The sequence below is a fragment of the Melanerpes formicivorus genome, unplaced genomic scaffold (assembly GCF_026170545.1).
Source record: "Melanerpes formicivorus ecotype bairdi unplaced genomic scaffold, bMelFor1.0.p_v2 SCAF_25, whole genome shotgun sequence".
Lineage (NCBI taxonomy): Eukaryota > Metazoa > Chordata > Aves > Piciformes > Picidae > Melanerpes > Melanerpes formicivorus.
Genome location: NW_027142377.1, coordinates 3679356 through 3748917, shown reverse-complemented (window position 1 = coordinate 3748917; position 69562 = coordinate 3679356). Strand labels below are relative to the sequence as shown.

The following is a 69562-nucleotide window of genomic DNA, read 5'->3' as shown; positions in this document are numbered from 1 at the left end:
ATCTCCTTTCGTGTTCCACTGGCAGCTGTGGCCCCAGCACAGGAAAGTCAGTGTTCAGGACAGATGCAGGGAAGGGCAAACTCCGAACACTGGTATTTTTCTGTGCCTCAAGGGTCTAGGTGAGACAGTACATCTGCTGGCTTGAGGTGGATATTGTTAGTGGGATTTGGGATGCCTTTCAGATTAAGCATCAGGCAGCTCTCACAAGGCTCCATGTAGCCAACATGTCTGAGCTCTGCTTGAAAATCTGATTTCCCTGTCATTACTTCTTAAGCTGCCTTTGCCTCCCTTTCTTTCTTTTTTGATTCTTTTTATCCTGACTGGTTGCAACACGCACCTCCCTGTTATGTGCTTCAGACGTACTGCTCTGTTCTCACTTGAACTGAATAATTCTCTGTGCTCTTTTCTCCCCCTCTTTCCCAGGATTGGCCCTTTCCCCAAATTCCTGGTGCAGGCAGTTTGTTTTCTATGGTTTTGCTTCAGCTGAGCTTGGTGATTGAATGTGCTTTCTTCTTACCAGAGAGACTCTTGGTCCAGTCCCTGCACAGTTGGGGCATTAAGTGTTTCTGTGTCTTTCCTCTAATCCACTCCAAAAAGATGTGGTTTAAACCTTTAAAAGAATAGCAGTAATCTTTTGAATCTCTACTTCTGGCTTATTTTCTAAGGAGACAAGGTGTGTTTCGTGGTGCTGTGTGTGGGTATGTGCATGTCTGTCTGCTGATTCCCTCACAACTTGAACCCACTGGCCAAATTTAATGCAGGTGGACAGAGTAACTCTCTGTCAGTTAGGGGGCTCAAAGACTTCCATGAGTATGTGTGAATGAGTAGACAAGGAAGATACTCTGTGTTTCCTAACCAAAGGACAGGATGGATACTGTGGGCTTTGGGGAAAAAGCTCAAAAATCTGACCCAAGGGCTCCATATCCAAAGGCAAATGAAGAACCATAAAGCCACATGATTTTGGAGAGACCAGACTCATGACTTTTAAACCCTTGGGTATGAAAGCAGGAATGTTTGGGTCTCCTTGCAGCCAAGAGTAGCCTATAGCCCATCACAACCCCCTGAGGGTACTGCCTCCTTTGTGTTGGGTTCCTGCCAGGGAGGGAACAGCATGGGGAAAGGCAGATTAAAGAGCTGGACATACTGGGTAACTGCGGGCAAGTAGCTTCTCTTGTCATTTTGTAGAACCCCTTGATGGCAGGGCTCTTCCCTGCCATGTCTTTACAGCATCTGCCAATACTGGGTTGTGCCCTGTGGGTAGGGAATGCATTGAATCCTAGTAAGTCATAGTTATGGACACAGCAATCTCAGTCCAAAGCCACAGGATGAGCATCACTCTAGAGAGCAAAGGGGATTGTCTGGCTTGTAGGAAGCATTTCTTGGGGGCTTTGTTCCTTGGAAGGATATCCTTTGGCTAGGGTCTGTCTCACAGGCAATCCTCACAAACAGCTCCGAGGAGATAAAAAGCTGAGGTGGGAAAAAGGAAAGAAATGGAAAAGCAGGTGGGAAGATGGAAGCTGGGAGACAGAAAGCGGGAGACATCTCTCTTGTCTGTCAAAACATGAAGCTTCTGACTCAGGACAAAATATTTCCATATGAATATGAAATAGATTCCCTAGCCACAGCCTCCTGTGAGCACAGACATGGCCGGCATGGAGAAGGTCAACACAGCTCCTTGCTGAGGAGCACAACTTAAACCAGCCACATTTGCTTCCTTTAGGAGTTCAAATCCAATAATTCAGGGGTAGCTTCTCCAGGATGTGCATTTGCCTCCCTTCCTAACTGCATTTGGCTGTCTTTATGGGTGTTTTACCTACAGTTCCCACACGAAGAAACCCCCTTAGCTGGCACCCAGCTTCTCCCTCCCTGCAGACAGCTATTTACAGGATTTCAATGGGTAGGTCTGAAATGGCTCCATGTCCAGAATGGCCACTGCCAAAAGAAGGGGATGGAGGTCTTTGCAAAGGGCTTTAATAATCTTCCTGTTGCTCTGGCTGGTGGTTTTCGGCATGCATCCCACATTCTTCAGTAGCCCTTTCCTTAGCAATGAATGGGCTTTCAGCTCGGTCTCATAATGATTTCTTTTCCTGTGGCACTCAGAAAAAGCTTTCAGCCTGCTCCAGCTGTCTACTCTGCTGCCTCTCCTTATCCACCAGAAAGATGCAGTGGCTCTGCTCAGTGTATCCTCTGCCTCTAACAGAGCCACTACTGCCCCTCTGAGAAGGGCAACAAAGCTAGGGAAGGGGCCAGAGAACAGGGCTTATGAGGAGCAGCTGAGGGAACTGGGCTTGTTCAGTGTGGAGAAGAGACCTTGTTGCTCTCTACAACTCCCTGAAAGGAGTTTGGAATAAAGTAGAGATGAGTCTTATCTCCCTAGTATCAGGTGATAGAACAAGAGGAAATGGCCTGAAATTGTGCCAGGGGAGCTTTAGGTTGGATATTAGGAAAACTTTTGGTGGTCAGGCATTGAAACAGGCTGCTCAGAGAGGTAGTGGAGTCGCCATCCCTGGAGGTATTTAAAAGACAGACAAATGTGGTGCTTTGGGACATGGTTTAATGGCCATGGTAGTATTAAGTTGATAGTTGGACTTGATCTTAGAGGTATTTTCCAGCTGAAACAATTCTGTGATACGAAGTGGCCTGTGAGAAAGAAGTGGAGGATGTTTTTGCCTGTTTATTTTTCCTAAAGCTCCTTTGCAAGCCTGGGTTTACACATCTGAGGAAGTTCTTTACAATGAGAGTGGTGAGATATAGGAACAGGTTGCCCAGAGGGGTGGTAGAGGCCCCATTCCTGGAGACATTCGAGGTCAAGCTTGGCGGGGGGGCTCAGAGCAACCTGCTCTAATTGGAGATGCCCCTGCTTGCTGCAGCAGGGCTGAACAAGATGACCTTTGAAAGTCCCTTCCAACCTGAAGTATTCTGTGATTCTCAAAGGCTTTGAGATCAATGAGAAGCATAACTCCCATAAAAAACATTACTTACCTATGTACCTTACCAAGTCTGGCTAAGAAGTGCATCTGAAACTGTGAGGAGAGGGAGAGAGTGGCAATGCAACACAGTGCTGTGACTTCCCAAGGATTTAAGGTTCTTTTTGTACTAGCCTGCAGTCTCATTACTGAGTTTCTGTGTTTCCCTTCCTCTTATTTAGTTAGTTAGTTAGTTAGGTAATTTATTTTGTGGCTCAGGAAAGCACTGAGTACATGTTTACCATTTTCTTTATGTCTAAGTGACTTGCCCACATTTTCACATACTTACATGTATCTTTGCAGAATTAAAGACAAAATCTACACACCTTGCTCCAATCTTAGGACAACTACTTCACACAAAGAGTTGGGACAACAGTACACACAAGGTAAGTTTTAGCCTGCCTTCTGAAACATTGCACATTGGAATGTGTACTGGGAGATGTGTCTCAGTGTTGGTTAAGGACCAAGATTCCCCTTGCAGCTTCCAGCCACAGAATCACAACCGATTCAGCTCAGGCATTTTTATCTCCCTAATGTAGCTTTTGAGATCATATTCCATACAGCTGATGTAAACCAAGGCATGCTCTGCTTGTGTAGTAATCCTTTAATGCCAGGCAGATCCTTCTGCACCACCGAGGCACTTTATCAACCCACAGCCATTGGAAGAAATCAGTAGACATTTATGCTTGGAATATTTGCAAGGTCTTCAGTCATGTTTCCCATCAATGAAATCCTCTGATCATTTCCCTTGCTTCCTAGGTAGCAAAGCTTCACCATGGGAGGAGATCACACAGCTTGTTTTCAGATCAGCCTAGCTTGTTTTGAAAAGCCTGACCCTGCATGTTTCCCACCAGCTAGAGGCAATGTCCCCTGCTAGGACAGAATGTCACACGTCCAAGATCTTGAATATCTAGACTCTTCCCTCCCCCTCCCACCCCCTTTTTTTTTCCCTCCCTGCTTTACCTTCAAAGGAAAAAAAAATCTCAGGAAGACTCTACAAAGAAGAAAAAGGCATTATTCCTGGGAAGAGAGGCAGGGCCCTTCTTTTCCAGCATGTACCAATTTGTTTTTCTTCATACTCACATATTACTATAGCTATGGAAAAGGAGGTAACACACCCAGTTTTAAATTGAATCCTCTCTCAGTTCAGCTTTGCTTCCAGCACCACTCAAAGGAGCTTTAGCATAAACAAGGTGTTTGGAGGGGTATTATTCTATATTTTTAATCTTCTTTCTGGTAAAACTGCATGTGCCTTTGGAGGAGAAAGTTAAACATTTACCCTGGGTCAACCATCCCTGTCTGCACAGTTTATATTTTGTCAGAATTTGGGCAAACGAGAGGTATTTGCAAAATTCCTTGCCTGCCTGTGCTCTTAGAAAATGCACTCAAAAGACCTTTTTTCCTCATCCTCAGAAATTTTTTGATCGGGTGTGAGAATTCACCTAGCCTGGAGACATGATGAGGCTGTGTGTGACACTGTGGCAGGATTATGTTTGGAACTGGATTATCTTGGTTGATAGCCAGGAACCTCCATGCAGCAGGACCTGAGCAATATTCTTGGGATCTGGCATCACTGAAGGCCAAGGGGTTTTGTTTCTATGGTTTCAGATGTCATGAAACCAAGCTCATTCCAATAAGTCCAAGTGGTTGCATGTGAGTGGCTGGTCCTGCATCCATCTTGCAATGGGCTGAGCAGGTCAGTGGCACCCGGAAGAGCTGAGGAGCACACTGTGAAGTTTATCCTAGATGCAGGCAGGGACCATTTCTGCAATGCGGCTGGAGTCTGTCCAAATTGCTTGGCATCCCAGGCCCAACAAAGTCTTGCCAAGCTAAAGTCTGCATACCAAGAAAGTGCTCTAGGCCTTCCTGCCTCAGCCAGCATGCTGTGGCTCTTCTGAATACTTCATTTTCCTTGGTGGAAAACAAGTTCTCTCCCGCATGCTTTTCATGTATTCCCCTCAATTGAAGGCCACTCTGTCACACGGCCCCTTGGGACACTTCAGGCTGCTGGGAACATGGAGATTGAGATGTTTGGGAGCACCTTCATTGAAGCTTCTCTTGAGAAACACATAGCTAAACCCCAATCCCTTCCTGCCTTCTTCCCTTTCATCTTGCTCCTCCTTCTCCCACCATGGCTTTTAGGTGCCAGTCTTTACTTAAAATCAAAGCAGTCATGGCAGATGGGCTGAGGGGTGATATCTTTCTAAGCCTGCAGAGGTTTGTGTTAGGTCTCTCAAGAGCAGAGGGTAAACAGCAGCCTGTACCAAGGAAGCTCCTGAAAGCTGCAGATAACCTTGCCAGTCTTACAAATAGGGAGATAGCAGCAGGAAGACAGAAGATAGTGGAGATGAGAGCTCCCTGTAGTCCTGCTTCCCACAGCTGTGGTTTTGTAGGAAACGTGGTGGCCTGAGGGCTAATGTCACCTGTGCTAAGGGGGCATGTATCCCCTGTGAGCCTGAATGAGCTGCAAACAGCTCTTTGGAAGCCTTCCTCTCCTGCTTTAGCAAAGAAACTCATTGTGATTGATTTCAGACATTTTGTTGGCCTTCCTGAGGTATGGACAGCCTTCTCTGCTGTTCCTTCTGGCCTTTCCCATCCCCTGAAACCAACATCATTGGAGCACTCGTGTGGCAGCAACATAATAGGCATTGATGTGACTCTAAGAGCAATGCAATAAACACCTGACAGATGGATGCATTGCCCTTACAAGATGATCAAAAGCTAAGGGTGTAGCAATTACTACTTTATTTCATGGGCTTTGCTCTTTCAGAGGTATTTGTTATGTATGATCTGTTATGCTTGTGCTCTGTACCTACTAACACCTCCATCTCCTCTGAGGAACCTGGGTTTGTAACTGTTTTGATTCAGATTAAATCAGCCAGGTGGGAATGATAAAAATACAGTTATCTTTATTTTTCCCAGAAAACCCCACCCCAAAGCTATGTTCAAAACTGATTAAATTATTTACAGGTTCTATTCAGTTGCGAATTCTACCATGGGGTAACTTTAGTACAATTCAGAGAATGGAAAAGTCTAAGCCACACAACAGCTTCACCCCAGTTATAAAATCAGAGGCAAAGCCAGGACCTGAGGGAAAGCCAATGAGAACGCCAGGCTGTACTCACTGGGACGGAGCAGGGACTCCCTAAGTCCTCCTTCGGTGGCAGGCTCCAGAACTACAGCTTTTATAGTCCGATCCGTGGGTAACGCGGCACAAGTCAAAAGGAAAAGGGACCCGCCAGAATCAGAGTGTCCGCAGACAGGGCTGCCATGAGGGAAGACTCCAGCAGCCGCACTGTCTGAGCAGAGCAAGGGAAGCCGCAGGTTTATGACAGGCGGCATCACACCAGCGGCAGGCAGGGAGCAGGACCCCAGGGTAGGCAGCTCCGGGAAGAAGACAGGTCCGAGCGCTGGTTTCTCCAATTTCGCCACAAATCCAGAGCGAGCCCAAAATGAGAGCGCCAAAAATGAGCAAGCCCCGACCGCTTCCTGGTCACTTTGTTTAAGACCTTCCTAGACAATGTGTCCAGTGCGGAGGTATGGAGGGCGCGAAGAGCCCAGCCAATCACAGCTCCGCATCCCAGCGCGGGCTTCCCCCACGGGTAAACACCTGTGAGGGACCTGCGCGCTGGCGGGAAGAATGGCTGCCTGTTACCTGTCCCCAGGGGGACCTCCGCACTGGCAGGAAGAATGGCTGCCTGTTACCTGTCCCCAGGGGGAGGGCAAGGCAATTTCACGCTTTGGAAGGCAATTTTGCGCCTTTGTCTTCCCCCGGTCAAACCTTCGCTGTTGGAGGTGGGGGAAGAAGGGTTTGGAGCACCCTGTAACAGTAACGTTGTGGGAGTGTACTATGCACAGGATTCACAGAGGGAGAGAACTAATGACCTCCTGTGATCATCTTGTACAGCTGGATTCGGTGAGACCTGCGTTGTAAGTCAGGGATGGGAATGAGGATAGGGATGGGGACGGGTTGTAGTCCCACAATAGAAATTACCTGAAACCTCAGGATCCTGGACCACTGGTCTAGGTCTTCTCTGTACTGGGAGGAGTACTGTAGATACTTTCATGTGGCTATCATCTTACCTGCTTTAGACACGTTGTTTAAAAGGAGATGACCTTTCCCATGTCTCCATTGACTATGGAAAAAACAAGAATTAGACATTACAGCTTGGAGAAGAGGTGACTTTGTTAGTGTTTATAAATATGTGAAGGACAGTGTCAGAGCCAGGCTCTGCTCAGTGATGTCCAGTGACAGGACAAGGGGCAAAGGGTGCAAGCTGGAGCATAGAAGGTTCCATGTGAACATATGGAAAAACTTTTTTACTGTGAGGGTGACAACACGCTCGAACAGGCTGCACAGAGAGGTTGGGGAGTCTCCTTTGAGACATTCAAAACCCACCTGGACATCTTCCTGTGTGACCTACTCTAGATGATCCTGCTCTAGCAGGGGGCTTGGACTGGATGATCTTTCGAGATCCCTTTCATTCTGTGATTCTGTGATTTCTAGGAGGTGACAGCCAGATTACATAGCTTTCATCCTATGTGTCCACCTCACAAGGCTGTGGTAAAGGTTAACAATTGGAGTGGATGAGCAGTAGGTAAAAATATTTGTAAGCCTTTCTTTTCTCAGAGAGGTTTCAATATTAACTTCCCTCAACAACACAGCACATTTTCTGAGGGAAACGCTTCAAAACAAGTCCTGTACGCTGCGTGCTTGGTGCTGAAGCACAGAGGAGAAGAACCTGAGTCTCTTACAGCTGTTGAGATGTTTTAATTCCCTTCACTGAGGCTGGAATTTCAAACACCCACCACAAGAAAGTTTTATCAGTCAGAATTTGACTGGAAATCAGCAGAACCTCTTCCTTCCTGGGCCAGTGGTGAAAACTATGTTGGCTGTCTCCTCATTGAAAATAAAAGGAACTGAAAAAAAAAGAATTAAAAGGAACTGGATGGTTTTGGATTTTGGTTTGGGGTTTTTGTATGGGATGGGGGAGAGAGGATGGCTTTTTTAATTTATTTTTTTTATAGTAGTTGTTGCCTGTTTCTGATCCCTCTGCTGATTTTTGGAGGAAGCACTCTAGCCCTGTGCACCTGAAAGCCATGAAAGACAAAAACACTTCTTTAAGTCACTATAGGGAAATTCAACTCCCCTAATCTAGCAGCACCAGCAAGGCTGGACATTGGAAACATACAGGCTCACTCACTGGAAAGCTCCCAAGATCTACAAGTGCTGAAATGAAAACATGACAAAATGGATCAGTCAACAATTACCATTGAGTAAGTCATTGGGCTTTAATCGTTGCAGCCATCCATGAACTCTCTCAGGGTATAGAGAAACAGTTAGCTTTGCCTAGGATGTCTTTGGGACAATGCCCATTGGTATAGTGAGAGGCTTCCATGCTTTGCAAAAGCCTTGTCATCTGAAGATACATTAGGAGATGAAGGGCATGTTAGGAAGAAGGATATGTTAGGAGAAGAAGGGTCAGTGTTTAAAGTGGGAAATCAAGATGGAGGGAAAAAAAAAGGGGTGGGGGGGGAAGGGGAAATTGAGAATCTGAATTCTCATGGTGTCATTGACCAGGAAGTTTGACAGAAGCACCATTACATCAAGGGTTGGCTACCACCATCTAGTCTTAGGTGAAAAAACACACAGTGGGATCTATAATTTGGAGGTGTGTTCCTGCAGGTCACCTGGCTGATTCCATGGCACTGCTCTGAGCAAAGTAAACCCTGCAAGGATATGGGGAGATCCTCCAGGGAAGAAGCATTCTACTATTGGTTCATCTGGTGGAAAACTCTTAACTCTTTCATGTTGCTATGGGTGAGTTTTCCAATTTAGTAAGTTCTTTTTAACACTGCTCTGAATTTCTCCCCTTGCTTTTCAGTTTGCATATGGAAACAGCCTTTCTGCTCATGGTTTGGGTTTTTGAATCTCTTCTCAACTGAAACAGAGAACAAAGTCATCTTGGTTTCTGCATCTATTTTACAATTTGAAGCTGTTATTAATTTTCCTCTTTTCTTTTTGCCTTTTCATGGCTAAATGGAAAGAGAAAAAGGCAAACCAGGGAAAAATGTAAGGGAAAAAAATGAAGCATAACATTTTCACAACGAATATGAATTAAAAATCCATGTTAGAAATGCTTCTGATGTGGAGAGAAACAATTATTTTGGAGGGTTAATTGTTCACTATTCACAGACCTGTTTGTGAAACATATTCAGAATCAATTTAAAAGCCCCATGTAGGGTGTTGGTGTTTGGTGGGGTTTTTTTTCTTCCTTTTTTCTTTTGGTTTTTTTTTTCCCTTTTGAGGATGGTGGAATTGAACATCTTGGAAAGTGTTTGCAGATACTTGCTTTCTTTATTAATTTATTCTCTGTTTCCTTTCTCTGCTTACCCTAATGTGACAGAACACTCATTCCCCCAGACTTTCACAAACCAAGTGTTCCTCAACAGGAAAGTTATCAAGACAAAAAAATTATAAAACCAGTATAAATATGCCTGGTATCTTGAGTCAAATTTTGGTGTAAGAGCAAGCTGCAACTCACTGAGCTTGGAGGTGGGGGTAGATGTGGTTGGTCATTCACGGGTAGTGTAATTACCTGTTTAGGAGACAATTCCCTAGGAGCTCCATCCATGGTGTAGGGAAGCTTGGGTCTATTCATGAAGCTGGAAAACAGAAAAGATTCTTATTAAACAGGGATTATTGCCTTATCATGCCCTGTCAGTCTCTTCAAAACCTGCATGTGCAGCTGGTTGTTTTCACAGCACATTTTCTGCTAGGCTGTGCTTTGCTGATGGCAAGGCAGCAAACTGAAATTAAGCCCCTCCTAAAATCCCAACATCAGCTGAAGCTCTTGCAGCTGGCTCTGGGAGCAAACATGACATACTTTTAAGGCCCTTGCCGATCTGAAAGCCTCAGGTGGCCTTTATTTGTCCCTAGAGAAGCTGTTTGTGTGATCAGATATGAGTTCAGCCAGGTTGTTCAGGGAAGGATGCTCCAGAGACTGTAGGTACCCTGCCCCTGACTAGCCCGCAGGTCTGCTGGACAGCTTTCACGGTGGGAACAAGGATGATAGGTTTGACACAATGATCTTGAAGGTCTCTTCCAACCTGGTTTCTTCTATTCAGCCAGAACCTGTCCTGGTGCAGAGAATGGCTCCTGCCTCTCTAAGGGAGAGGAGAGGAGCACTGAGGAGGTGTGTGTGAACTACAGGGACACTGAGGACGCAAGGAGGGTGTCTGTGAGCCACAGGGACGACTGATGACACTGAGAATACCGTGGACATCACTGAGAGAACGTGTGTCACCTCGGCGACATGGTGGGAGGGGTGTGTGAGCCATGGGGACACTGGGAGGGAGTGAGCGGGACAGTGAGGAGACCACGGGGGGGACATGTGTCAGCTCTGCGACACATCAGGGGATGCTGCGGGGACACGCATTCACCACGAGGGCACGGCGGGGCCGTGCGCGGCCCGTGGATACGGGAAGGGCCTGTGCGCAGGGCGCGGGCGGCCCGGCAGGGGCGCGAACGGGACGTGCGACCCCCGACGGCGGGCATGGAGCCCAGCCTACAGCAGCACTCAGGGCGCCCGGCGGCGGAGCCGGGGTGGAGCCGGGGCAGGGCTGGGGCAGGGCTGGCCGGGCCGGGCCCTTCCCCCGGGGCGGGGCGGGGGCGGCGGGCAGGGCTCGTCAGTCGTGCGGCGGGCGCTAGCGGCACGCAGGCGGCTTAGTAGCGGGAAGCGTGCGGCCGCTAGTCGCGGCGGGCAGCATGGAGGCGGCGGATGGGGAGAAGGCGGGCGGCGGCCGCAACGGCCACGCCGAGGGCCCGGCGGCGGAGCGGGGCGGCGGCGGGCGGCTGCGGGGCTGCCGGGGCTTCCTGCGGCGCAACGCGCTGGTGCTGCTGACGGTTTCGGGGGTGGTGGCCGGCGTGGCGCTGGGGGCCGCCGTGCGCGGCGCGGCTCTGGGCCCGGCGCAGGTGACCTATCTGGCCTTTCCCGGGGAGCTGCTGCTGCGGATGCTGCGGATGGTGATCCTGCCGCTGGTGGTGTGCAGCCTGGTGTCGGGAGCCGCCAGCCTGGACACCCGCTCGCTCGGCCGTCTCGGCGGCATCGCCATCGCTTATTTCCTTGGCACCACGTTGCTGGCCTCCGGCCTCGCCGTCGCCCTCGGCTTCATCGTTCGGCCCGGCGCCGGAGCTTCTGCTCTCAACGCCCCTGGCTTGGGGCTTCCGGGCGCCGTGCCCACCAGCAAGGAGACCGTGGACTCCTTCCTCGACCTCGTCAGGTGAGGCCACTCCGCTCCCCCACCCCGTTCGCCTCCTCCTTCGTCCCGCCCTCCTTGCCGCCGCCTAAGGATGATGACAGACCCGGCGATGTTGCATGCTGCAGCTGGCGCGCGGGGGCCATCCCCCTTCCAACTTCCCCCCCTTCTCTTACACCTTCTTCATCTTCTCCTCGCCCTCCTCCATCTTCTCCTCATCTTCCTCCTCCTTCTTCGGTCTCTTCTCCCAAGGAACAAGCCATGGGGCAAGAGGAAGCGGCCTTAAGTTGCCCCAGGGGAGGTTTAGGTTGAACACGAGGAAATTTCCGCTTGAGTGTTGTCAAGCCTTGGAACAGACTGCCCAGGGCAGTGGTGGGGCCTTCATTCCTGAAGGGGTTTAGAAGTCGTGTACGTGTGGTGTTCAGGAACATGGTTTAGTAGTGACCTGGCAGTGCTGCGTGAAATGGTTGGACTCGATTTTAAATCTCTCTTCCAACCAAAATCATTTTGTGGTGGTTCTCCTCCTCCTCCTCCTTTTTCTCTTCCTGGCTGCTCCTGAGGCACTGCTTTCTGTCTTGGAACCTGCAGCTGAGTCAGGTGTAGGGCTGCTAGTGCTCTACCTCTCCTCCCTTTATTTGAAATGTTGGCTGGGTGGCTGTGAGGGTGAGTCGAGGCTTGCTGGGAGCTCTGGGTGCCTGGGCCCGTTTTCGGTCCTGCCTGGAGGCAGAGCTGTTCCTGGGTGCTCCACGTGGCCTTGCCTGGCTCTATCCTCTGAACTGCTGCCTGTCTTTACCTGTCTCCTGCAGGCAGGGCAGGGCAGCTCTCCCCATCCCTCACGCACCTTTTGCTTTTATTCCCCCCCACTTCACTCAGTCTCTTCACATGAACACCAGTCTGCCCCTTACAGGGCCAGTCTATAGGTGCAGGCATGGAAATGCAACCCTGTATTTCCATGGAGGATATACCCTAAACACAGTCTGGCATGAGGACACCCTGTGTGTTCACGAACTTCCCATGCCACACCTGCATCTTGCAAAGAGAAGACTTGCATTCTGCAAAACTAACTGGAAGCAAACTTTCCACTTCTAACCAGATCTTAGGCTTTTTGGTTTATTCTTCTTTCTCCTTGTAAGCTTGCAGGCTTCACCTTTTCTTTTTTTGTCTCTCAGCCCATAACTTGTTGAGATCTCTCCAGGCCTAAACAGAAGGGGAGCACATCCACAGGCCTAGCAAAAAACCAGCCAGCTTTTTGAGTATCAGACTTCCAACTGCAGTTGATGAATCTGGGTGCATAACCCCAGATGTGAACATCTGGTATGCTTTGTTATCATGGGTCTGGCCCTGTCATGCTTCCACACCTGAGTTATTTTGGGCAGTCACAGGGAAGTGCATCACAGGTGCCTGGGAAGAGTGGTGGAATAAAGGAAAATGGCAGCTGGGTCTCTCCCACTGACCGTAGTGGAGGGAGTGATAGGAATATCACATTGGGAGTTGAACAGTTTGGGAGATAGTGGAGGTTGTTACCAAGATGAAACTGAGGAGGTAACCTAGGTACCAGCAAAGTGTATGGAAAGTTGTGTTTGCCACTTGTCTTGGTAATTAAAAACCTGGGTGAGGGGGGCAGGGTGGGACACATGACATGTTTGTGCAGTTGTGAGTTCGGTTTTGCACCTGAGAAGCATTTTCACTGTGTCTCAGTAAATGAAGGTGGCAACAAAGATAAGAATAGTTTCTAGGAGGAAAAAAAAATAGCACCAAAACTGCTTTTACAAGTCCACATTAATGTCCTTTTCATTCCCAGGGAGAAATATGTTCCCCTTGAACATAAAAGTAATTGTTCTGTTGACAACCACATACTTTGTATCCTCAGCCCACCTCTTTTGAGGACCAACAATTAAGGACCTCTCTCAAGGAGCAGCAGTTCCTCACAGGACATGTTAAGTTATAACACAGCAGTGGGAGTAGGTGGGCTGTCTGAAGGTGACTGGAGGACCTATCTACAAGGAGAGGCTGAGAGATGTGGAGCTCTTTAGCCTGCAGAAGAGCAGACTGAGTGGGGATCTTCTCAATGCTTGTCAGTATCTGCAGGGTTGAGGTCAAGATGGTGGGGCTGGGCTTTTTTCAGTGGTGCCCAGTGAGTGATAGGACAAGAAGCAGTGGGCACAAACTAGAGTACAGGTTTCACTTAAACGTAAGGAAAAACTTCTTTACTCTGAGGGTTGCAGAACACTGAACCAGGCTGCCCAGAGAGGTTGTGGAGTCTCCTTCTCTTGAGACTTTCAGAACCCATCTGGACACGTTCCTGTCCAACCTGATCTAAGCAAACCCAGTTTAACAGGAGGGTTAGACTAGGTGATCTCCAGAGGTCTCTTCCAGGCTCTACCATGCTGTAATTCTGTGACATGTCCTGTATCAATGAAGAAAGACAGGCTTCTCCAGAGCACCCAGTTCAGGCTCTTCAGCACTCTCTTCACATGGTCTTAGCTGAAGCTGGACCTTGTGAATACCTCCCTCTCTCTTATATCAAGTTGGTGACCACTGAGTGCCACCAGAAGATGTGAGAGAGTGAAGAAAACTGCAGAATTTGGGGGTTTGTTCCTTTCATGTTTGTTTGGAGGAGAAGGCCAAGCAACAGAGGATGAAGAGCTCTTGCCATCTTGGCTGTGAAGTGGTAGTGAGTGGAGGAAGAGGCTAGCTGTGATATATGGTGGGCTTCAGGGCTCAGTGCCCACCTGGGTTGGTGACATTGTGGAGAGCCAGCTTGGCTCTCACTGTAAGGGGGATCTAAGAAGGGAGAAACACATGAGGAGAGTGGTGGTGACAAGGAGTTTCCAGCCAGCAGCTAACACAGCCCACCTGTGGGAAAGCAGCTGAAACATCAGGATCAGGAGTTTTGCAAGAATCTATTGATTTGTTAACACTTTTGATGGACAATTGTCAAGAGAGTGTGTGTTTTGATAAGGTCAGAGTTTTGGTTTAGCTCTGATTTATATTTGCTGATTCAACCAAAATTAAACAGTTCCACAGAAACCTATTGATCCTGTCAGAATTTCCAGCAGTGGGTGATCCTGGCATTTCATTTCAGTGAGGTCAGTGTTTTGCTGTGATTTTTATACAGAAGACTTCAACAAAGTACTTTACAATGTTTTTTGTGGGGTTTTGTTTTTAGTTTGGGGTTGGTTTTTTTTTTTTTTTAGTCTGGAACAGGTTTTCTTTGCCCAGTTTTGGGATGAAAACATGTTTTGAAACTGCAGAATTGGCTTTGGGAAGGGAATTCTGTTCTCAATCCAGCTCTAGCTGTAACAGTCTGGGAAGGGAAGAAGGTAGTAGCATCATCTGTTTTTTATAGGAAGAGTCTGCAGAAGTCTGGGTGTTCACCCTGAGCAGTAAGGTCAGGGTTTCTCAAGCTGCAAAAGCAGTTTAAATTGTATTGTTCCACGTTGCTCCTGTCTGTGCCAGAGGTTACCAAATGCGTGGCCAAAGGGAGTATCCATAGTGCCATTGGCAAGCCTGCACATTGGCTCTGAGCACCTTTGGAGCCAGAGGGCAGGCAGGCATGAGCTTCGGTGTCAGTCCTGGTTTTCTGACTAGGCTGCAGAGCAGATAACCAAGGTGGACCATGGAGTTGGGAGCACTCGTGCAGTGATCCTCACTTGGGCACCATTAGTTTTGGTTGCACTTGTTTCTTAAAGCCATGGTCTTCCCAGTGAGTCACCTAAAAGCAGTGGCCATGAAGGCTTGTCTCTGAAATCCCAAAGTGAAAAGAGAGCAAAACTCAAGTTAGGAGAGGAGGGGGAGGTGCCATCTTTGTGATGATATAAATAGAGTAAGAATTGACTGTGGGAACAGCTGCAGTCACACCAACAGCACGTCCTCAGGCTAGCCAGTGGGTGCCATAGCTGCATGGCTAGCTCTTAAGTCTAGGATAGCCTCAGAAAAGGGAAGTAGTGAATCTCAGAATGGTAGGGGTTGGAAGGGACCTCTGGAGATCATTGAGTCCAAACCCCCATGCCAAGATGGGTTCACCTAAAGAAGGCTACACAGGAACACATCCAGGCAGGTTTTGGATGTCTCCAGAGATGGAGACTCCACCACTGGGCAGCTTGTTCCAGTGCTCTGTCAGCCTTAAATTGAAGATGTTCCTTCTCATGTGAGATGGAACTGCTTATTTTCAGGTTTGTGCTCATTACTCCTTGTCCTGTCACTGGGCACCACTGAAAAAAGCCTGGCCCCATCCTCCTGACACCCACCCAGTATTTATAAGCATTGATGAGATTCCCACTCAGTCTTCTCTTTTCCAGATGGGAAAGACCCAATCCTGGCATTGTTTTTTGAACCTAGATCCTCTTTTGGTGTATAGGGTCTGCTAACTGGTTTTTGTAGGAGGAATTTAACATCTTGTGAACTCTGGGGTGCGTCTCATTGACTCCCACAGATTTATGTATATTGAGGTTCCTCAACAGAAGACAGCTGTATCAGAAGGCAGATGACAAAAATTGATATTGGGTGCAAATTGGGTGTAAATCTTGGGACAAAAGGAAAATTGGAGGTACTGGGGCAATCCAAACTGGACTTTGGCAGCTTGGCACAGATGGCAGTGAAGCTGCTGCTAGTGGACTCCTGCCACTGAAAATGCTTCATTGAAAAAAAGCAGGAGATAACACAGAATGCTTCCTCACAAGAGTATGTTTTCCAGCAGCAAGTTTTTTGGCCTCAGAAGTGGAACTTTTTGTAAGAAGAAATGCGAGAAGAATGTGTAGTATTTTAGGGCTTTGTTCTACTTGCCTGAATTCCTTTTCATGGTTTTGCTGCCAGAGCAAAGTTGTTTGCAGAGCTCTGGCCGAATCGCAGAATATATTCGGTTGGAAGAGACCTTTGAGATCATCCAGCCCAAATAGTGTATTAATAACAATCCCTTACATGTGCAGTGAAGGAGTTCCTGTGCCATTCTTACCCTGCTGGTGGAAGGATATGGGGTGGGGAAGAGATGAATTTGCCTGTAATATCAAAACTAAGAAACATGGGAACTGCAGCCTCTTTTTGCTACAGGTTCCTTTAGTCATCTAGGATTCCCAGCAGTGGATGCTGCTGCTAAACTAAGGTTTCTATCACAGCAAAAATAGTAGTGAGGCCTTCCTGCAAAATTCAGTTAGATAATAGCATCTCTTTGCTTGGTGTGAGCAGCTTTTCACTGGAGGAATGGGAAAAAGCTGCATACATGGGGCTGTGCCTGGGGGGGACAGTATTCAAACAGAAAATACTCAGACACAGAAACTCCTGCCCCTGGTTCTGCTGCTTTCAGGTTCCTATTTTAAGAGGATCTGATGGGGTGCTTTCCTCACACTCAGTGTGGTGTAGATACGTGGAGGTTTCCTGCCTTGGCCCACCTGCTGCTCCAGACTCAGGATCTTTAACAGCTTGTCAGATGGATTTCTCTTGTTTTTTGGAGGAGGCTTGTCTGTGTGACTTGCAGCAGAGAGACACTTTCCTGCCTGATGCTTGGCAAAGTGAGTAAAAATCTTTGTACCACCTACTGGTGAGGCCACAGCTTGAATACTGGATTCAGTTCTGGCTGCCAGAGTATAGGAAAGACATTGAGGTCCTGGAGGATATCCAGAGAAGAGCAATGAGATTGGTGAGGGGTTTGAAGGACATATTGTACAAGAGTGGCTGAGGGAGCTGGGGTTATTTAGCTGGGAGAAGGCTTAGGGGAGATCTTACTGCTCTCTATAGCTCCCTGAAAGGAGGTTGTAGTGAGGCTGGTGTTGGTTTCTTCTCCCAAGTAATCAGTGATAGGATGAGAGGATATGGGCTTAAGTTGTGTCAGGGGAGGTTTACATTGGATATTAGGAAAAAATTTCTTTACTGAGTGGTCAGACATTGGAACAGGCTGCCCAGGGAGGTGCTGGAGTCACCATCCCTGGAGGTGTTGAAGCAGCTAGATGTGGTACTCCAGGATATAATTTAGTGGCCATGGTAGTTGGCTTATGGTTTGACTGTGTGATCTTAAAGGTCTTTTCCAACCTTAATGATTCTGTGATTCTGCTTTGATTTGACACCACAAAGATGGTTGGGTCCATGCATGGGTAATCCATCCCTTTCCAGGGAGCGAGGTCTTAGCAGCAGTGGGACACTTGAGGGTGCATTCAGCACCTGCCAGTGCCGTGGCTGGCTCAGCTTGTTCTTGCCATGTACAGCAAGTTCCATCTCTGTGTTACCTAGGCTGCCTGGTCCCACACCCTTGTGTTGGGCTCCTTATCACCCAGACTCAGGGTTTTCCCAGTGGTGTGCTTTTGAGATAGCCCTCATCTGCTTGAGAGAGGCGACCATGTTCTCTGGCACAGGGCTTGGCAGAGGCAGGGATGCAGCCATAAGAACCAGCAGCAACAGTCATGATATAACTATGGTGGTTTGGAACAGGCTGCCCAGAGAGGTGGTAGAGTCTCCCCTGGAGGCATTCAAAACCATAGTATATCACCATGGTGGTTTAAAACAGGCTGCCCAGAGAGGCTGTGGAGCCTCCATCTCTGGAGGCATTCAAAACCTGCCTGGACGTGTTCCTGCGTGATCTGCTCTATGAGAGCTTACTCTAACAGGGGATTGGACTGGATGGTCTTCAGAGGTCCCTTTCAACCCTTACCATTCTGTCACTCTGTGATTATTTGTTCTTCAAACTCTATGTTCACATCTGGTAAAGGCTTTGCAAAGCAGGAAGACATTTGGTCCCTACAGCAAAACCAGCAGGCAGGCACCCACATTCAATTTGCATACCCAGCTCTTCAGGGTTCCTGTTTGTTGGCTTACCCAAAGAGGAGAGATGTTCATACTTCCTTGTGCAAATCCTCAGCTTGGGCTTGGGGACATGCAGCAGGGACAGAGCTGGGTCTGGATTTCTCTGGTGGGTGAACTTTGCCTCACCATGCATGATGTGCCAAACCTGCAGGCTCATGCACATCAATCCAAGCAGGTCACCAAACAGCTTTTGGCTCTCCTGGAGCATGTAGCATCCTGACTTGTATTTTTTAGGCACCGTTGTGGTGTTCTTGCACAAATCCCTCTTCAGGTAAAAACCTGTGGCCAGACCCACCTGTAATTAAAGCTTAATTTAATTCACATGCTGACTGATGTTGGGTGAGCAGTGAGGGTATTCTGTGCAGAGCTGGTGCCTCTGAGGTGAGCCATTTATTTTCTGGTTGCTTTTTATGACCTGACACTTTTTGTTCTGAAATGTCAGGATTTGAAACAGAGGAACAAAAATAGGATTTTACACATTGTTGTACTTAGATGTACGTAGAAGTTGGATGGAACAAAACAAAACAGCTCCTTCTGAGCTGAGAGCCAAGTTTTTTACTTGGTGGATTGTCTTTGCTGTCTTGAGAGCTGAGTCCTCTAACCAGTGCTCCAGTGATAAAAAGGAGTGACTGCTATATTCCCCCTGTATGCAGCACTGGTGAGGCCACACCTTGAACACAGGGTCCAGCTTTGGGGCTCTTGCTACAAGAAAGCTATTGAGATGCTGTAGTGTGTCCAGAGAAGGGCAATGAAACTGGTGAGGAGCAGCTGAGGGACCTGGGGGCTGTTTAGTCTGGAGAATAGGAGGCTGAGAGGAGGCTTTCCCATTCTCTACAACTTCCTGAAAGGAGGTTGGATCCAGATGGATGTTGGTCTCTTCTCCCTTATAACAAGTGATAGGAGGAGAGGAAACAACCTCAAGTTGCCCCAGGGGAGGTTTAGGTTGAGTATTAGGAAAAAAACCTTCTTGACTGAAGGGGTTCTCCAAGACTGGAACAGGCTCCCCAGGGAGGTGGTTGAATCTCCATCCCTGGAGGCGTTTCAAAGAGGCAGAGATGTGGTGCTGAGGAGCTTGGTTTGGATGGCTGGACTCCATGATCTTGAAGGTCTCTTCCAACTGAAAAGATTCCATGAGTCTGTGCTCCTATTTGAATAACTTTAGTGCACTCAAAGCAAGAACCTGCCCCTTGCCTTGCTGTCCTAGGGCTGCTGGCATCGCCCAACTACATGCTTGGAGTTAAGTTAGTGTTTAATTACCGAGGCCCATGCCTGACATACTGTGTAAATTATGGAGGGCTTGGTTTCTTGGCTGCATTTAAACATTGGAGAACCTTATTATTTAGGCTTTAAGATTGCTTCTTTTGGCTTTACTTCATCAAGATGGTTGATTTTCAGTCTTTATTCATCTCTTCTTCTTCAAAATCCAGTCTTTCAAAAATCATCCTGCTATTACAACTTGAAAAGAAATATCCTTATTTTCCCACCAGCATGTTTTCTCTTTTTTTATTGAAACTCTACTGATCTGGCCCCTTTGTATATGGGATGTTTTACTCCTGATAAAGTAGGTTTGCTTTTTTTCTTTACATGAGGGTTTTTATCCACCAGAGATTTCCAGCTGTGCAGGAACTGGAGAACAGTAGCTGTTCCATTGATCTTATTTGCCCAGTTCTTAAGCATCTTTGCAGAGTTAGAGCTTACTGTTCCCCTTTCAGACAGCTCTTTTGTTGGATTTTGAGGAGGAAAAAGTTGTGGCTTGGAAGAGTAAGGTAATGGTTAGACTTGATGATCTTAAAGGTCTTTTGCAACTGAAACAATTCTATGGTTCTGTGACTAAAAATCAGTGGAACATAGGCTCCAGAAGCCAAATTAGTCTTACAGTGACTTGGCTTTTGCAACAGACAAAGAGGCTGAGGTAGTTCACACAGCACCACTTGTTTGATAAGGTCCATGAACTTTATTTACACTGCTGTCAAGGCTGTGGGAAAACTCTCACTGTGCGGCAGGATAACGGAGCTGTGCTCTGCAAAAGACCAAAGTCCTTTACTGTGCTACATTGTAATCTCCCTCTTGCTTTCAAAGGTTTGACTTTGCTGCTCTGTGTTCTGCTTTCTATGCCATTCATGGAATGATCCCAGCTGAAAAAGCCTGGTTTAAAGTCGTGCTGGCCAGGGTAACTATGGCAAAGACTGGGGGGTGGGGGGGGTGTTGCAGGGCAGTGTGGAGTTGGCTGCAGCTTCCTGGGAGTGGTGCAAGGAGCAAACGGTGGGGAGCAGCTACCCACATGGTTTTTGTCACAGCTGACTGTCTCTGAGTAGGGTATTTTCTTTCTTTACCATAGGAGCTGCCATGCCTCCTTGATGCATTTGGCTGGCAGTGCGTTCAGTTTGTACCCCTAGCCTTCCTGCCTTCACCAGCTAGGGCCCTGTCATGACCCCAGAGATTGCCTTGTATTCCTGTTTTGCTTTCTGACAGTGCAAAAAATAAGCTGCCAATTGGTATGGGAAGCACATTGCTGCTTGCCTGTCATAAGGGGAGAAAGGAAGTGTAGCATTACAAATAGCTATAAAATACATCTCTTTCCTTAATGCTCCAGTTCACCCTCACTTTTCCTATCCTTCTTGTTCCATAGATTCACATATATGCTTTGCATGCTGTCCTGTCTGCACAAACTTGATGCTGGATTTACATCTCTATGTGAAGACACTACCAAAGTCAGATGCTGCAGCTTTCCCCATGGGATGCCCCTACTTCCATCTGTGCTGTTTAACCACTTGTGGACAGCTCTGGCCCTTGACATTGTTCTGCTTTGCCTTGGTATTGAGGGAAGCTGGCCTTGTTGTGTTGAAGGGTTAAGCTCTTCTCTTAAGTGGATTTGCTGATGGGATTGCCCTTCATGTTGATGCTGTGAGCAAAGCATAGACACATGAGTAATGTAAAAATTCTGCCTGACCCTGAAGGCCAAAATCTGTTGCTGCAGCTGGTGTGGCTAAACCAGCTTCTGTAGCCACTGGCTGATGGGTGTGGATAACTGGCATCGTGTCTGATTGCCTCTGGTGTCCCAAATGGTTAGATGTGGTAGACAAGCAGGGACAAGTGAGCATTCAGCCTTCTGCAGACATAACAAGATGTCTGTTGTGTGGTGCCAGGCTGTCTTCTGTAGCATGTACCTCACAGGTGGCTACATGCATGCCTTTGCAAAAGCAATTCCAGTGCTGAGAGTCACAGAATTATTGAGGCTGGAAAAGACCTCTGGGGTCATCAAGTCCAGCCTATGACCTAAGACCATGCCATCAAATAAACCATGCCACCAAGTGCCACATCCAATGTTTTCTTAAAGACTTCCAGTGATGGTGACTCCACCACCTCCCTGGGCAGTCCATCCCAGTGCCCAATCAGCCTTTCTGTGAGGAAGTGCTTCCTAATATCCAAGCTAAACCTCCCATGGCACAGCTTCATACCATGCCCTTGTGACCTGTCACTAGTTGCCTGGGAGAAGAGCTCAACCTCCACCTGACTACAACTTGCTTTTAGGTAGTTGTAGAGAGTGATAAGGTCCCCTCTAAGTCTTCTCCAGGCTGAACACCCCCAGCTGCCTCAGCCTTTCCTCATACAACTTTCCCTCTGACCTCCTCACCAGTCCCATTGCTCTCCTCTGGCCCCTCTCCAGCACCTCTATCCTTCCTGAATTGAGGGCCCCAGAACTGCACACAGTGCTCAAGGTGAGGCCTCACCAGTGCTGAGTACAGGGGCAGAATTCCATCCCTAGTCCTGCTGGCCATGCTGTTCCTGATACAGGCCAAGATGTCATTGGCATCTTGCTGCAGTCCTTGTAGAAGCTGTGTAGTAAATCTTTCACTTTCTTGTCTGTATTTTACAGGAACCTGTTTCCTTCAAACCTTGTGGCTGCAGCTTTCCGAACGGTAAGATATGTGTGAGCTCTTCTCTGTGCTAGTCTGCTTGTCCCTATCAGGAGCTAGCTGGGAGACCCTGGGGTACATAGCTTGAAGCTGGCATAAGAACAGGTGAGGCTAAAGACTTTTACAATAGACTGTTTTGGTTGGACCTCACCTTTAAGATACCAAGTCCAACCTTGAACCTAAAAACCCCGTGGTCATTAGCCTGTGTCCCCCAGTGTCATGTCCACATGTTTCTTGAACACTTTCAGGAATGGTGACTTCACCCTTCCATGTTGTAAGCACTGCTTGATGGTTTTATTCAGTGTTTCCCATTGTGTTCCTTGCTGGATTAATTGCTCAGCCTGGCTTCTGTTGCAACAGAGGACTCAAAGTGTGGTAGGGTAACTGGTACCAGAATATACTGTGGTTTCAACTGATGGAAAGGAGCTGTGGGGCTCCAAGAAGATTTAGATTTAGTGATTATTGCTAATTTTAGATACTGTTAAGACAGTGATAAACCCCTCTCTATGGCTCCCTGAAAGGAGGTTGGAGTGAGGTGGGTGTTGGTCTCTTCTCCTTAGTAACAACTGATAGGAGGAGAGGTAATGGCATCAGGATGCACCAGTGGAGGTTTAGGTTGGGAGATTAAAAGAACCTTCTTGACTGAGAGAGTTCTCAACCACTGGAATAGTCTCCAACCAAAATGATTCTGAGACTATTGCCACGGGGCATAGTGATTCTTTATGTCACAGGAGCAGGATAATCGTTTTTGCCTTCACGGTCTTCTGTGGGTTTGCTTTTGTATCAAAACCAAGGTCAAACTCTTCCAATCAAAAGCCATTTTCAGTGTGTATATAATATAGTACAAGTCAATATGCCATTAACAAAAATAGAGACAGTCCAAATATACTATAAATTGTCAGGGTTCTGTATGTTCAGATGAGATGGAGAAGTTCTCCTTTTCCTCCGCACCGCTGTTGTCAAAGGTAATTGGCACATACACAAACTTCCCTTTTGTCTATTTTTGTATCTATAAAAACCAAGCCCAGAGAAGTGCCCTGCTTTTGTGAGGTGTCTAGCTTGTTTATCCAAGCAAGCTGTTGCCCTAGATTTTAGATATTTCCCTGGCAATTTTAATGCCAGCCTCAACTTGTGTTGATGATTTGATCAGCAAACATTGTGACTTTGTCTCTTCTGTTTGTTTTCCCACCTGCAGTACGCAACAGAATATAAGATACTGCTCAGAAACACTACCTCTGGAAATGTCACATTGGAAAAGGTAAGGCCACTTCTTCAGTTTTTACACAGACCTTTGTCAACTGTCATATTTGACTACTTGGTATCTTTAATCCTTTCCAGAAGTAAGTGGAAAGAAGCAAGTCATTTTCTTTGCCTGCAGCTGAGGCACGTGCTAGCCATGTGAGTTACCTACAGCCACACAAGAAAGCTATGATGGACAGGAGACCTTTGAGACCTTTTTTTTAAGGCCACACTTCCTTAGACTTGATCTCACTTGATACTAATTTTGATTAATCACTCTGATTAATGTTTCCAAATAACTTTCTGTAGACATGGGATTAAATAGCAATCAGGTTGGCTGAGTATTTCCCTGAAACCTTACTCTTCATTAGCAGTTTGGAGAGAAGGAGCTTTTCTCCACTGCTTTTCTCCACTGCTTTTCTCCACTGCTTTTCTCCACTGCTTTTCTCCACTGCTTTTCTCCACTGCTTTTCTCCACTGCTTTTCTCCACTGCTTTTCTCCACTGCTTTTCTCCACTGCTTTTCTCCACTGCTTTTCTCCACTGCTTTTCTCCACTGCTTTTCTCCACTGCTTTTCTCCACTGCTTTTCTCCACTGCTTTTCTCCACTGCTTTTCTCCACTGCTTTTCTCCACTGCTTTTCTCCACTGCTTTTCTCCACTGCTTTTCTCCACTGCTTTTCTCCACTGCTTTTCTCCACTGCTTTTCTCCACTGCTTTTCTCCACTGCTTTTCTCCACTGCTTTTCTCCACTGCTTTTCTCCACTGCTTTTCTCCACTGCTTTTCTCCACTGCTTTTCTCCACTGCTTTTCTCCACTGCTTTTCTCCACTGCTTTTCTCCACTGCTTTTCTCCACTGCTTTTCTCCACTGCTTTTCTCCACTGCTTTTCTCCACTGCTTTTCTCCACTGCTTTTCTCCACTGCTTTTCTCCACTGCTTTTCTCCACTGCTTTTCTCCACTGCTTTTCTCCACTGCTTTTCTCCACTGCTTTTCTCCACTGCTTTTCTTTCTTTCTTTAAAAAGCAAAGAGGTTATTTGGGATTCTTTTTTTGCCTTCTTGCCATCTTGCAAGCAGTAAGAAGTGATCTGAAGGAGTGAAAATTAGAGACAGAACATTACAAATAAGCTTCTATTGCAATGATGTCGGAAAGAAAATTAGTTTGGAATTGTAGCTAAGGTTCTGTTTGTAGTTTGGAGGACTTCTACAAGTGCTCTGTGTATCCTGTTGAGTGGCATTTCTGCAGAGGCTGTCAAACATTTGTGTAATTGGACAGAACCAGCAGGCTGCAGGTCCAGCAATAAATACAAGTGTCTTACAGGCAGTGCACTATGTAACAGAGCCAGCATGTGATGTGTCTCCTCACTCCAGGTGAAGCCCCTTGTGCTTTTGTGGGGTTATGAAGGGACAGGTCTGAGATTGGAAATTAATACTTAGAAGTATCTAAACGACAAGTGCCCAGAGGGGTTGTGTAGCATGCTTCTCTAGAGACTTTAAGACCCATCTGGATGTGTTCCTGTGTGACCTGCCCTGTACGATGCTGCTTTGGCAGGGATGTTGGTCCTTTCCAACCCCTACTGTTCTACGAGTCTGTGATGGAGCTAGTCTCTTCTTGGTGTCCAGTGGCAGGACAAGGGGCAATGGACCCAAATTGGAACACAGGAGGTTCCATGGAAACATAAGGAAAACATTCTTGCCTTTAAGGGTGGCAGAGCACTGGGACAGGCTGCCCAGAGAGGTTGTGGGGTCCCTATCTCTGGTGGCATTCCAAAGCCGCCTGGGTGTGTTCCTGTATGATTTACTCTGGGTGATCCTGTTCTAGGAGGATGGTTGGACTAGGTGGTCTTCACAGGTCCCTTCCAGCCCTACCATGCTGTCAGTCTGTGAAATGACTTTTCTGTTTCTCAAACTTGTTCTGACTATCTGAGATCAGTATTGGATGTTGGGTTTTTAATGATTTAAATGCCTGCAGGGCAAGAGACTTTTAATGTTTGTTTGTTGTGGAAGGGCTCAGGTGGGGCTTGCTCACCAGTTTGCAAAACTATTGAGGAAAAAGCAGTTTGTGCTCACCCAGAGGGACTCTGAAGCATGTCCCTGAGCACAGGAAGTGCTGGCCTCATTGCTTTCTCCTCGCCACACATGATGCATGAGCAGATGATGCAGAACAGTGTTTCTGAACTCTGCTTTGGGCTGAACTTTCACTAGCCCTGCAGGCAGGGTGACAGGTGACTTTGGCACAAGAACTAAGCAGGGGAGAAGTCAGCCCTTGCCTTAGAAGCCTGCTGCCGCAGGGTGAGTGGTTTCACTGGGGAAGAGGGCAGCCCCATCTGCCTGGGCTCTGCCTGTGCCTGAAAAATTGCATTAGCGCACCTCTGCAATCACCCCACCTGCCGTGGCTGCATGGTGATGGCTGCATCCCAACAAAGCACTTTGTCTCCTCACACCAGTGTGTCCTCAGGCAGTACATGCCCATGCAGCCTCATGCTGGGAAAAGCCAGCTTCAGTCTGAAAGGCTGTAGCAATGTGCACTGGACACGTGTGTTTGCTTGCAGATTACAGTTACTCTTCATTTAACCAAGGGTAAATGAAAAGTGAATGAGACTCTTGTTGATCTTCAATGTCAAGTTTGATCAGGGCTTCTTGGTAACCATCAGGGCCAACCCTATCCCCTAGACATAGGCCTGGCTGTAAAGCACTTTTCTAATGTTTGTCCAAAGCCATCCCTCTTTCTGGAGAGAGAAGAATGCATCTTTTGGCTATTTCAAGTTCTATTTTCACTTTTTTCTTTTCTTTTCCCATTTATCAGGCTCCTGTTTGGTGCAATATCAGGAAAAAAAAATACTCTGGATTTGTCACTGGTGCCTGTTTTTGCCAGTGGTGATGATGTAAAGGTTATTTCTGCTATTGCTTTTCCAAGGCTTTCAGTTGTTGGAGCAAAATCGAAGCTGAAGATCTTTAATTCCAGAAGACGCCCTGCAGTCTCTAGGGTGAGAGTGGGCCAAATGAAAGAGAACATCATCTCAGCTTTGTGAGCTCAGTTTCAGTACTGGTCTGTCCATATTATTTATGGGTAGATAAGGATTAAGTCTGGAAAGCAAAGCTATGATTTTTGGATACTACTTAGTATAAATATCGTAGTGACAGAAGCTGGGTTCCCTGGAAACAAGATGTTGTTCCTCTCATGTTTTCTGTCGTCAGCAGAATATTTGATTCCACTTCCCAAACCAGTGGTGTAGAGCAGAGTTTTCCATTGATTATATTTGTTTTCCTCACCACTGGGTAGTTTGTGCTTGGTCTGAATAATGGGGCACGTAGATGTCCGCTCAGCGCTGTCCTCTGTGTTGTTTCACACGCTTCCCTCATGTTTACCTAGCTTTTATGGCTACATCCTCTCTGTTTGTTTGGCAAGGGCACAGGCTATCTTAGTTCCCCATCTGCAGCATGGGGAGCCTGGTGGGGGGACACTGAGTTCCTATTGTGGCAACAGTAAAAGGACACAACCCGGGGATTGCTCTTCTTCCTCACGCCACATGACTACCTTTTCTTTTCAGCCACCTACTACTGGGGGACAGCTCAATGTCAGCAGTTGTTTCCTTGATAAGCATTCTGTTTCAAGGGCTAAAACACAATGGCATCTTCAGAGAGATTCAAGCACCAGCAGAACTCCATGAATCTTCCTACCAGAACACACAATTTCAAGCAAACAATAACGTGTCCCGTCGTTCATCCAGGAACAGAGCTCTCATTAAAGCTGGTTTTGTTTTGTGTCCACAATGCTGCTTGGTTTGGCAGCTCATTTGGGGTGATGCACTCTTCTGTTAGAGTACAAAAAGGCTGTTCAGCATCTGCCAGTTTTAGAGGCTGGGATTGAGAGGATCTTCCGCTGAGAATTTACTGCTGGACCCGTTCTTTGTTGTGCTGCAAGGAGGTGAAATTCTCTGAATGCCACAGATCGTGCCTTCAATTTTCAGGGAGTAATTTCTTGTAGTTAGTTACTACTCTGTGCAAATGATGCACTTTCTGGTACGTCTGCCCTGATGTGAGATGATGGTAAATGTCGTGTTGAATGAAAAAATTGGTTCAAGAGGGAGGAAGGGAGAGCAAGACCTGAAAGGGTTGGCAGGGTGACAGTGAATAGAGGGAAACAGCTGAAAGGTTTTGGTGGCTGCACAGAGCTCTTCCTCTGGTCGCCAAAAATTTGGGTGTCCCCAGATCACAAGAGCTAGGCTTGAAGGACTAGTAAGTGTGAGTACTTGAAAAATAGCAGCAGCAGTGATTGTAGTGCCAGGAGCAAGGTGGAAAGAGACATCTCCAAGGGTGAAAGAAGACTTAAGTTCCATGTATTATCATTCTGGAGACATATAGGAGAGTTCAAGGAGAATGAGCCAATTCATACACAGTAAGGGAGTGTGAAGGTTAAGACAAAAGGCCACCTGTGTCCTGACTGTAGCTAACTGGAGACACCTGTTTCTTGCCCTCTTATACCTTCCTAAGAACAAAATCTGGCAAGCCTTTGGTACCCATGGTTCTGAGAAGGTGGAGTGGCTGATGCTGGAGGGGATTCAGTCATCTAGAGGAGCCCTGGACTTCACTAACCAGGGAAGTGACCTTGCTAGTTAAACACAAGGAGCTGTGGTTCTTGCTCTCCTGTGTGCTCCCAAACTCTGTCCTGCTCTGTGACTGTGTACTCTACACAGCTGGTGGGAAGCTGGGCAATCCTCTTGCAGATTCAGTACGCCTCTGCCTCCTTCCTGAGACTTGATCCCTGAGAAGCCCAGACGGTAGCAAGTTTCTGGGCTTCAGGCTCACACCTCTGTGTTTAATGACTTAAGAAGCAAATATCTAGCAGGAGATAAGAGGAGAGGAAATGGCCTGAAATTGTACCATGGAGGTTTAGATTGGATATTAGGAACAATTTCCTTACTGAGAGAGTGGTTAGGCATTGGAACAGGCTCCCCAGGGAGGTGGTGTAGGCACTGTCCCTGCAGGTGCTGAAAAAATGTGTAGACTTTGGGACATAGTGTAGTGGGTGTGGTGGTGTTGGGTTGGTGGTTGGACTTGATAATCTTGTAGGCCTTTTCCAACCTTAAGAATTCTGTAATTCTTAAATGAAGCTGCTGCAGTCACACCCTGTGAATGGAACAGATCTTTCTTTTCTGCTGTTTTCCCATGCACTGCCTTCCTGCAAATGAAATTGGTCATAAAATCTGAGCCTCATGCACTGAATTGTGTGTTGGTACTAATAAATAGTCACTAACAGGTTGCTGAATTCTCTTCAGCCTCATGGTCAACCTTTATTTCCTACCCTGGAGTTATGTTTTACCAGCAGAAGTGAAAACTGGATGATGTGTGTGTGCCATGTGCACAGACAGTTTAGTCAATCAGTAGGAGGGCTTTTGGGGTCTGATTTTTCTGACCCCAAAAGAGATTTGTTGGTTAGTTGTTTGGGGGGGGGGGTGGGGGGTGTTGGGAGGTTATTTTGTTTGTTTGTGTTTGGGGGGGTTTGTCCCAATTTTTCTAAGCCCAGAAGAGTGCAGAGCTTTCTTCAGGCACACAAACCAGAATACAGACAAGACTCTCCAGGCAGAAAAGTGTTACTGTGTGTGGATAAACCAGCACATTACTTTGGCCATCTCTGGAGACTCAGTGTGCCCCACTCATGCTTTCAGTTCTTTCAGTTGGAAATCAAATAAACCCTGACAAAATTTAGCCTTGAACAATCCAAAAATTGCAGCTCTTAGATCTAATTATTTTGTAGCTAGCAAATTAAAAGAGCCAGAAGCTTCATTGCTTGTAAACACTCTTGTTAGCAGCACTTTCATCTTCACGCTGTTGTGTATAATTTGTGCTTCATCCCTGTCCCTGCAGTTTCCTCCTGCCACTGAGAGACAGTCCAGTTCAGCTTCCAGCAAAAATCCCATCCCCAGCTTGCTGGTTTGGTCAGGTTTAGCAGATCAGCATCCCAAGTTCTTCAGTCAGTATTCATTCCAAGCTTTTAGCTCAGAGTATATTTTTATTTCCTAGTGTTGAGCTACTATCTACTCAAACTAGCCAGGAGGCCAAAACTTGTACACAAACCTAAGCTCTTTTAGAAGCCCTTCCAATTAAAACAACAATTTAACATGTTAGGCTTGTACTGCCAAGCCTGGAGGGCTTAAAAAAAACCCCAGGTTATCAAAACAATTATATTTCTATGTAGCCACAAGAGCACTCATTGAGATTGTTTGATATTACATTGCCAAACAAGCTCCATCTCTCTCTGAGAAATAAATGGTGGAGCACCAGCAGAGCAGACTTGTGAGTAGACTGGCTTCTGTCAATGGCTGGGTCCTGGTTCTAGCCTCTTACTTTTACCATGCAGCCACCTGATTTCTAAGAAGGGAAATGTGTCTTTCTTCTGTTCTTGTTGTATCTCCTGTGGCTGACATGAACAGGTAAATGGGCAGGTTTCCACAGTTTGCCTCCTTTGTATGTCCCTTTCCTCACTTTCTGCTTCATAACCTTGGTCGTTCTCTGATTTTTCACCTTGGTAAATATTGCACTAAAACAACAGAGCTGGCAGCTTGAGAGCAGATTCCCATTGGAAGTGTCAGTGTTTGGAAGAGGCAAAGATGTAGTGCTGGGGGCCATGGTTTAGCACAACTTGGTAGAGTTGGATTGTAGTTGGATTCAATCTTTTAAAGATCTTTTCCAACCCAAATGCTCAATGGTTCTATGAATTAAGAGCATGTTTGGGGCCATAATGCTGCAAGACTCACTCCTGCAGGTATGATTTATTTAGGTGGTAGAATTATCATAGTGTCAACAGTGAATGATGCTTGCTGGAATAAGCAGAGCTAGGTAGTTGGTGCCAGTAATATCCATCATTTGCACCTGTGCTTTCTACCACATCCATCTTTCCCCACAGGGGAACAGGGAGGAATATTTCAGTCTTTTAACCACACGTGATTGGTGCTTGTGCTGTTTGTGTCTGCAGTGACGCCTGTTCTGAGTAAACTGGGGAGGCTTCCTGTGCAGGTCACAGGTATGGTACTGGAAGGCAAGAGGGGAGGTAGTGTCAGGCCCCTCCCTTCTCCAGTGAATTCACACCAACTCATAACTAGGGAAGCTTCTGTCTGGACTCTGAGATCTGTTTGATCCCCTTCCACAAAATCGATTCTGCTCTTTGGTTTCAGATTGATTGGGCAGCAGCAAAAGGAGGTGACCCTTTTGTTGGGATTGATGCCACTCTTGTGTCTAACAAGCCTTTTTTTTTTGCCTCTACAGGTCCCTGTGGGTACTGAGATTGAAGGGATGAATATCCTGGGACTGGTGCTGTTCGCTCTGGTTTTAGGAGTGGCTCTGAAAAAGCTTGGCCAGGAAGGGGAAGATCTGATCCGCTTCTTTAACTCATTCAATGAGGCAACTATGGTCCTGGTTTCCTGGATTATGTGGTAAGTGTGTGACTGCAGATACATCTGCAGCACAGTATTGGTGCTTAGTTCATGAATCTCACCATTTAGCCATCTTTCCATCTTTTTCCTGCCAGATCACTCATCAGAGGAAAAGTGGATGTCCTAGTGTCACGTGGTGGGGTCTTTTCTTCTTGTTCCTGCCCTGTAATTAGGCAGTCATGCATAGCTTAAGATAGGAGCCTGGAGCACTTCAGAGGGTCACTTCAAAATCCTCTCCAGGGCTTGTTTTTTGATTAATTAGTGGAAAGGCTTTCTATGTCAAAGCATCATAAGCCCATGGCTAGCTGCCATCGTGTGACCAAGTGAGGAGTAGGGTCATGTGAAGGTCAGGGATGCTTGTGCTTGGACTGCACTTGAATGTCTTGTGTAACTAAAATTATGCTTGTAGATGAATGCCTTGATGTAGTAACCACTTGGCCAAAGGGTTACTTAGAATCACATCAGTTGGAAAAGACCTTTAAGATTTTCAAGTTCAACCATTATCTAACTCTAGCAAGTCTGGTGCTGTGCCCCTCAGCACCACATCTCTACCTCTTTGAAACATCTCCAGAGATGAGGATTCCATCACCTCTTTGGGGAGCCCATTGCAGTCTTTGAGAACCCTTTCAGTCAAGAAGCTGCTTCTAATATTCAACCTCAACCTCTCCTGGCACAACTTGAAGCCACTTTCTGTCACTGGTTACTAGGGAGAAGAGACCAACCCCTTCCTGGCTCCAGCCTCCTTTCAGAGAATTGTAGAGAGTGAGAAGTTTGAGAGAGAGCCTGTTGAGTGCATGCATGCAGTGCCCCATCTGTCCACTTGCACCACTGATAGAGAACCCTTTGTGCAGGAGGGAGGAACTGTGCCCAGGGCTCTGCTGTCTGTCCTACTGAAACAGTATTGCTGACTGTTGAATGTTTTGTCATTGTTATCAGCAGAGCCTGAATTATGCAGTGGGGTTTTAAATCTCTGTTCCTTTAAGGTGTCTGTTTCTTAGGTGAAGCAGGAACTAAGGAGCAGGGCCATCAGCTCTTTGGGCTTGCTGCTTCAGAGATGCTGCTTTCTTCCATTTCACATCTCTCTCAGTATTTTCTAAGGCTGATTGTCTTCTGCCTATTAATGAGCAAATGCATTTTTTCACTTCCTTCCTTGGAGTCCAGACATGTTTAGGGACAAATGTTGCTCTGGTTGATCTCATAAAGCTGTTGGCACCCAAGCAAATTTGTATGCTAGGAACTGGAGCCCATTGAACTTTCTCACTAGGTGGGAAGTGAGTGTTGGCACCTCTAGAGAGCTGTTCAGCACCTGAATTGGGGCATGACCAGCCTTCTGACTGGGTTTTCTGTCAGGTAGGATTAACCTGGACCTCAGAGCAGTGTTGTGGTGGCTGTTCTTGTGCAGCTGGATGGGTCTAGGCTGCTCCTGCAAAACCGATGGTGCTAATAGCTTTCATGTGGAAAAAATATTCCTAAGGGCAGCCAGCCAACAAATTGACAGTGGGACAGTGCTCACTCCCTTCTCAAAGCTGTTGGAAAAGCTGTCAGCTCACCTTAGCAGAGGTCATTTTTCTCCATTCTGCATTTTTCTTTCCCTCTTTCTAAGAAGTAGAAAGGTTTTAGCCAAACACCTGGTTTTACACAGGCAACAGTTGCTGTTGTCAAGGAGTGAACATTCAAAGCCAGAAAGCAGCTTAAGTCTTTTGCTCCTGAGTGTAATTCCTTGCATGCTGAACCTTGGTGAGAGGCAGCTCTTGTGCTTAGCTGGTTGCAGTGCTAACAGGCTGGTAATATAATCCTTTGCTTTGTGGATTATTGGGGCCGCAGCTGACTCTTAACACTGCAGCCATAGCCTGTATTTGTTCTCTTGCCTTCCTTGAGGTTTTTTTGCCTTGTCATGGTAGTTATTCAAAGTCTCTCAAGCTGCACGTCCTTCCCAAAGGTAAAATACTACCAAGAGAAAAGGCAGCTTGAGCTCGTGGCCTCTCTCATGTTGAGTAGCACTTTGGTCTTGGCTTTCAGTTCCCTCCTCTCCAGTTTCCCTTTTCAAGGGAAGGAGTCCAGCCTCAGCTCTGAATTGGGTGTTCATGTTTGCAGAGCTCAGTCAGGAGTGGGTCTCAGCTAGATCTGGCTGACTGGGATGCTCAGAAAGATAGTTGAAAGGCAGCATGTTGCAGAATTGCCAGTGACTAAGTGGGGAAGGTTCAACAGGCCTGTGGTGGTGTAAGCCTTAACTGGAGTTTACCAAAAAATAATCTGGAGTTGGTTTGGAAGTAGAAGTACATTTTTTAACAAAAGATATATATATATATATATATATCTATCTCAGTACCAGGGGGGATTTACAGGGGTAGGGGATATAAGGCTGAATAGGAAAACAGACAAAACCAAATGTGGATGGCCTTGTATCTGCCTCGATGTATGTGGATTTCAGGCCTTTAGAGAAGCGTGGATGTGGCAGGGAGAAGATCAGACCCAATCACATGGCAGAACCATGAGGCCAGCAGCAGCTGTGAGTCCTTTTGAACAGGCAAGGCAGGAGCACAGGAAAAGATGGCAACCAACACTGCCCCCCCCCTTATAGTCTTGCTGGACAGGAAGGGGGAGAGGAGCAGACTAACTGAGACCCCAGGGACCCCTCCTCCCAGGAGGGAGAAACCACATCCACCTGGATCAGGTTATTTTTGTCCCCTAGGGGGAAGCAGGGCTCTCAAAACCTAACCCCACCCTGGATGGGTGTAACCCAGTGCAAGGCCCCTATAGAGATTTGGCCAAGGGAGAAGAGAAGGAGAATGCTCACATTGATAAGGGGCATGAAGAGCTGCCCTCTGCAGAAAAACAGAATCACAGAACCATTGAGGTTGGAAAAGACCTCCGAGATCACCAAAGGTCAGCTCAACACCACCATGCCCTGAAGTGCCGTATCTACACAACAGAGGAGCTGCAGAGCCCCTGAGGGAAAGGCAGGCTAGGAAGGAGTGAGTGATCTGGGCAGCCTTAAGGCTTTTCCACCTCTCTCAACCTTTGCATGCTTAACCAAGCCTTCTGAAGTTTGTCCTGACTCTACAAATCAGCTTCTCTGGAAATGGGCATTGGATTGGAGGGGAGGGTGGGAGGAAAAACCATTCTTCCTTTCTGGGAGGTATAGGCAGAGCTTTTGTAGTCATGTGCGTGCCTGGCAGGATTTTTGAGAGCTGGGTGGTCTTTTAAGATTAAGAAATCTTAGAAGTAGAAGTGTACTGAGACAGACATCCTAAGTAGAACTTCAGAAGAGCTGACCCAGGGCCTGAAGTGGTTCCTGCAGTTCATTTAGTAGCTCTTGTGCTGTAGGTGCAAGGGCAATTTTGTCTCATCAGGGTTGTTGCCAGCTGCTTGACTGGGACTGGAGGTGTGGCTGAGACCTGCAGGTGGCCCTCCCCCTGGAGCAGCTCCAGGTGTTCCTAACAAAGGAAAGCTCAAACAAATGCTGCTGCGCTAAGACGTGGCATGTTTCTAGATAGGAGCCATGGTAATGTGTACGTGGCTGTTGGCTGAGGGAAGCTCTAAAACCCTGATCATTTAGTTTAGTCCTTTGTAGGCAAGTAAGCAGAGCTAATTGCTGTCTTTGGCACGTGTCTCAGCAGCTTTCAGCTGAGCTGTCTGGCATGAGCATAGCTTTTTCTTTCCTACATTAAATATGTTGGCACCCAGTCTCTACCATTTTCATGACCTAGCTTAATACTTCTGCTGGTTGTCACCACGTGTCTCAGATCCTGCTGTTCCACCCCTTTCTCTGCTCCAGTGACATGATACTGCTTTTTCTTTCCTACCACCTGCTGTCCCTTCAACAGTGACTTCAGCTTTAGGTCTTTCCCCGTCCCTGATGGACTAAAACTCCACAGCACTGTTGTGTCCTAGTAGATTCTGTCAGCGTTTCTGCTTCCCACTTGACTTCTCTCCTAGCTGTGTGGTCGAGGGCCTAGGTGAACAGAGCTTTTCAGTTTGGCTGTTTGCCTTCCACCAAGCAAGATAGCTTAGAGAGGCCTTGCAAGTTTGCTTAGCCTGAATGAGTGGAGAACAAGGTGCTCCCCTTCCCCAGGAGCAGGATATTCTTTAGAGGAATGTTATCTCCAGGATGGAGAGGGGCATGTTCTGCAGGGCTTTGTGTTTGTTCTTAATGGCAGGCAATGTTTTCTTTGCACAGGTATGTACCTATTGGCATCATGTTCCTTGTTGGGAGCAAGATTGTGGAAATGGAAGATATTGTGCTTCTGGTGACCAGCCTGGGAAAATACATCTTTGCCTCTATCCTGGGCCACTTCATCCATGGAGGAATCATTCTGCCCCTGATTTATTTTGCAGCTACGCGTCAAAATCCCTATCGTTTTCTCTTAGGACTGATCACACCGTTTGCCACTGCTTTTGCCACTTGCTCCAGGTGGGTTTCTGTGCTGCTTTTGGGGTTGGAGCCTGTGGTTGCATTCATTACCATAACCTGATTATATCCCTATACCACACTGGGTGGAGTTTCAGCTGTAAGTATTGTTGCTGAGGTTGCAGAAGGAGACTTCTGAGTGTAGAGAGTTGCTGAGGGTTAGCTATAGAAAACAATTCCTTTAAAGCATTGCACTCGTGGCATGGGTCTGAGTTGGAAATTTTTGTGTGGAAGAGTTGAAGGTACTTGCCTTAGGAAGATCTTGCCAGCTGTCCAATTTTCAGTGAAATGGGGGCCAGTAGTGAGGGACTCTGTCCTGAGAAGTTTAGTTCTCCAAGTTCAGATGGATCTGGAACAGGCTTAGACTAATTTTGCAGGAGCAAAGCACACTTACTAGCTAGTGTACAGGGAGTTAACATTATTGAATTCAAAGATCTGGCTTGATCAGCTTTTATCTTAACCCAACTACCAAGCCTGTCATTTACACTTTTGTCAAGGGGCAAACACCTGATCAAATATCATAAATGTATAAAAACCATTTGGGGCCTTCTCCAAAAGCAGATGCATGTCTGTCACAGGACGTGGAGCACACAATGTAGAAGAGGGTTTGTGACTAAAACTCATTTACCATGTAAGAAATCAATCCAACAATGACTTTTATTTGATTTTACAGTTACTATTTGTTCTTTTGCCTATCTTCATTTGAGAAGGTACTGGTACAACATTGACAGAGATTACTGTTCCCTCTTGTGCTTGTACTGGCACTCATTGCAGTGTTTCTGTGGGCTTGAGATTTCATCATTTCACAGTTAGGCTGCGTACTGTGTGAAGTACCTGGAGTACTGTGTCCAGTTCTGGAGCCCCTACCACAAGAAAGATCTGGACATGCTGGATTGTGTCCAGAGAAGGGCCACAAGGATGATCAGAGGGCTGCAGCACCTCTGCTATGAGGACAAGCTGAGAGAGTTGAGGTTGTGCAGTTTGGAGAAGAGAAGGCTCCCAGGAGACCTAATTGTGGCCTTCCAATATCCAAAGGGGACCTACAAGAAAGCTGGTGAGGGACTCTTTAGGATGTTGGGTAGTGATAGGACTAGGGGGGATGAATCCAAGCTAGTGGAGGGGAGAATTAGATTAGAAGTTAGTTCTTCACCATAAGGGTGGTGAGACACTGGCACAGGTTGCCCAAAGACATGGTGGAAGCCTCATCTCTGGATGTTTTAAGGCCAGGCTGGATGTGGCTCTGAGTAACCTGATGTAGTGTGAGGTATCCCTGCCCATGGCAGGGGGGTTGGAACTTGGGGTCCCTTCCAGTCCTGACAGTTCTGTGATTCTGTGAAGTCATGAGTTCTTGCTTGTGGGAGATTACAGACCTTAGCAGCTACTTCTGAATGGAAGAAAATTATCAAACCCCTCCACTCAAGACCAGCAGGTAGGTCCTCATTGCTCTCACGACAGAGGGGGATTACAAAATGGCAGTGTTGTCCTGACAGTCCTGTCTGCAACACGTTAGCCATGAGACAGTGACTTACCTTCCAGGGCACACCCTGGTGCTTTGTGTTTGACTGGGGCCTGTTGTGCTTGCAGCTCAGCCACTCTGCCCTCAATGATCAAGTGCATCGAGGAGAACAATGGAGTGGACAAGAGGATCAGCAGGTTCATCCTTCCCATCGGGGCCACGGTGAACATGGACGGAGCTGCAATTTTTCAGTGCATGGCAGCTGTGTTCATTGCTCAGCTCAACAATGTTGACCTCAACCCTGGGCAAATCTTCACAATTCTGTAAGTTGCTTGCTCTTGCAACCAAATACTGCTGGCCCCCAGACATGATCAGGCCTGTGGTCTCTCTGTTAATAGCTGGTTTGCATTCCACACCTCTCACCTAAATCTTGTGAGCTGCTGTGAAGCATAATTGCAGGGTGATTAAAGCCTTTCAAGCTTTATAAAATTTGCCAGGATCTCAGTTTAATAAAAGCTGGAACCTGGGAGGAGTAATTGAATTGTGAAACAGACTTTGAGCTGTTTAAAGCTGTTTCTCACATGAATTTCCTCTCCTTCTGTAAGCATCTTACTCCCCCACCCTCCACTCACCATGAAGCTGGGTAATTGAGTCATGCCACTCTACCCCAAAAGCTACCCCTGACTCTCCTTCTGGATATTTTAGATCCTTCTGCCAGCTCCCCAGTTCCTTGTGTGTCAATTTCACACTAAGAACTCTGCCTGTGCTTACCTTTGCCCTTGTTACCATCACAAGGATGGCTTCCCAAGCCAGACCCATCAGTATTCCCCTCCTTGCTGCTTTGCTCTATTATCCCCTCTACCACCTCAGTCCTGCCTCCTTCTCTAGGCCTCTCTTCCCTCCATGCCTGGAATATCCTCCTACTGCTGTACCCTATGAAGGGTCATTCTTTGAATTTCTTTCCTCAGAATCCCTTATGTCAGGATCCTGCAAGGAGTTGTACAATGTGCCAAAAGGCAATGGCTCTGCCCACCGGATGCCTCCTAGTGACGGTTCCTGGCATCTCTTTCACTCTCCCCGGCCATTTTCTTCCTTCTGTTAGTTTAAGCTGGGCTAGGGCATTACTTCCTTTGTAGATAGCAAATTAGTGTTTTAGGTACTGCTAATGAATTGAGTGTTAACACAAGCCTAAGTGGTAGCCCAAGGAAAGCCCTAGTGCAGACATCTGCACATGAAGTGTAGTCTGTGTCTGTAGCACATGCACCACAGGTTTCTACTTTCTGATTTAGGGTGTGTATTTGCAACAAGATGCAGAGAGGAGACAGCACCCTGCATGGCAAAGTTTACCTTTGTGCTTTGGGGCCAGGAGGTATAAAGCACTCAGTGTATTTGAGCTGAGACATGGCTTGGAAGTGGATACCTGAGTAAGCGGCAAGACAGAGCTTCGTGGGTTGTCTGTCAAACACAGGACCATTGCCCTGGTAGCTGTTGTAGATGCCTGCTGAGCAGCAGTGCTCTGTATCCATTACTTTGCATCAGGAAAGGGATTGCCAGGGAAGCAAAGGATCCATGTGTCCCAGGCTGTAGCTTGTTTATAGTTCCCATGGTGGGGGAATGTGTGATGTAAGCACAGGAGGGGAGTGCTGCAGGGCTCCTGGTAACCAGCTGCACAAATTGATTTGCAGGGTGACAGCTACTGCATCCAGCGTGGGGGCAGCTGGGGTCCCAGCTGGAGGAGTCCTCACCATTGCTATCATCTTGGAGGCCATTGGACTTCCCACCAACGACCTCTCCTTGATATTAGCAGTGGACTGGATTGTGTAAGTACTTTAAGCCACATGCATATCTGCACATTGTCCCCATGCACCCAGTGCCTGGGAGTACTGGGCTTAGTTTTGGGGCCCTCACTACAAGGGGATTGAGATGCTGGAGAGGGTCCAGAGAAGGACAACAAAGCTGATGAAGGGTCTGGAGAACAGGTCTGGTGAGGAGGAGATGAGGGAACTGGGATTGTTTAGTGAGGAACAAAGGAGCCTGAGGGGAGACCATGTTGCTCTCTACAACTCCCTGGAAGGAGGTTGGAGATAGGCAAGTGTTGGTCTCTTCTCCCTAGTAACAAGTGATGAAGTGAAAGGAAATGGGCTAAAGTTGCACCAGGGGAGGTTTAGGTTGGAGATTAAAAGAATCTTTTCCACTGAAAGGGTTCTCAAAGACTGGAACCAGGCTCCCCAGGGAGGTGGTTGAATCCACACCCTTGGAGGCGTTGAAGGGAGTCAAAGATGTGGCGCTGAGGGATGTGGTTTAGCACCACTCTTGGTAGAGTTAGAAAAGTTTGTTCATGGAGGTATGAATAGTGGTGCAAAGGTTTCTTGGTCATACATGAAGCAAGTCTCCACCAGAACCATAGCTGCTGCCATCTCTTCTTGGAGCTATTTTTGTACTCCAAGGCTGGTCAAAGCACCAACACAAGTGTCACAGAGAGGTGCTCTCCACAGGTAGGGCAGGGTCACAGAGAGATTGTGACACTCATCACAGCTGGTGCATCCAAGCACCATTCTTCTCCTTCAATGATGAGAGATTATCTCCTTGCCCAGCTCTGGAAGAGCCTGTCTCACCACTTAGCATAGTTATGTCTTGTTAGTACAGAAAGTATATTATGGACCTTATCTAAATTAGATTAAGGAAGGCCCAGAGAATTTGGTTTGCACTAAGTATTGAGGACCCAGCAACTCCACCTGCAAGTCATTAGTTATAGTTTAGGTGAGTCCTGTGGAGCAGGGTGTCTCTGCTTCTCCTTCACAAGGAGCATTTAATGAATTACAGCATGCTTAAGAGCTTAATTGATAGTGAAGCAAGCATGGTCTGGTAATTTAAGAGCATCATCTGCTTTCAGGCCATCTGGTTGAAACTGGGTAGTGGGCTGAAATCACTTGTCAGTATGGTACAAACTATCTGAATCCCTTCACAGGGGTGTTTTTCCAGCTGACAGGTTTCTGTGCAGGTCCTGGTTTAGCTTAAAGAAGAATGCTGGCCTGAGAAAGGGAAAGAGGAAGGAGGTGGGCTGGGAAAAGAAGGATGCCTGAGAGGATCCAGTTGATAATAATGGTTGGGCTGATATTCAACTACCTCCAGTGCACAATTGTAGTTCTGAAGTGGTGATGATACTTGGGTGGAACATATCTGTTGGTAACATCTCCTGTGTCTAGCTCCACTGCTGTTGATGGCTCTGCAGGGGGAATGAGCTCCCCTTACTGTCTCCTAACTCTCCTAAGCTAAAAGCCTGCTGCTTTGTTTTGTTTTTTGTTTCCACGCTTACCCAGGGACCGAACCACCACGGTTGTGAATGTGGAGGGGGATGCTCTTGGAGCAGGCATCCTTAACTACCTGAATGAAAAGGCAAACAAAGAGAAAGAGCAGGAGCTAAAAGAAGTCAACACAGAAGCAGTTGCTAACAGCAAGGCTGAAGGGGAAACGTCGCCCTTGGTAACCCACAAAAACCCAGTGTCCAACACAAGCAGTACAGCAGATACTGAGTCCAAGGAATCAGTGTTGTGAACTAGAGGGCATGTGTCAGCACATGCCCTAGAGGTGGACTGGTTCATGCACCTACGAGTTTGCAGTGCTCAAAAGGGCTGGGTGGCTCCCGAGAGGTTTCAGCTCCAGTCTGAAATACATTGGCCTGGGGAAGGGGAGGGAGGTGGGGTGGGCAGAGCAAGGGTGTTGAGAAAGAACACTCACTGTGTAATAGTATTTGGGGGAATTCCTGTGTGTGTTCCACATGCACACAGAGAGCTGTATGTGGAAACAATGCCACTGAGACTTTGGGGTTAACAAGACTTGTGTTAGTAAAGGCTCACATGGGTTGGGGATGGGGAAGCAAACCAACCTGGTATGTGCTTATTGTAGGGAACAATTAGTAACCTTCTTATACTGCTGTTCAAATGGAGAGCCAGCCTAGAAACTCCAGGGGTGGGGGGAGGGAAATGTTGCTTTAGTTCCTGGCCTGGGAACACTTCCATTGCAGACATTTCACAGAAGGATAGGAAGCAGCATTTTTCTCACACTCCCTCTCCTCTCCTGTTCTCTGACCCCTTAAAAATGCCAGCTGTAGCCTCAAAAATGGCTCCTCCTTTCTTCCCTTTCTTTAATCTTTTTTTTCCATATCTGTATGAATAGCTTAGAGGGGTCCTTGTTCTGTTCCCCCACTGCACTGCAGCTCATAGCAGCTTTCCTGCCTTTTGGTGAGTAACTCCCAAACTTGGGGACCAAACACAAGAGATCTTTGTGCAGATCAAGAACTGATTTTCTCTTTTCCTTAAGCAAGCTGTTAAGGGGGGGGGAAAAAATCTGGAGGAAATACAAATTTTGTTAAAGTTATCCCTCTGGGGCTGGGGAAAAAAAAAAAGTGGAGTCTGTTCCAGCATAAATATGTCCAAAAGAGGCTTGCCTGTGACACCACCAAGGAATGAAGTCCGTTCCCCTCAGGCAAACAGGCGTGCATGCGTGCTCCTTTGCCAGCACACCCTGTCCTGCTCATGTTTATTTAATGGCTCCGTCCAAACAACTGAAGTCCTGTGTGGCTGAGGGAGCTGGGGATGTTTAGTCTGAAGAAAAGGAGCCTGAGGGGAGACCTTATTACTCTCTACAACTACCTGGAAGGAGGTTGTAGTGAGGCTGATGTTGGTCTCTTCTCCCTAGTAACCAGCAACAGGACAAGAGGAAATGGGCTTAAGTTAAGCCAGGGGAGGTTTAGATTGGACATTAGGAATAACTTCTTTACTGAGAGCGTGGTCAGGCATTGGAACAGGCTGCTGGAGGTGTTGAAGCATGTAGATGTAGCACTTCAGGATATAATTCAGTGCTTGTGGTAGTTGGACTCAATGATCTTAAAGGTCTTTTCCAACTTAAATGATTCTAGGATATCCCTCTTCCAGCAAAACTGAACAAGAGAGTTAAATCCCAACACATCCTGTGGGAACTGATGACAGGCAAGTCTGAGTGTTGACTTTAAAGGGGAAGAGCAGAGGTGAGTTTATAACCCTGTGCAGTTCAGGTGATCTTGTAGGAGTTTTGGTCTTGCTCTAGATGTCCTTCTGGCAGCAGCAGTTTAGTAATCGTAGGTGGTGCTGCACCAGGGTAATGCTTAGCGGCAGACTGTAACCTTTGCTTCAGACTGAACCAAATGCTTCTGGAGTATGACTCCACCTTTTTTCCTTTACAACATACTTCCTGAATTTGAACCCCAAACCTGTATGAAGTCCAGCAAAGATCCTGTTGCTTTCTCTTGGCATTTTGGATAGCAGCTCTGGCTGTGCAGATGTCAGGATCTGCCTGGATTTGTGAAGCTTTCCCTTGGCTACTTTTTAGCAAAATGATTGCCCCTGTCTGTTAATTCAGCACTCTATAGTCACACTTAGCTTTGACAATAAAGTAACACAAAGCCTTCCTTTTTTCTCTCTCCTCTCTTGCTTCAGAGGAAGCTATCTTGGAAAGACAAACAGTTGCTGATATTTATGCTTGTAGCACTAGGAAGAGGCAGCTCCAATTTCGCAGCGGCAGACTTGATATGCAAAGCATCCTTCCTGGTAAAGGGGCACAAAAAGAGGCTGAGAGGGAGATGTGGCTACCTCTGAGGCAAGAGGCTGTGGAACTGCGTCACTGCTGGCTGTGGAGCTGCGTCACTGCTGGCTGTGGAACTGCGTGCAGCAGGGCTGTGCAAACAATCCGGGTAGGAAAGGATGAGTCAGCCCCACTCACACTGCAGGTGGAGCTTCTTTTTAGCCACTTTGTTTATAACCATGTCCAGAAGATTTGGTCATTCTTGGGCTCAACTTCAAAATGGAAGGAGACAAACAATTCTTTAGGGATATCCTTTGCCCAGTATTTATTATTATTTCATTTTCAGCAGATCAAGGCCCACCAAAACTTTGTATTTCACCTCAGTAGAACCATGCTGACTCCTTTCAACTCAGGAAACCAAAAGTGCACTTTGTAGTTGAGAAGGAAAGCCAACAAAGAAAGAGGTGTTTTAAAGAATGTTGAGAACCATTTTTGCAAGCCTCCATCAAAGCCTTCTTTTCCTTTTGTTTGTTGGGGTTTTTATCAACTCTTATTTAAATAGGTCTTTGTATGCACCAGCCTCCCACATACTTGCAGTTTTAAAGTAGCAGAGGGATGTCTCAAGAAGCTGAAAATCATGACTGCTCCCTGGGGGCTGGGTTCTGCTGTTGCATTTTATCCACCATTGGAGATAGGCAGCAGAGCCTCAGGCACCACTCAAAGGGAAGTATCACAGCAGCCATTCTGGACTAGGACAGTTCTGTTGTTGTTTTTCCCCACCCCAAAGCTCGTTCCCCATGTTACACACATGGGCAAGTCTGAAGGCTTGGGCTGCCTCCCAGGCAGCACCTTGCTATTGCTGTCTTGATCTTTCTTCCCTGTGGTTGTGTGGCTTGGTTCTGTCTCACCCTCGTGGCAGAGTGCCATAGGCTGTGGCATGCTGTTGCTGAGGGTGGAGCCCAGGAAATGGCAAATTAAAGCAATTGCCTCAGAATCATCTTGGTAATTTCCAAAAGCTCAAAGTCTTTGCTGAAGAGTGCCTCTCCTGGTCTCCACCAGTGGATAGCCACCTTTTGCATCGATGTGACTGTCTTTTCCCATGTAAAAGCTGGCTTGAACAGTCAGATTTCAGGAGGTCAAACCACCCTCACAGCAGGAAGTGAATCAAGGGAATTTAACACTCCTCTTGCAGACAGGTGCCATAGTGCTTATGTGAACCATTTGGTTCTTAACCTGCCAGAAATCTGCCACCTTGCAGAAGCACTGACAGCAGCGCCCCTTCTCTTGCTGCTGGTGCACAGCATGAGGGAGCCCTGAGTGTTCCATGAAAGCAGGAATGCTTGGGAACTTCTGCTTGTCAGAACACCTCTCTGGCCCTTCAGTGTATTGTCTGTATCAGATGACGTTTCTTGTTCTCATGTGATGTTCCCATTCCTCACAATGGCCATGTTATGTTCTCTGGGGCTCAGATTTTCTTGGCCTAAGGTACAAATGTAGAAGATCCAGTATCACACTCTCTGACTGTAAAACCTCTGGCACATTCCAACAACTGCCCTTGTAACACCTTGAAGCCTGATGAGACAGAAGACGAGCTTCTTTCAAGTGCTCATGGTCTTCAGCTGAGGCCACTGGAAGAGAACTGAAAAGGCTGTTGAGGGATGTGTGGTTTAGATGCTGTCCTTGACATGCAGTGTAAGGTTTTACACTACACAGTGGGAGCTTCCAGGTTCAGATCCCCATGCAGCCTTGCTCCCAGAGGCTTTGAGCTGAGGTGGTGCTCAGCAGCAGTGCAGGTGCTCAGCTGTCACTCAGCACTCCATCAATATGGTGCCACTCTGGCCCTTAATTCCAGTGTCTCTTCAACCAGTGCTGAGGTACTTCAGCACAACTGTAAATGGGAAACCTTCAGTCTGTTCCTTTTAACTTTCAAGAAGAAATAAATCCCACCTGGAAAACTCTGCTTTTGGGTTTAGTCTTTGAGGTTACTTGGTTTCTTGATGGTGGTTTTGTTGGTTGGGTTTTGTGTGTGTGTGTGTTTTTGGTGTTTTGTTTTTCCCCCCTGAAAGTTACAGAGGGAAAGGCAGGCTCCCACCAGCTCCTGCCCTTCCCTCTAGTACCACGATTGCCTTGTGGGAGGAAGCTCTGGGAATATGGAAGAGGAGTCTGTAAGCCTTTGGCAGGTGCAGGCCCATTTTTATCTCTGATGCCGTTTGGATTTCCACTCTTCTCTTTTTTTGAGTAAAATTTCTTTGTCTGCTGTGCTGTCCTGGGTCTTTTGCTGTCTTTTGGGGGGGCTTAATTGAAGGAGGAGTTGAGAGTGTTTTATAGGTTCTAAGGGTGCTTTAGGAGCATTTGGGTGGAGGAGGTTGGCCAGGTTTTAGGGGGGTTTTGGGGGAGCCTTCAAGGTTTAAGACGGTTTTGTGGGGATTTAGGGAGGGTGACTCCAGGAGTTAAGGGTGTTGGAGGAGGTTTGTAGGAATTTTAGAGGAGTTTGGGGCACATCTGGTTTTTTAATAGCTTTAGGGGTGGGGTGTATTGCAATTTTAGGTGTGTTCTGGGGATTTAAATGAGCTCTGGGCTGTTGGGGTATTTTGGAGGCATTTTAGAGGGTTCTAGGGTGATTCAGGGTTGTTTTGGGGGTTCTAGAAGGGTTTTAGGGGTGGGGTTTTTGGTTTCTATAATAGATAGTAGGGGAGTTTGGTCTTTCCCCCCTGGCTTTTAAGGGTGATTTGAGGGGGGTTGGGTTGTTTTAGAGTAGTTAAGTCATGTCTGGGGGCGCTTTAGGGTGTTTTTAGGGAGTCAGAGCTGGGGGAGTTTAAGGGAGGAAAGCTTTTTGGATCAGTAGGATCTGAGGGGTTTAGGAGGGTTGGGGGAGGTTGGGTTTTTTTCTCAGGGTTTGGGGGGATCAAGGTGGACTTCAGGGGGAATTTAAGGGGGATTATAATTTTTCTGTGGGTTTTCTTTTTTGGGTAGGGAGAGTCAGGATGCTTTAAGAAAGGTTTGAGGGGAGTTTTTAATTGCTATTTTTCCAGGTTTCTAAGGTTTTTTAACCCATGGTTTTATTCTTGAGAAACCACCAGACTCTAAGGAACAGCAACTGGATTCTTTCTGTATGAAATAGCTTTAGCAACCAGCAACCCACTGGCCACCAGAAGCTGAAGTTTTCCCCATTCAGAACATGGTGAGTATTTACATTTTCAACCTCTAACAGATCTTGGGAGAAGCTTCTACCACACAACTGGCAGATGATGACCCTTCATCCAAAGGCAGCCCAAGGCACTTGGAGGAGTAGCCCTTCTAAGCAAAAAAAGCATTTTGCCACCCTGCAGAAAATCTTTGGGTGTAGCTGGCTGTCTGCTTTCAACTAGGGTTGTGCAGATACTCACAGGGGAGTCAGAGCCAGAGCAGCTTTGTTTCCCCCAACAGACTTCAGGCTTGTGTCCCAAACTCATGCCCAATTCACACAGCTCCAGGCACCTGTCCTGAAACACATCACAGCTTTTCAGCTTAATTTCTTGGAAGTTCAAGGCATTGTGAACAAGCTGAAGGGAAAGTCTTCAGAAATCAAAGACAGTTACACATTTTCCCCACAGTATGTTACATGTTTAATTGTGCAAAAAGGCAGTCAGCAGGACCCTCAGCCTTGATGTGCAGGGAACACAACTGCAGTGATACACAGGCGTGGGAAGAGGCACTGCTGCAATTGCAGCAAACATGCCATCATTGTTGCTGAGGCAGCCAGGTGCTTCGATACACAGAGATACTGCTCTCAAGTGACTTAGACAACCTGTATTTAACCACTGTACAGCAAGAGAATCAAAGAAATGGCACCTAAAAGGAAAGCTGCTGGCTGACCAATGAAGTTTAAAACTCCATCAGCTCAAAAGAAGATTAAAATAAAGGTTTAGACAGATTCCTTAATGCTGGCCAAGAGTTAGCTCTCAATACTGCAGGTGGACAGGGTAACTCCTTCAACACAGAACAAAAGGCTTTCCTGGTGCCAGCATTTCCCTCAAGCACAGGAAAAAGAAGCAGTAACAATATTTAAATTTGTATTTCAGTGGTGTTCCAAAAAGGAATAAGATGAGAAAAAAGCCCAACAAAAGACTCGGGGCTCAATCCTCTGCTTCCATCCCTTACAACCCAACAAACCCCCCAGCCACCCATGGAAGTGTAATACACATGGAAAAGGCAGGCAGAGCTGAAACCCCTTTGCCACCATTAAAATCTTCCTGCAGCATCTACATCACTGAGGACAAGAGTTTCCAAGGCAGGTCCTCTCCTCCTATATCCCTGTTTTACCACACTCATGTTGGGCATTCAAAAGGTTGTTCCAGGCAGCTACTTTCTGCTCTTGGTGAATCTTCGTGCTTCCTGCAAAAGTGTTTCCACATCTTCATTATCTCTGTCCTCTGAACTTGGTTCCCAGTCAGAGTCTTCATCAGTAGGCTCACACTCCTCTTCCTCATCATCTACAAAGCTGTCATTAAGGTCATACTCATTTGGTTCATCATCACGGGCAACATCTTTCTCCACAGCCCTTTTTCCTGTAGGGACAAAAGTGTCACATATTCATGAACCATAAATACAGAACTAAAGAGACCTTCCAGAGATCACAGAGTTGGCCTCACACCTCAAAAGAAGAAAGAATTAACTAAAGCACTCTACCAATTGCTGACAGCTCTCATGAAGAGCTGTGCCACCTCTCTCTGACCCCTCCTGTGGCGCTTACCAGTTGGATCACTTAGCACCTGGGAAGCAGCATCGTGCCTCTTCTGATACCAGACAAGAACTATTATCAGACTAAGCCTTCTAACAAGTCTCTTTAAGGAGTGGCACACACAATTTTCCTAGTTGCTGGGCCATGTTACTGGCCCCATCCTCTAGACCTTCACCCTTCAGATATTTCCAAGCATAAGATGTTCCCTCTGTCTTCTCTAGGCTTAACAGCATCAGGTCTCTCACCTTTCCTTCTAAGAGAGATACTCCAGTTCCCTATTATTGGAAGTCTCCTATTACCATCATCCAGTTCCCTTATATTTAGAAACGAGGAGGGCCACAAAAATGATGAGGGGGTTAGAGCACTTCTGCTACAAAGACAGGCTGAAGGAGCTGGGGTTGTTCAGCCTGGAGAAGAGGAGGCTCTGGGGAGACCTAATAGCAGCCTTCCAGTACCTGAAGGGGGCTTCAAGAAGGCTGGAGAGAGGCCTGCAGTGACAGGACAAAGGGCAATGGCCTCACACTGGAGAAAAGCAGATTTAGATTGGATATTAAGAACAGGTTGTATAATATGAGGGTGGTAGAACACTGGAACAGGTTGCCCAGGGAGGTCGTTGGGGCCCTGTGCCTGGAGATATTCAAAGTGGAGCTCGACAGGGCTCTGGGCAGCCTGATCTAGTTGAGGATGCCCCTGCTGACTGCAGGGGGGGGTTGGATCAGGTGGCCTTTGGAGGTCCCTTGCAACCCAGACCAATCTATGATTGGTTTGCTAGAAAACCTACAAAGTAGCATGTAAGAGAATCCTGCATAGGCCATAGCTGCATCACATCACTCAGCTAAGTAGCAGACCTTAAGGTCTTTTCCAACCAGGTGATTCCATGATATTACTCAGAAAGAGTACAGCTTGCCTGAGCTACAACACAATCTTCACTGATGACTAGAAGCTGAAGAGGGGTACACATGCAGCTGCCAGTGAAAGCTGCCCCCAACTCAAAGGCATTAACCTCCTACCAAGCCAGTATCTTAGCCAAAACATCAATGCCTTCTGGTAAGTCTAACAAAAGCTCATCAGCAAGTGCACAGACAGCACTTGAGAGTTATTTAAAGGTCAATGCTATGCAGGAGGAACATTCAATGTTTCAAGAGCCATCAGTCTGCACTGGGCAACTGTAACTAGTTGTGCATGACGTATTGGATTCCACCCATCCTGTAATGACTCCCCTGTAAGGAAGAATCAATTTAGCCACCTCTCTCTCCTTAAAATATTTGTCTGGTTTTTTGCCTGCTTCCAGGGAGTACAGGCATGCTCAGCCAGGAGAGCCTGAAACCACTATTACTTGTAAAAATGCAAGCAGAGTTTTACTGAAACCATGACTATTTCTGCTCAGGTTAAGTATTATCAAACATCCCCAGCACCATGAAAAGCCAAAACCCCACAGCAGATGGGATGCACCCATCCATAACATAAGAACATACCGTTCTTCGAAGGTCGTTGTCTGGTTCCTCTTTCAGTTACTAAAGAAAGAAAAGTTAGCAGTTAGGCAGGAGGACAGCATAGTATAAGGGTGTGGTAGTGACAGCCTACAGAGATGTGCCTGGGGTGCATTAAGAAGAGTGTGTCCAGCAAGTCAAGGGAGGGTCTCCTCCCTCCTTCCTCTGCCCTGCTGAGACCACATCTGTAGTACTGTGTTGTGTTTTGGGCCCCCCAGTTCAAGAGGGGCAGGGATATACTAGAGAGTGTCCAATAGAGACTAAATGGATGATTAAAGCACCAGAACATCTGTCTGATGAAGAAAGGCTGAGAGATCTGAGGCTGTTCAGTCTGGAAAAGAAGACTGAGAAGGTATCTTGTTAACATTTACAAATACCTCAAGGGTGGGTGGCATGAAGAAGATGATAGACTGTTTTCAGTGGTGTCCTGTGATAGGACAAGGGGCAATTGACACAAACTGGAACACAGGAAGTTCCACCTCAACATGAGGAAAAACTTCACTGTAAGGCTCACAAAATCCTAGACCAGGTTGCCCAGAGATGTTGCAGAGTCTCCTTCTCTAGAGACTTTCAAGACCCATCTGGATGCATTCCTGTGTGACCTGCCCTGAGTGATCCTGCTTTGGCAGGGGGAGGATAGACTCCATGATCTCTGGAGGTCCCTTCCAATCCCTACCATTCTGTTGATAAAAGACTGACCTATTAACACACACTGCAATGATTGTGCTGTATTTACAAGCATCACTTCTCTCCTGCTCCAAAAGCAGTTTTTTTTCTTGTGGTGTTGTATAGTTTCTGAGACATTACCCACATAAACTGTTGTGACTGAAGTGCAGGACCTGGCCCTTGGCCTTTTTAAACCTCATGCAACTGACCTTAGCCCATCGGTCCAGCCTATCCAGATCTCTCTGTAGAGCCTTCCTATCCTCCTCAGGCAGACCAACACCTACATGTTGTCTGCAGACATACTGAGGCTGCACTCAATCCCTCATCTAAGTTACCAATAAAGATGTTAAATCAGTCCAGCCCCAGCCACACAGGTATGGGCAAGAGCAAGGGTGCAAGGCAGTAGAGAGTAAGCTGCAGTGTTACTCACTTACAGCAGCTGAAAGCATTTTAGTCCAACATTTTGGTATCCATTATTGGGTTCTGAGGATGTGCCCCCAGCTACATTGACCAACTTGACTTACCTGGAGGTGCACTGTGCTTGTATTCTAGCTTGTGCTGGGGATTCTTCCTGCAGAGAAGAAAACAGAAAAAGCTTGATTGCCACCTTGTTCCACACTTAGTAAGCCCAGAGCTTCTTCCATGCTTTATGGAGCATTTAAATATTTGTCCTGAAATAAAATTCTGTGAGCACTGCCTTACTGCACTGTCTCACCTTATAAAATGTAGGGTGTAAAATAACAATGAGCCAGCAAAGAGGTTAAATCAGAGTTCCTCTGCAAACCACAGGAGTGTTTCAGTTGGAAGAGACCTTCAAGATCGAATCCAACCTTCAACCTAACAGCACCATGGCCATTAAACCATGTCCCTAAGTGCCACGTCCACACATTTCTTGAACACCTCCAGGGACAGTGACTCCACCACCTCCTTGGGCAGCCTGTTCCAATGCCTGACCACTCTTTCTGGAAATATTTTTTTCCCTAATATCCAACCTGAACCTCCCCTGGGACAATTTCAGGCCATTTCTTCTTGTTCTATCACCTGATACTAGGGAGACCAACCCCTGCCTCACTACAGCCTCCTTTTAGGTAGCTGTAGAAAGCAGCGAGGTCTCTCTTCAGCCTCCTCCTCTCCAGACTGAACACCACCAGTTTGCTTAGCCACTCCTTGTAAGACTCGTTCTCTAGACCCTTCACCAGCTCTGTTGCCCTTAGTTGCCTCTTGTTTCATCAGTACAAAAAAAACCCCAAAGGCTGGCTGATCAAAACCAAGAGATGAGACAGGTTCAGGAGTTGTGAGATGCGTTTGTTCAGCGTGGTGAGAACTGGTCTGATTATTCACTAGCACTAAAAATGAAACCAGAACATAACTGCAAAGCACATCACAGGTCTGAGACATCCAGGCATTGCTCTCCCATTCTGCAGTTCAAGGTTACAAATCAAACAGCTTGTGAAAAGTGAAGAATTTAGAAAGAACTGCTCCACTCTGGTGAGACCTCACCTGGAGTACTGCACCCAGTTCTGGAGTCTCTGTGACAGGAAGGATCTGGAGGTGCTGGAATATGTGTTTAAGACCAGGCTGGATGAGGCTCTGGCCAGCCTGATCTAGTGTGAGATGTCCCTGCCCATGGCAGGGGGGTTGGAACTAGATGATCCTTGTGGTCCCTTCCAACCCTGACTGATTCTATGACTCTAAAGTTACTTCGATGCTGTTTTTTAACAGGTGAGGCCAGACAAGCACTGAGCAGAGTGGGACAATGACTTCTTTATTTCTGTAGGTGATGTCCTTGTTGATGCAGTCCAACATGCTGTTGGCTTTCTTTGCTGCTGCAGCACACTGTTCACTCATGTTGAGCTTCTTGTCTACCAAGATCCCCAGGTCCCTTTCCACAGGGCTGCTCCCCAGCCAGGTGGATCCCAGTCTCAGCTGCACTCCTGAGTTATGTATTCCCAGGTGCAAGACCCTACATGAGGCTCTTGCTCTAGCCCACTCCTTCATCCTGCCCAGGTCTTCCTGGAGGGTGGCTCTCCCTTCTGGAGTGTCAACCTTCCCACTCATTTTGATGGCATCTGTAAAATTCATCAGGGTGCTCTTGACCCCAACATCCAGATCACTTATAAAGATATTAAACAGCATTGGGCCCAGTACTGATGTGGCACAGAGATCTTCAAAGGACAGAGTAATACCATTGGTCTTCAGCCATAACCTGGATTTTATTGCTCTTAAATTATGCTAACAAATCAAAGAGGTCTTGTACAAGATCTCAACAAATACTTACTCTCAGACTGAATTTTGATATTCATCTCAAGAACAACATGTTACAATAAATTACTATTTACATAAAAGGGGCACAGTTTACTCTGTGTTGACAGCTGACAAAAAAGCAACTGAAGAGGTTCCAAATATCAAGTTTTCACATCTGCCAGCTGAGATCACTAACAAATCTTTTGCCCAGGCTTTGGTGCTTTAAAGATAGCAGTCTGTGCATAAGAAGTGTAGAAAAACTGCAGTCAAGCTTTAACATCAAGACTTGCTCATTATTAATACTGCTGTGATTTTGCAGCCCCAGGGGAGAACACTGTTAACATGCACAACAAGAGCAGACACTTGGTAGTGTTTCTTACCTGTAACAAGCTGCTCCGTACGGACACTCGGGCCGGTTATCGTTGCTATCCTGAGTTATGGGCTCTGCTTCATGATAGTCATCATCATTAGGGTGACTGAACTGCTGGAAGTGGAGGGGATTCTTCCTGCCAAAGACAAACAGAGGGAGAATTGACCATTCTGTTTAGATACAAGAAGGGGAGACAAGAAAGGTGTTACTGAATCATGTGGTTACATGCAGAGGAGTGGCGAATGTTTCACTGTGTGCAGAGTAAGACCTGCTTGCAGGAGAACAGAAGAAAAGTTTTGCCTCAGCACAGGATACAGAAGAGGTTAAAGCAGGAATTTTCTTATTGGCCATTCAGACCTCCAGTGCACAGACAATCTACTGATGTAAGCACACAGCATGAATCTTACTCAGTGGCCAGCTTGCTCAGTTATGACTCCCTCCGGAGTGCTGTAGAAACCACTATCCAAGCCTTAGCTCAGGATGGGAGAGCCAATGCATGGCAGCTAAACGACTGCAGTATTGAAGACTCCCCACAGCCTTGGGTAACCACCTATTAGCTTCAGGCACCACATCTCACTTATCATTTCTGTTCTGTGTGCAAGTGAGCATTCACTTGAATCCTTCAAATGCCAGCACGTTAACCCAGATGGAGCAGCCCACTGGCCATTACCCTGATTATGCTCTCAAGTTTGCTTTGGCTACTATATTATTTGAAGTATCAGACTGCAACGATGACAGGAGTCTGCACCACAGAACATTACAACTCTGCCAATGTTAGTGATGAGAGGATGTTACCAGCATCCAGGGCTTCTTTTGCTCTACACTTGCTCAGCTGACTCCAGGGTGAGCAAGTAGTGAATCAAATACCTGCACCATCAAAAGAACATTTCCACTGGTTCTGGGCAACAGGTTTGCACACACATGCAAGACAAGGCAGCTATAAACAACATCACTTAGGGAAAAAAAAAGAGTTGGTTTTATAAAACTTCTGTCAGGGATGTTATGAAGAACACAGAAAAACCCCAACATGTTACATCAGGAGAAATTCAATGTGACAGATCAAACCATACTACAAAACACTATGTCAAACTTAACATGCTGCTGCCATCCCCACATTTACTCTTTCTCTCTGATTTCTTTCAGAGGCACCTTTTCTTCTCCCCCAAACAGAATATTTAAAAGCAAGGAATGGGAGACATTTTAATAAGTGCTCTTCCAAAGGGCATCCACAAAATACCTGTGCCTTGAGGTTTTGGTGTGAGACTAAGGGACTTTGGAGTGCAACAGTATCACAGTATCACTCAGGTTGGAAGAGACCTCGAGGATCATTGAGTCCAGCCTGTCACCACAGACCTCATGACTAGACCATGGCTCCAAGTGCCACATCCAATGTCCTCTTGAACACCTCCAGGGATGGGGACTCCACCACCTCCCTGGGCAGCACATCCCAATGACGAATGACTCGCTTGGTGAAGAACTTTCTCCTCACCTCGAGTCTAAACTTCCCCTGGCACAGCTTGAGACTGCGTCCCCTTGTTCTGGTGCTGGTTGCCTGGGAGAAGAGACCAACCCCTTCCTGGCTACAACCTCCTTTCAGGTAGTTGTAGAGGGCAATGAGGTCACCCCTGAGCCTCCTCTTCTCCAGGCTAAACAATCCCAGCTCCCTCAGCCTCTCCTCATAGGGCTTGTGCTCAATTCCTCAGGTCATTAGTCATTTGGCAGCCTCAAGGTCACCTCCAGATTTCTACCTTCCCTTCAATATATCAAGGCACAGCACTACATCTCTATTCTGGGCAGAAAGAACCAGCAGGAGGCTAGGCCCTGAGCACTGGTGTTTTGGCTTTGCTGGAATGTTTGGATCACCCAAAACATTTGTATGCTAGATCTTTCACTGCAAATTAAGAGGATATGTCTTTTCACTTGAGACATTACCAAAGACACTCACCAGCAAAGGGGGAATGTGGAACTTGCAAGTATGCCTTGCTCCAGTTCTAGGGGGAGACTGAAAGCTCAAAATCAAATTGGAAAACAAACAAATATAGCACAGCCTGGCCAAGTTCTAGTAGAAGTAATGCTTGATCACTTTGGGGTGACAAATAAGCAGCACTTTAACTATTCCAATCACAAAGCATGCAATAACTTCCAAACAACCCTCTTGAGGAGAAGTTTCAACCGGTAACAAGCCTACAGGGTTTATGTTGGGTATTTCAACCATTTCCACCTCTCCTCCCTGCTGGTATGTGCACTGTACACATAGGGGGGTTATTTGGCTTCTCTTTTTTCAAATGGACCTTTGGTTCTTGTTTCCTGCAACACTTCAGCTTTCCATTTGCTCAAGTACAACAGCCTTTTTTTCTTTGGGGGTGGTGGTGGTGGGGTGTTCTATCAGCAGTCAGCAAGACATCCTGACTCCTCCTTTTATACTTCTAACAGTCTCATCATGCCATTTGTTTGTCAGCAGCCCCCTTACTTCCCAACAGAGTCTTTTCAAACCAAAGCTGGTAGCACCTGTACCGTTTTCTCCCCCACAGCTAATACATTACTTCTCAATAACAAGCTAGCTTAGGCTAGTTTTAATTTTGCTTTACCTGTAACAGCCTGCTCCATACATGCAAGGTGTCCTCTTATGCTTGATTTGCTTGGAGCTTTCTGAAGCATCTGCACTTGTGGTTGAATCAGAAATCTCAGTCTTGGAATCCAGATCTGCATCAGGCTCAAGAATCCCTTCCTGGGCACCCAAATATTGGGAAGTCCTGCCCCAGTGAGCTTGTTGGCTTGTAGAACCAGTTATCTGCTCTTTGTTTTCTGTTTCCTCAGTTCTATTTTCTTTACTGGAGCTCTGAACTACTCTTTCAGGCCTTCTACTATGCAGCTGCCTATCACTGTTCTCCAGAGAACTTCCAGGGCTTTTTGTTTCAGTCTTGCCATATCCTTCCATGTGTCTCCTGGTACTCTCAAGAGGAAATCCAGATGTATTCTGTGGAACAAGGTTACATTTTGAAGGATCTGAAAATTTACACTCTTCAGAATTAAAAGCTTTATGAAGGTCAAACACTGCCTCATCCCTGCTTTCAAAATCAGAGAATCACAGAACAGCCCAAGTTGGAAAAGATCTCAAAAGATTATCTGGCCCAGCCTTTAAAACCTTCTGCTCCAATGGTGAATGAAAGACTCCTGTTAAAAACACACACATGCACTTTAAGATAAAACTTATCCTAAAGCTCCCATCCTCAGCTTCTGTTCCCTCAACACACAGCCAAGGCTCCTCTCCCACCAGCTCAGTTTGTGAACCATATGAGGAATTTAGTCTGAATTCATTTTCAATTAAAGGTACTTCTGCTGAAAAACAAATGGAGATTATACATATGAAGATACAGTAGACTCCAGAAGAAAAGAGACTCCTGTGTAAGAGTCAATTTTAATCTCTTAAGTACCGAGGTATCTGAAACACATAATTTATCTCCCTGTGGGAGATTCATGGGAATCCACAATAAACACTTGGAGCTTAACCAGACCTACCCCAACACACCTGAAATGCTTCAGCCTGTAACCCTAAACCTTAAACACAGTTTGCCAGTAGATCAGGCAAAGACTTCTGCTCTGGCAAACACTGCATTTCACATTTGGAACATAAGTATGTGTGCTTCAGAAAGCAAGCAAGAGATGGGTAACCAAGACAGGAACATTGTCCCAACAGTTGAGACCTGCCCTAGAAGTGGAAGTGGCAGCAGAGACTCACTGAATTTGCGATCATGCACCTTTCCTGTGAGGACAGACTGAAGGAGTTGGGGCTGTTCAGTCTGCAGAAGAGAAGGCTCTGAGGTGACCTAATTGTGGCCTTCCAGTATCTGAAGGGGGCCTACAGGAAGGCTGGGGAGGGACTTCTCAGGATCTCAGGTAGTGATAGGACTAGGGGGAATGGAATGAAGCTGGAGGTGGGGAGATTCAGGCTGGATGTGAGGAGGAGGTTCTTCACCGTGAGAGTAGTGAAGCCCTGGAATGGGTTGTCCAGGGAGGTGGTCGAGGCCCCATCCCCGGAGGTGTTTAAGCCCAGGCTGGATGAGGCTCTGGCCAGCCTGATCTAGTGTGGGGTGTCCCTGCCCTTGGCAGGGGGGTTGGAACTAGATGATCCTGGTGGTCCCTTCCAACCCTGATTGATACTATGAAACATCCCTATACTGAAGGCCAAACTGCTTGGATACATTACAGGAGACTATTATCTAAGTTCCCTCTCCAGTAAATTTATACTTAATTCACACAGATGAGTTTGGCAAAGCTTGAAAAATCAGCTGGTGGTTTCCTGTTTGATTTTGTTCTTTCCAATGGAAGCCTCAACATACACACAGCAGCACATTTAGTAAGTGTGTAAGAATGAGTAAGTAAGAGACAAAGATGACTCCTTCAAGAGCCCTGAAATAAAGCTCAGCAAACAACTGCAGACTGGGAAATAAGCTTTCCTTTGCCAGAGGCAGGCTAAATGACTCTATTTTGCCTTGCCCACTTGTGACTTCTCTACAGCATACTTCAATCAATTGCCTGTATTGTATATAATGAGAGTAAATACTTTCACATTGGTGATGATGACTAGGTCAAACACTGGTTGCAACCAAGGAAATGCAGAGACAGCAGTACCATTGGCACTGGTTACAGTGTGTGCACGACCTCTCTGCCACCTGGTGGCTGCTGATGCTCAGAAGAATTAAGATTGTTCTTACTTCCTACCCTACAGTGACAGCCAGAAGGTGGTTTAGGTTTTGTTAATCCAAATTCCAGCCTTTTAGAGTTCTCTGTGGTTATTACTCTTGCCTGCACTAACCCATTAGTTCCTTTCTGCAGAGTTCCGAAGGCAGTTTCTGACACTGTGCTTGAAACTATTAGAAGAAAATAATAAGGCTTCATATTTATCAACTGCAAAATAAAATCCTTTGTTATGTGGTTCCTCATGCTGTTATTTGACAAAGCAGCCAGCACTGCAGCTGGTGTTAATGGGCCCAAGCAAGAACAAAGCTCACCACTCATAAGGTTTCTTCAGACTAAAAGCTGCCCTTCAGCTTGGTTTTTATATAACATAGTGATCTGCTCCCCGCAAGCACAGCGCTTCAATTAACCTCGAGATTTACTTTAGAAACCAAAACCTCAACAGCTTTCAGTGTCAAAGCCAATTAAACATACCAAATAAGAGCATTTTAGGTATTTTACCAGGTGCTAGAACAGATCCAGGCAATTGTGATGACAGAGATTAGAAACAACTCCCCAGGCTGTCCACGTAAAGGAAAAGCCAGCAAAAGCCTCAGCTTGCTCTCCCCAGAATGTGCTGCTTGTCTTTGATTAGGACCCTTTTCTTTTCATTGCCAGCAGGGTCCTGTCAGTATTTAACTGCCTGTAGATGAAGCTGTACTTTGAGGACACACAGACATGGCCCAGCTGGACTGAAGTATCTCTTCACTCACTGCCACAGGTAGTTCTGGACTTCAGATTACTTTGTGTTTCTGTCCTGACTCAGATGGTGGCATAAGCACACTTCATGATACCAAAATACAGCAGCTGCTAGGGCATGCAGCAGAATTTTCTCACTGCAAGTTTTCTCTGATTAGAATTGTCTGAGCAGAGTCCAGTGTCTCATTACATCAGTGTCATCCCATCACCTATCCCTAAAGGCTTCTCAGAAAAATAAAACTGCACACCAAAGCCACTTCCAGGGCCAGTGCTTTGGCCTGTGCCTTCCAGCCCCTTGGTGTAAGGCTGAAAGCCTGGTATTTCTTTGGAGCATGCAGGACCTAAGTCCCAGATCCCAAGAACAAAGTGCAGAGAATCAGACCTCTGGAGGCTTCCACAATCCTTGCTGTAGAGCTGCCCAATGGATTGGCATTTCAAAACTGGCAAACAACAAGTCACTGACAGAAGGCAGCTATGTTGAAGACCCAACCTCTGACGTGACACTGCCATCTACTTTCCCACTTTCTGAATTGTGTTTCTGCCCTGAGCCAAAAGATTACCTGAGATGAAGGGGCAGGGATGGAAAGGCAACTCCTTTTCCCTTGATCTCGCTCTTCACTTCCAAAATCCTCTGCGGTTTCTTCAGAAGCCAATCTTTTTTTCTGCTGACCATCTCCTTCTGATTTCTCTTTCTGATTACTTTCTCCATTTCCTTGGACTTTTTTCATTCTGTTACCTTAAAAGAAAAACAAAAGGAGTATTTTTAGAATACAACTGTGAAATCCTGCCCACATTAGAAACCTAAAGCTACAGGGAAACAGAATAGAGGGTAAAAAGCATAAGAAATAGCAGCAGTTGTGTAGGTGCTGTTTCAACAACACATTCTTCACTTCCTGCATATAGGAGTGAAAAGTCTGGTTTAGAATGAAACAGGTGCTTGAGGGGAAATTTGGAGGATGGCAATAAATGGGTGACAAAGGACATTCTGGACTGTCAGTGTGCCTGACCACCTCATTTACACAACAGGAGCCGATCGAGTGAGCCACAAGTCCAAGGGTGATTTCTACCACAGAGCTTTCGTGCAAGCATCACTTCAGGCTACCAGGTTATACACACAAGCAGGACATGGCAAAACTGGGATATGCCCACTTGCCTAGTCAATCACAACACAGCTGAGTATGTCATCAGCCAATGACTAACAGACAGAGAGTGAACACTGCACTTCTCTGTGGAAAGCTTTAATACCTCAGAAAACTGTCAGATCTCTGCACTGATGAGAGCTTTCCAGACATATGGCTGGGAGACAGCTAGGGCCATTGTCCTGGTTTTGCTAGGGAATAATAGAATGGTTTGGGTTGAAAGGGACCTTAAAGGTCATCTATCCCAAATCCCCTGCTGTGAGCAGGGACATCTGCAACTAGAGCAGGTTGCTCAGAGCCCCACACAACCTGACCTTAAGTGCCTTCAGGGATGGGGCAGCTACTAGCCATCTGGGCAAACAGTGCCAGTGTCTCACCCCCTTCACTGTGAAAAATTTGTTCCTTCTATCCAGTCTAAATCTTCCCCTTGCAGTATAAAGCCATCATCCCTTGTCCTGTCACAACAAGTGTTGCTAAAAGCCTGCCCTCATCTTTCTTATAGGCCCCTTTAGGCACTGAAGGTCTCCCTGGAGACTTCTCTTCCCCAGGCTGAACAACCCCAACTCTCTCAGCCTGTTGTCAGAGGAGAGGTGCTCCAGCCCCCTGATCATTTTTGTGGCCTCCTCTGGACCCACTCCAACAGGTTCATGCCATTCTGGTGCTGAGGACTCCAGAGCTAGATGAAGTACTCCAGGTGGGGTCTCAGCAGAGCAGAGAGGGGCAAAAATCACCTCCCTTGACCAGCTGCCCACACTTCTTACAGCTCCATCTCCTGCAAAAGGCATCCAGAAGGAAGATACCTGGTGCCATTTTGGAAGGCTTCAAAAACTCTATCTTCAAAAAGCCCTGATGTGCTGGAGTCATGTGCACAAAGCAAAGGATTTGTCCAAATTTTAATACAACTTCAGAACCACCAATTGATGCTACCTTTCCAGTAGGCAATTGGCACCTAAACCACCTCAAAGAAGAGCAAGCAGGGTGGGACACCCTGGCTTCAGCAGAGAGAAAGGCAGAAACGCTAGGGGAGCACTGTGCATGTACAGTCATTTTCTCTCACTTTAGTCCTCCCATTTCCAGCATTAAAAGGCAACAAAGAAATAAATGCTTTGTGGTTAAGTTTGTCAGACACTGCCTACTGGCAGGTTTAGAAGCCTTTACAAGCTCCCAGGACCAAAGCAGAACGTGCTTGGGATTGTGCCAACGAAACACCCTTGTGTCTCCTGCTGATAGTGACTAAACATGGAATTCTGCTGCTGTTACCACTGATACACAGCAGAAGTTTATCATAGATTCAGCAATTTCCTTTTTGAGAGAAGGACAAGGGAGAATGCAATATTCTAGCCTCATATTGCTATGAAACTGCTATGCTGTGATGAACTCTGTCTAGGAAGTAACTTTGGACTAAGTGATCAAATCTGACAGTAACAGTTAAAAAACTAACCACCCAACCCCCCTGACCTTTAAAACCTGTGAAATTTGGAGAATCTAAATATAGACAGGCAATACATCAGCAACCTAAAGGTGCAGAAGGCTTGGGATTAAAGTACAGAAACTAGCTAGAATTTATAGTCAATAAACCAGGTGAGTTTATAGGCAAAGGCTCCAGGACATCAGAAATTCAGCTGTCCAAAGACAGGATATTACCTGGCATTAAAGAAAGGAAAATCAGCTGACCAGTTGGGCTGATGGCAAAGGAGACAACAAAAGTCAGTCTCTATCAGGTGCCAGGCATAGAGCATAGAAAGAGAAGTAACAAATGAATACTTTCTACCCCTGTTGTTATAACTTAAGAAAATGCTATCAAAGCACACAAATGTATGTTGTATGCAATCAGACTACACTGCAAACCTACCTCCTTTCACTGCAGGCTCAGAAACCTTCTGAACCAGGAGATCTTTTTCCAGCATCCAAGATGGAAGCACTCTCTTTCTTTGAATAGATTTTGACTGTTGACTTTCATTCTCATCAGAAAGAGAAACCTGAAACAATATTTACTGTTTAATGCCTTCTTCCAGTTACAAAACAAGTGGAAAAAAACAGAACAAAAGTTTACAGCCCTGTCCTTCAAACAGTCTGGATTGTATATGACTCACCTTCTGGATGGTGCCCATTGCCTGAGATGCATTTTTCCTTACAGTTCCTAGACAGTGAGCTAAACAACATCCATAGAAACCTTCATTCAGCTCAAAAAAACACTCCCTAGACCTTTGGAATCGGTATCTAAAAGGCTACAGTCTGAAAGTTTCATAGGAGAGCTTCATCAGTGTCTTGCTGTAGAATTTCCACATACAGGAATAAGAGGAGTTTAACAACCAAATGTCAATTTGGAAAGAAATAAACCAAAACAGAGCAGTCTTGCTAGCATTCTTCCAATTCCTTTGTATAGAAAGGAACCACACTCTAAACAAATCAAATACACCAGACTCCTGTTTAGTGCATGCTTAGGTGCGGGACATAATATTACCAGCTTGAATCTCTACTTACTAGAAGGTAAGTATCCATCCCAGGAAGCTTAGATACATTAAAGGCTGACATTTCATTTGTTGTATGAAGTTATCACTACACCACACCACCATGTGTCCCTTTCAGCACTATCACAGAATCACAGAACTGGTCAGGTTGTAAGAGACCTTTGAGATCATTAAGTCCAACAACTCCCCTAGAGCTTGCAATCCCACCACTACCACTAAACCATGACCCTCAGCACCACATCCACAAGTCTCTTAAATACCTCCAGGGATGCCAATTCTATCACCCCCCTGGGCAGCCTGTTCCAATGACTGACAACCCTTTCTGTGAAGAAAACTTTCCTAATACCCAACCTGAACCTCCCCTGGCACAACCTGAGGCCATTTCCTCTCATCCTGTCACTTGTTGCATGTGAGAAGAGACCAACGTCCACCTGGCTCAGCTAACTGTAAGAGGACAATGAGGTCTCCCCTCAGACTCCTCTTCTGAAGACTAAACAGCCCCAGTTCTCACAGCTGCTCCTCATACATTGCTGGACACAGAAGACCTGAGAAAAACCTCACTAGATCCACACTATTTATCAGGCTGCCTGAAAGCCATTTGACTCATCACATCTAAAAAAAGCAAAAGACACTTGCTTTGAAAACTCTGTTTTGCTAGAAAGCTGCTGGCTGCCAGGGGAACACTGGAGGGTTATTTGATCTGTGTATTTGTATGGATCTTGATAACCTAACTCTGTGACAGCTGGATGATTCAAGTGTAACAGGCTGCTAGTACTTTACAAACAGATATTACTGAAAGCCAGCACAAGATATCTACAGAGTCTCCAGATAAAAACTTAAGAGGCTTTCAGGCTGGCTGAAGAAGAGTCATTCCTGCTGCTAAAATGCATTGTGTAACAGGAGTAAGTTACTATCACTGTTCTGATTCCTTCATGCAACATTCATTGGTCACAGGATGTTAGGGGTTGGAAGGGACCTCTGAAGATCTTCAGGTCCAACCCCCTGCCAGAGCAGGGTCATAGAATCTAGTGCAGGTCACACAGGAATGCATCCAGATGGGTCTTGAAAGTCTCCAGAGAAGGAGACTCCACAACCTCTCTGGGCAGCCTGCTCCAGTGCCCTGTGACCCTTACTGTAAAGTCCTTCCTCATGTTGAGGTAGAACTTGCATACTCAGTTTTTTTTATCCAAACAGAACAGGTTGCTGATTGACTCTGGTGCATTTGGAATTCTTGTTTATGAGGTGTCCTCCATGCACCAGAACATTTGCTACCCCATGGCAAATACATCTGGATTGATGCCTCTTACTTCTAGGGTGACCTGCATTGTCATGTCTCCTGTAATTCTTGCATTCTGCTGGATTTTGTCTGCTTCACCAGACATGTTCCTCAGTGCTTGGCATTCTTAGTTTACAGTCTAACCCTCTATGTGTATTTTATGCACTCTTCTGTTAAATTCTACTGGCATTTAAAATAATAAGGCTGCATTTCCTACTTGGATGGGGGGGTTGGACTTGATCTCCAGAGGTCCCTTCCAATCCCTACCATTTTATGATTCCTCTAGACCTTCACTGGTACTTACAGGGCACCTATGGTCCAGAGACCAGAAGTGGAAGTTGCTCTGTAGCACTGTAGTGAACTCAGCTCCTGCATTGTTAGTTCAAAATGTTTTGGTAGCAGTAACAGCTTTTATACATTCCAGAGAATAAATTACTGCAGCATGATGATCACAAACATAAATACACACCAGAAAGTCATTTTTATATATACAATCCCAATCAATACAGCAACAGACATTTTAAGTACACAATTCTGTTGCAATTTACTTCTTGGGGGAGGGGGAGAGAGGAAGGTTCACAAAACAGAAGGACTTCTTAGTTTTTGAATGTAAAAATGAATGCCCCACCAAATGTCTGGAAGCTGCAGCATTTTTTCTCATTCTTGCAGTTCCCTGTGTCTCAGGGTTGGAACATGCAGGTTCTACCAACGATAGGCTACAAGACATCTCAACAGGATGAACACTTGGTGTTTCTTCTGCATCAGCCTCCTGATCTTTTTCTGCAAAAGCAAAAGTAACTTTTAGCTAGTTGTCCTCACTAACAAACATGCACTGAAATTTCAGGCAAACACAGATGTTCCTCTGAACCTTGCCATCAGTAATTCCCTAAACTGAATGCAGCATCAACATGAAACAACATCTGTTTGAGAGGACATACACACACTTTCCTCTCCATCTTCCACTGAAATTGACATGCTTTCATAGAATCAACCAGGTTGGAAAAGACCTCAGAGAACATCAAGTGCAACCTAATACCTAACACCTCCTGACAACTAAACCATGGCTCCAAGTGCCATGTCCAATCTTTTTTTGAATACCTCCAGGGATGGTGACTCCACCACCTCCCTGGGCAGCACATTCCAGGGGCCAATTAGTCTTTCTGTGAAGAACTTTCTCCTCACCTTGAGCCTAAACTTTATTTAGAATAAACCTCTATTTAGAATAAACCAAACCAGGTTGGAAGAGACCTTCAAGATCATCGCGTCCAACCCATCAACTAATCCAACCCACCCAAACAGCTAACCCATGGCACCAAGCACCCCATCAAGTCTCCTCCTGAACACCTCCAAGCTCCTCCTGGTGCAGCCTGAGACTGTGTCCCCTTGTTCTGGTGCTGGTTGCCTGGGAGAAGAGACCAACCCCCACCTGGTTACAACCTCCTTTCAGGTAGTTGTAGGGAGCAGTAAGGTCTCCCCTGAGCCTCCTCTTCTCCAGGCTAAATTGAAACTCTTACTACTGACTTCTACTCCACTGCATCTCGGTTTGTAAGTACATAATTTATAGTGGTCACAGCCACAACACAACTTTAAGAAAACTGAAATTACAGCTTAGAATTTGCTTGACCATAGATCTGTGCAACATCCCACAAATTGGTTCCATACCACAAGTCAGAGAACAACGGTAAGATACAGTTTTCAGAATCAGACGCCCAACAAATCCAGCACTTCTTGGCACGTTTTCGCTGAAGGCTGCAAGTCTGCAGCTCTGAGGGGACATCACATGCCCAAGGAGCTGGTTTTAAAGGCCGCACTTCAGAGCCGCCGCACCTGGGATGCTTTTCAGCACGGAAGCTGCACCTGCTTTTCCTTCCGGCTCCACTCTCCCACTGTTCAGTTCAGCAGCACAAAGGTTAGGGGATAAGAAGTCGAATTACCACTCGTTCCACGGCACAGCCCCGCTCGGGGGCACTGCCGGCCCTGCACACCTCCCCGCGTAACCGGGAGCACAGGCGCCTGGCCCAACCGCTCACTGCCTCCTGCCAAGCTCTGCCTCCTTCCCGTCCCAAACAGGTCTCCAGAGGTTCCGCTTCTGAACGGACTCCCGACCCGCGAGTCCGGCCTGTGCCCCTCCGAACACAGCTGTTCAACCCCAGGCCATAGCTGCTTGGCCAGGGCGCGGGGTGGCTGCAGCAGCCCGGCGCAGCCCACGGAAGCCGCGTCCTTTCCCTAAGGACAGGCCGCAGCCAGCCCCCTGCGAAAGGCAAGGGCAGGAGACGTCCGCCCGGCGCCCACGACCCTGCTTCTTGGCGGCGGGAGCGGCCTGGCGGCGGGCGGCAAGGCTCCAGCGGCAGCAGTCACCGAGGTTCAACCGGGCGCCGCGGGCTCCCGGCGCCGCCCGATGACGCTTGTGTTGCATCACACGGCCGCGCCGGCTCGGCCGGCTCGAGGAGCGGCGAGGTTTGCCCCGAACGTCCCCGCGGCAGCCTCCCCGCCGCGGCGTGACGCAGCGGGCGGAGAGCCGGTGCCGGGCGCTGCTGGCCGCGGCCGGCCTGGCAGGCCGCAGGTATGGCCGGCGAGCGAGCTGCCGGCCGGGAGAGGGGGCGAGGAGGAGTGGGAGGCGCGGCCGACTTCGTGGCTGTCCTTCCCCCGGAGGTCAGCTCCCGGATTTTCGGCGACCTGGGCGTTGAGAGCCTGTGTCACGCGTCCATGACGTGCAAGGGCTGGCACCACGTCATCGAGAGCAACGAGGGCTTGTGGCGGCGCCACTGCCTCAGCGTCAGGGCTCTCTGCCAGCGGGAGATCGACGGCGACCGCGGGAGCGGCTACTCCTGGAAGGTAAACGGATCGGCAGAGGTCCAGGCTTCTGAGGTTGCCGAGAGGAATATGTAAAGGAATGACAGCGTATCGCGGCTGGCCCAGGCTTGTGAGGGAACCGCTGGGATCACAGCGTGGCTCGGGAGCGCAACAGCCGTGCCTCTGCCGAAACACATTGGACCTGGCCAGGCTGGATCGATGGGTCAGGGACCATTGGATGAGGCTTAACGAAGCCAAGTGCTGGGTCCTGCCCTTGGACGCTCCAGGTTCAGGGTAGAGTGGCTGGAAACTGAGCAGCAGAGAAAGACTTGCCGGTGTTGGTTGACAGGTGGCTGAAGATGAGGCAGCAGTGTGCTCAGGTGGCTAAGAAGGCCAACAGCATCCTGGCCTGGATCAGGAATAGTGTGGCCAGCAGGACTAGAGAGGTGATTGCCCACCTGTACTCAGCACTAGTGACACCACAATTTGAGTCCTGGGTTCAGTTTGGGGGCCCTTACTCCAAGAAGGACTTTAACATCAGAGTTTCAGTGAACAATAAATAGTACAAGGGGTAATGATTTTAAAGTAAAAGAGGATAGATTCAGATTAGACAAAAGGAGTAATTTTTTCCCCCAATTGTTGTGGCGAGACACTAGCCCAGTTTACCCATATGGGTAGTAGCTGGCTCATCCCTGGAAACATTCAAGGTCAGGTTGGACAGGGCTCTGAGTAACCTGATGTAGTTGCAGATGTCCCTGCTGACTGCAGGGGGAGCGGACTAGATGATCTTTAAGAGTCCCTTCCACCCCAAACCATTGTAGGAGTCTGTGAGGCCAAGCCATGGGTGGTTGCCCTTTGAATGTGCAGGTCTTATTACCGTTGCACAGGAGTTTCCAGAGCTGCCTGTACTGATTCTATAATCAATCTGTATTTTGGAGAGGAGATTTGAAGCAGAAGCAGGTAAACACCAAGTCAGCATTTTCTTGCACTAAAAGGCTGGCTGAAGAGACAAATCCAGCCAACATGCATTTAACAAGAATTAAAGGTCACAAATAACCTCAATAGGAAGAAAGAGCGAGAGGTCCTTTTCTTAAGAAGTAAGGAGGAAGATTCATTTCTGGTTTAGCGTTTTCATCTTGACCCACAAAGAACTGAGGCAGGAAGTGATTATCCACCCAACTTAGAAAAGTTGGAAGTAGACTAAGGTCTGCTTCTTGACAGCAGTGCACCTTCCTGGGCTTATTATCTAGATACTCAAAGACACATTTCAACTTGTTTTTCTAGCATTACTCTTCCAGTGCAAAACCTCCTTATATTGAATGCAACTGAACACTGTTCATTTCCCAGATCTGAGCTGTCTGTTTCTCTGTCAGACCACATTACTGAGAAACTACTGGAAAAGCAAAGTGAAGCAAGAATGGCTGAGTGGGAAATACAGCAACATTCCTTCACAAAAAAGCTTGCCAGAGAAAAGCATGTACCCAATGGATGCCGAAACATGGGGCGAAATCCTGCAAGCTGAACTGGAGAGAGGAGAAACCAGTGCTGATCCTTGCAACTCAAGAATCTTCTAACAGTAACTCTCAGAGTACCAAGCTGCAAATCCTTTGCCATTCAAAATCCCTTGTGTTTGCAAATATGCTGAAAGCTTCTCAAAGAGAAAAAAAGTTACTTTTAAAAAACAATTATTTATTATTTGCACTTTAATTATCTGTAAAATGCCAAATAAGACTAAAGATTCAGTTGTAGTACTACATTTGCAGCTTTAATGTTCTGCTGTCTTGACAAAAGATGTTGATTGTACTTAAAATTTGCACTTTTAGTTTTGGAAGAGCTGACTTTTTTTAATTAAAAACAAAAGAAGTGTTTGACTTGAAGTGTGTTGTGCCAGCAAGGGGCTACAAGAAAGGTGGGGAAGGGCTTCTTCCAAGGGCTTGGAAAAGGATGAGGGGCAATGGCTCTGAGCTGCAAGAGGGAAGATTTAGACTGGAGATTAGGAAGAAATTCTTTACAGACACTGGAAGAGGTTGCCCAGCAAGGTTGTGGATGCCTCCTACCTGAAGGTGTTCAAGGCCAGGTTGGACAGGGCCTTAAGCAAGCTGGTCTAGTGGAAGATGTTCTTGCCCATGGCAGGGATGTTGGAGCTAGATGATCTTTAAGGTTCCTTCCAACACAAACCATTCTATGATTCTACCATTCCCAGGCAACCAGCACCAGAACAAGGGGACACAGTCTCAAGCTGCACCAGGGGAAGTTTAGGCTCGAGGTGAGGAGAAAGTTCTTCACCGAGAGAGTCATTAGTCATTGGAATGGACTGCCTGGGGAGGTGGTGGAGTCACCATCTCTGGAGGTGTTCAAGAGCAGATTGGACGTGGCACTTGCTGCCATGGTCTAGTCATGAGGTCTGTGGTGACAGGTTGGACTCGATGATCCTCGAGGTCTCTTCCACCCTTAGCGATACTGTGATGATTCTATAATCGGGGGAGCCCACAAAAGAAGGCTAGCAAAAGGACAAATCCAAACACTGAAAATGAAAGCAGAGGACAAGGCAGCCACCTCAAGATCAGCTCAACATCCAGTGCCCATCTCAAGGGACAGAGCCCTAATGCTTCTCTTAGTCTGCCCCATGGAGGCACTGGTGCTGCATCTCCACTGCCCAGATGTGGGATTTCTGTATCGGGACTCACAGGCAGGACTGAAGCAGCCTCTCTGCCATTAGCTGTGCACTTTAGTCATTTGTGCAACGAGCAGAGCAAAATTTACTGCTTTAAATAAAGTAACTCAGATAACCACACATGGTAACATAGCTTCACATATTTCTGCAGTTAGGCTAAGAAGTATTTTGAAACTTCCCCCCGCCCCCATGATCTCCCACGACACAGCCCCTGCTTTACCAGCACTGATTCTTGATGCTAGCTTTAAGAGATTTGGGGTATTCCTACAAATTTCAGTCTGGGGCCAATTTTCCATAGAAAGACTTGCATCATGCTTATGAAACTTAGTTACTATTAAGTGATTCATAGCATTAATATGAAGTTCTGGGCCCCCCAGTTCAAGAGGGACAGGGATATGCTACAGAGTGTCCAAAGATGAAGGGACTGTAACATCTATCTTATGAGGAAAGGCTGAGAGACCTGGGGCTGATTGGAAAAGAGAAGACTAAGAGATCTTATTATTGTTTATAAATATCTGAAGGGTGGGTGTCAAGAAGGTGGTGCCAGTCTCTTTTTAATAGTGTCCTGTAATAGAACAAGGGGCAATGGGTACAAACTGGAACACAGGAAGTTCTGCCTCAACACAAGGACAAATTTCTTTACTGTAAGGGTGACAGAGCCCTAGAGCAGGCTGCCCAGAGAGGTTGTGGAGTCTACTTACCTAGAAGCTTTCAAAACCCATCTGGATGTGTTCCTATGTGACCTGCCCTAGCTGATTCTGCTTGGGCAGGGTGTGGGACTCAATCTGCAGAGCTCCCTTCCAAGTTCTTCACAGAGAGAGTTGTTAGCTGTTGGAATGGGCTGCCCAGGGAGGTGGCTGAGTCACCATCCCTGGAGGTGTTCAAGAGGGGATTGGACGTGGCACTTGGTGCCATGGTTTAGTAGTCATGAAGTCTTTTGGGTGACAAGTTGGACTTGATAATCTTTGAGGTCTCTTCCAACCTTACTGATTCTATAAATATTTCCTGCAAACTTCATTAGAGAACCTTCTGGCAGTTCACAGTTGGAAGTATCCTGTCACGAGCACAAGGTTCAATGGATACAGGGTTTACTTCAGTAAGATCCAGCCCGTACTTTCAATGGGGCCAAGAACACTTGATGGAGTAGATGGAGCAGTTGATCAGTTTTGCTCTGAGAGTACACACCACAGTCCTTTGGGCTAAGGCCAAGTAGTGGTTCTTATTTGATGGGTGCTGGTGGTGAAACAAACCACTGGTTTAAACTTGCTTCCAAAACCTTCGACTCCAGAAGACAGGGCTGAGGAGAGACCTCATTGCCTTCTACAACTACTTTAAAAGAGACTGGGGTGAGGTGGGGGTTGTTCTCATATGTGACAAGTGACAAGACCAAGGGAAGTGGCCTCTGGTGTTGCCAGGAGAGGTTCAGGTTGGATGTTAGAAAAGATTTCTTCACAGAAAGGGTTATCATCATCAGCTTTATCAACAGCATTGCATGCAAACATGCAATACTTACACTTCCCTTCCCACTTATTCCTTACAGATGTTAGTTCTAGGATCAGGATCCCATTGCACTAGGTTTTATAAAAGTCACATAATTATTTTTGGTTGGAAAAGACCTTTAAGACCATTGAGTCATCAACCTAAGACGACCATGGCCACTAAACCATGTCCCAAACGGCAATATCCACACATTTCTTGAACATTTCCAGGGATGGTGACACCATCACCTCCCTGGGCAACCTATAGCAATGTCTGACCACTCTTGCAGTGAGGAAGTTTTTCCTAGTATCTGATCCAAACCTCCCCTGGCACAGTTTCAGGTCCTTTTCTCTCATCCTATCACCTGATACTAGGGGGAAGAGACTGGCCCACACCTCACTCTATTCTCCTTTCAGGGAGTAGTAGAGAGCAACAAGTTCTGCCCTTAGCCTCCTCTTCTCCAGACTAAACAACCCTAGCTCCCTCAGCTCTCCTCACAGGACTTGTTCTCCAGACCCTTCACCAAAGAGATGACACTTTTCTCGTGGGACAACTCCTACATTAGCCAAAATGGATGCAGTACCCCAAATTCACTGAAGCTTCTGCTGTCACCCTGCTGCCAAACTCAGAGTAAAGAGCATTGCTGAGTACAGTGGGTGTAGCAAAAGGCTCAACGAGTTGCAAATGCTGCTTCCTCTGTTGGTGGCTGTTCTGCTCTAAGATTATTACATCTGGTTAGCTCAAATTAAAACAAAACCAACAAACCACACCCAA

The 69562-nt window shown here is 46.7% G+C and overlaps 3 protein-coding genes across 7 annotated transcripts; 2 read left to right on the top strand and 1 right to left on the bottom strand.

Annotated features, from left to right (window-relative positions):
• Positions 1–10689: 10689 nt before the first annotated feature.
• SLC1A4 (solute carrier family 1 member 4) lies at positions 10690–44287 on the top strand. The gene is made up of 8 exons (XM_068153083.1): positions 10690–11249; positions 21895–21937; positions 23130–23192; positions 30438–30604; positions 34785–35018; positions 36600–36794; positions 38157–38291; positions 39792–44287. The coding sequence occupies exons 1-8, from the start codon at positions 10735–10737 to the stop codon at positions 40024–40026; spliced, it is 1587 nt and encodes a 528-aa protein (XP_068009184.1). The 5' UTR covers positions 10690–10734; the 3' UTR covers positions 40027–44287.
• A 446-nt stretch (positions 44288–44733) lies between these two features.
• Positions 44734–63869, bottom strand: APLF (aprataxin and PNKP like factor). Of its 3 annotated transcripts, none has more exons than XM_068153084.1 (9): positions 63505–63869; positions 62471–62622; positions 59948–60074; positions 57517–57692; positions 54109–54497; positions 51531–51656; positions 49431–49477; positions 48226–48264; positions 44734–46577 (listed from the first exon to the last, which is right to left on the bottom strand). In XM_068153084.1, the coding sequence occupies exons 1-9, from the start codon at positions 63617–63619 to the stop codon at positions 46372–46374; spliced, it is 1377 nt and encodes a 458-aa protein (XP_068009185.1). In that variant the 5' UTR covers positions 63620–63869; the 3' UTR covers positions 44734–46371. The 3 variants fall into 3 exon arrangements, with proteins under 3 accessions (XP_068009185.1, XP_068009187.1, XP_068009186.1); XM_068153086.1 differs by having other exon boundaries at positions 63670–63869; XM_068153085.1 differs by lacking the exon at positions 48226–48264.
• Positions 63870–64264: 395 nt separating this feature from the next.
• On the top strand, positions 64265–66506 carry FBXO48 (F-box protein 48). Of its 3 annotated transcripts, none has more exons than XM_068153090.1 (2): positions 64265–64677; positions 65983–66100. In XM_068153090.1, the coding sequence occupies exons 1-2, from the start codon at positions 64408–64410 to the stop codon at positions 65986–65988; spliced, it is 276 nt and encodes a 91-aa protein (XP_068009191.1). In that variant the 5' UTR covers positions 64265–64407; the 3' UTR covers positions 65989–66100. The 3 variants fall into 3 exon arrangements, with proteins under 3 accessions (XP_068009191.1, XP_068009190.1, XP_068009189.1); XM_068153089.1 differs by having other exon boundaries at positions 65920–66100; XM_068153088.1 differs by having other exon boundaries at positions 64277–64677; positions 66009–66506.
• The last annotated feature ends 3056 nt before the right edge of the window (positions 66507–69562 follow it).

Excerpts from the sequence above, each read along its gene's own strand:
- SLC1A4 (XM_068153083.1), top strand. The coding sequence starts at position 10,735 with ATGGAGGCGGCGGATGGGGAGAAGGCGGGCGGCGGCCGCAACGGCCAC. Across the intron at positions 30,605-34,784 it reads CTGGTTTCCTGGATTATGTG|GTATGTACCTATTGGCATCA; the intron begins GTAAGTGTGTGA and ends TTCTTTGCACAG. Across the intron at positions 36,795-38,156 it reads GGGCAAATCTTCACAATTCT|GGTGACAGCTACTGCATCCA; the intron begins GTAAGTTGCTTG and ends ATTGATTTGCAG.
- APLF (XM_068153084.1), bottom strand. The coding sequence starts at position 63,619 with ATGTCCCCTCAGAGCTGCAGACTTGCAGCCTTCAGCGAAAACGTGCCA. Across the intron at positions 57,693-59,947 it reads TGAGCCTGCAGTGAAAGGAG|GTAACAGAATGAAAAAAGTC; the intron begins GTAGGTTTGCAG and ends TTTTCTTTTAAG. Across the intron at positions 49,478-51,530 it reads TACGGAGCAGCTTGTTACAG|GAAGAATCCCCAGCACAAGC; the intron begins GTAAGAAACACT and ends TCTTCTCTGCAG.
- FBXO48 (XM_068153088.1), top strand. The coding sequence starts at position 64,408 with ATGGCCGGCGAGCGAGCTGCCGGCCGGGAGAGGGGGCGAGGAGGAGTG. Across the intron at positions 64,678-66,008 it reads GGAGCGGCTACTCCTGGAAG|ACCACATTACTGAGAAACTA; the intron begins GTAAACGGATCG and ends TTTCTCTGTCAG.